Below are 72,089 nucleotides of genomic sequence, written 5' to 3' on the forward strand. Positions count from 1 at the left end.
GTACTCGTTGAAATCTTACACAATGAAATCGCCTCCCGCCGTACCTTAGGACGGCGCTATAGGATCCAGAACATATCCGCGCAGCCCATTGATACAGAGGATTATCGTGTTTTGCATTTGAAAGGGTACAGTCTTCCAGTGGCCCATTCCGAAGAGCGCGGGGACAATGTATCATCATACGACAAAGTTGTTACGTGGCGCTGATGCTACCACTTTCGTAAAACAAGTGTGAATGACGAAGAACAAATTGGTAGGCCATCCCTCTGTGAAAAATCGGAAATCAGAAGGCAAGGGAAGATGGTGCCCTGGTGCTTGAAGATCGGCACAACACAATCGAGGCGGTAGTCGAAAAAGAGAAAATCATTTTCAATCTATCAGTTATCAACATCTTCCACGACATACAAAACATGTAAAATGTCACCACCCACTGGGTTCAGCGGAAGCGTACACCGATTTAGAAATCTCACCGAATGGGGACAGCAGCAGAAATGTTCTATCTGTGTCACGTCTGTCCAGATCTCTTCTTTAGCGCTGATCGCCATAGACGAGTGATGGTCGTATTACTACGACCCCGAGGTAAAGAGGTAAAACATTCAGTAGATACGACGGAGAATCGGAAAGTAAGTCACAATAATTTTTTCTCCCTTGGTACTACAGATGAAATGTTGAAATTTGACGACGAGTTAGTTTCAAATTTGCGCTACAGAGGATATTTTGTTTCCATGTGCAGCTCTGGAAAGGGACGCCTGAGCTACGAAACAAATATGGCGCGCATCTCACTGTCGTCAACTTGTAAAGAACAACAAAGTGTAGTTTTCTGTTTGTGGACCAAAGGGCATAAACTGAATGAAATTCACAGGGAAATGTGTGACGTGTTTGGGGACGACTGTATGGGCCGTAGCAATATCTCCAGGTGGTGTGCATTCTTCCAAGACGGCCGCTGGAACCTTAGTGATTCGCTGCAAACCCCACAGTATGTAGCAGCCAACGCAGCAGCAATTTTGAACGACCGGTATGTACGACTGCGAGCCTTATCGCAGTAGTTCAACATTTCGTATGGTGCGGTGTACGATATCTTTCATGACACGCTGGAAATTCGTAAAATTAATGCTAACTGGGTGCCTAAGAACCTGACAGATAACGACGAGGGCTAGCGAACGATGACAAGCTTGGGTCGCTTAATGCGTTACTCCCAGAAGGACATGACTTTCTGAAAGGAATGATTTTTGGTTATGAGTCATGGGCGTATCACTAAGTCCTCGGAAACGAGCTGGCCTCTATGGACTGGAAAGATGCTGGTTCCCCAGAACGAAAAAATTCAACTGATTGAGTCTGCTAGAAAAGTGCTTTCCACAGTGTTCTGGGATATACATGGTATGTTATTGGTGGACTTTGATGAACATGGGACCACTGTGAAGTTGCAGCCTACATTAAAATTTACATTAAGCTGCATAGCGCCCCCATATTGCTGCTCCCGTTCATGAGAAAATCAAATTTCGGTGACTTGGACAGGTTGGGTGCACTTGGAGGTTGTTTCGTTAACATTCTTTTCAAGCAACCACAAACTAAAACAACTCAGAAAAAATATATAGATAAATCTGAAACGAAATTAAATTAAAAACTCAATAACATGAAATTCATTATCACTATTTTTAAGGTTCAGCCTTCCACTACAACTCAGTTTAATATTTCCATCTTCAAAAAACTGAAAGACCACTAATTAATTTCAAGTATCTGTTTACCGAAATAAATTTAAATTTATTATCAAGCTCCATACAAATTTTTTCAACATATCTAGTTTTTAGATATTCAAGACAGTAATGTAATATAAATTATTCACTTCCAATTCACTAATGCTCTCAGATAGAGTAGAACTGTTTGTGTTACTGAGCTTCTTTATCAGAGCCTCTATTTATATAGACAAAAATTTTATTAAGATTAAAATTTTTTAATCTTCTAAGTAAGGATGAATATGACTAACATATGGGAAGAAATTAAATTTGACAAAATATTTTTGTTGAAACAAATACTAAAACAAACAGAAACAAGTTAAATGTAATAATTGCAAATATTATTGTAAACCATCTTTAGAAACAGAACATTTGAGTAGTATGAAACATACTGCTTATGGACTTGTTTCTTTATTCGTGCTGTCATTGCCTTCAAAACATTTTTTACAGCTAGGTCAAAAAGAACCATGATATTGAAAAACAGTATTGGTTTCTTTATCAAAGCAGTCTGCTTTAGCTCCATCTATATTTACTTCACCACCATTAAGAGCAAGATGAATATTAATATCGTTTAAACTATTAAACCATCCTATGATTTGTACTATAATTTTAGTTGTTCTTTATCCAATACATAACCATACAAATTCCAGTAATTGTTAAATAAAAGAATGGATGACTATCAGCAATCTCCATGAATTCTTTCCAAAGGTCTAAGCAACATCTTCTCAATATATCAACATCAGAATTACCATACTAGTTAATTTCTTTCCTTATATTGAACAAATAATTAACTTTTTGACTATACCATTTGAGAAGCACTTCTCTTCCTTTTGGATTCACAGTTCCAACACAATAATTTTCGATTCAGGAATTGGTCCTATGCAGTATTCATTTTCCCAGTTATTCATTGAATGCAGCTAGTAATCTTTCCTCAATTCTTTCAAATGAAACGTTTTTCGAAAGTATTAAGAAGGCTTTGTACAAATTTGCTGCTATATTTAGTTTATAGTTCTGAATGTTTAATCTTCAATAACATCCATTTAGTTCCTGTGCTGGTAGTATACAGTTTTATTTTATTTGGCATCATGAGCTATAAATGTATAATTCATCAACCTACAAAATTCATTATTTGCCTAATATTTATAAGCAGTATCACCATTAAAATTGTAACTACTATTAGATTTGAAATATGTATATCAATTTTGTGTAGAGGTTCATACTCAAAACACATGTACCTTTCTGAATAGGTACAAGGAACTCTCTTTGGTATTCTCTTTCCACAACATTTAAACTGTTTTTCTGTAACTATTTTATAACATTCCCAGCGCTGGAAAACATAATAATCTTTCAATATTCCACTAATATCACAATCATCTTTATTATCATTTGACAACCATTGACTATAAAATCCTTTCACATACACGACCATTTTGCAACTTGTATTTTCAGAATGAGGTTTTCACTCTGCAGTGGAATGTGCACTGATATGTAACTTCCTGGTGGATTAAAACTGTGTGCTGAACCTAGAGTCGAACTCGGGACATTTGCCTTTCGTTTAAAATTTAGAGTTTTAATGTTTACAACTTGTTTACAGTTTCTACGTAATTCAAACCCACATTTCTGCTCCTTAAATCTGAAACAAATGTGCTTACTTCTTTAGTTTTATAAGCTGTATCATGAACTTCTTGGTTTTTTTTCTTAAGCATTCCATACTTTATTACAACAGTATCTATTACAGTTTTCATAATATAACTTATTATTCACAGTATGTGTTCTGTAGCATTGCAAGTACACAGACTTTCCTCTCTATTTTACAACTGTGCTTATTCTTGCTGTTATATGGTTTATTACATAAACTACAATAATATGATGATTCTAAGAATGCTGACATACTGTTAATTACATCCAAATGGTTGTGATTTTTATACAGATGTATCCTTATTGCTTTCTCAGGACCACAATAGATAACTGAACAGAAATTCTCAGCACATACAACATTTATTTAGATATTTGGCAGTTGCTCAATGTTTTTAATATTTTCTGGAGTACATCTTTCTGCTTCATTGTATTCAGCTAATTGGTTGCATAATATCCAGGTTAAATCTGTCGGTAACTTGTAGTTATCCCTTCTCTAATTTTCTTAATCTTGTTTGTAGTTAGTTCTCTTCCTAAAACAACATTTGTATGATATGTTAATGCCACTATTACTGCTGCAGGACCATAAAGATTGCCAATATTATTAATTCTTGAGAAAAACCTTTCAGCCTTTATATCAACACCTAACTTTATTATTTTTTACCTGTTTCACCCCTGCCTCTAGGAATTGGTAACATCTGAATACTGAACTTGTTTCCGATTTTATTGCACAAAACTTTAACAGAATGTTTATATCTGTTGCCTTACATCCTGTACTAAGAGGAAAAACACATTATTGGATATTCAACTGTTATGTTCAACTTATTTCCTTCACTAAAATTAGTTCTCTTTTTTGATACTTGCACCATAGAATTGAGTGTTGGTGCTACACAATAACCCTTATCACTAGCAGTATCAAGGTTGCTAATATTAGAATCATCAAAGAAAATTTATAGTCAACAGACAAATCTTTATATTTTTCATTAAATTTGGATTTTGTTTCTTTAATCTTAAATAAATCCTTTTTAGGTCGTTTGTCCTCTTTCCTTTCTCAAATAGTTTTCTGCTGAATAGATGAATTTAATGTTGTCTCACTGTTCTTTCTTATCCCAGCGGTGGAGTTTTTCAACAGTCATCATCGTCAAATCTGTAAAAATAATTTATATTAGGTAGAAGTTATTTCCTTGATCCACTCTTTTGGAATAATTTTGAATGCGATGAAAATTCCTGTACCACAACTGAACTAATTAACTGCGATTTCTTCGATTTGTAGTAGCCTCTAATTCCAAGACTTTTAGCTAAATGTTTGAGCTCAATTACATTGATGTTATTGAGACTTCTTGTAGGGGCAGCTAAATTATGTGATATAATTAAACTAATTAAAAAATGAAACTTCCTGGCAGATTAAAACTGTGTGCCAGACCATGGTTCTGTAATTAAATAATGTTTCTTTAATCTTCTGTATCTAGTCAAATTATTTATCCTGCAATGATTACAGAGTTGAGTGAGAGTATATCGTCTCAATGGGCCCTCTTGAAATATAGATAAATTTTTATGAGCTTTTTGGAAAATGAGGGTTTCATAAAATAGTAAAATGTTATGATTATTTAAATTTCATTTTCAGTTAATTCTGTATTTCTGGCTGACAATAGATGTATTTTGAGATCATTTTCAGTTATTAATTTTCCATATTTACACACAATTTTTCTTTTGTTCCTATCATATCATTGACAAATCTTGCGTCTGCTTGAGAGTTTGTCCCTAAAAGTATATTTTAAGTAAAAACAAATAATATCTTTATTTTCTTGGCAATTAATACATATATTGGTTCAGATAGATACCAATAGCTTAGACTGTTCATCATTGGAAACTGTTTTTAAAAGATTCTTATAATAATTAGCCAAAATAAGTTTTCCACAAACACAAAGAATTTCCTTATTATTATACTTTTTTTATAACATTTCTTACCACATTCCTTACAAAAATGTGAAAGTTTATGCTTTGGGTATGTATATGAATAAAAATTACAAACTGACTTCTCCAATTCACATTTTTTAACTTTTTGGCAACCTCCATTTATTTAGAAACATTTATATCAGATTTAAGTAAAATTATGCACTAGCTTCATTTTTCCCTATATTAAATTAAAATTTACGTAAATAAATTAATCTCCTATTTTGTTGTTGTGTGCTGGATAACTGTATATATGAAATATTTACAATCTTACCTTTTTTATTGTCACAAGAATTTCTACTATGTATTTTTTATTTCATTTATGAGTTTTTGTAGAATACGCATTTCATTATATATAACCAAGCTGTCTTAGACACACTCTTAAGGAAGTTACAAAACTAGACTATTAAAAAAATTATCTAAATAAATTATAAGAAATTTCAAGAAGTCTGGTCAGAAAAAGAGCTATATTTATCAATGAATTTAGACTACAGAAGTTAATATTACAGTTTTATTAATATAATTCAAAATTTAATAAATGGACTCAGACTCATGTGCATCTGTTCCTATGTCAGAGGTATCTGTGACGAATATTTTTCAGAATAAAATGTTTTCATACAACAATAATCAAGTCTTGGTAGTAATTGATGAAAATCTTTATTTACTAACATTTTATCAGATCTGAGTAAAATTATGCACTAGTTTCATTTATCCCTATACTTTTGGCCTATATTTTAGAGTATGAAAGTACAAAACAGGCACTTATAACAAATCTTGATGATAATTATATGATGCAACTTAGATATTTACCTGATATATATCCTCAGCAGGAGGAAAAATGTGCACATTTTCAGTGCACGAGAGCTGGCTGCAGATTTGTTGCTACAGTTGCACTAACGACTAGTTCACTACTTCTTTGCTAATAATCTTATTCCGAATTCACCTTTTCGTAGCTAAATCTCAAGTTGTGCGAAGTCTTTTGGTAGTTCTTATAGAAGAGGAACGAGTTGGACTGCGTCCATCCAGACCTGCATTCAGTTCTGCACCTCTTTATCAACTTTTGGTACCGTTTTCCTTAAGTAAGCGCAATCTCAAAGAAAATTATCAGTACCCTAAAGAAGATAAACGAATTAACAGTTATACGACAATCTGATGTTTCCCAAACAACATAGGTGAATTTGACTCCCAATGAAACTTGAAACGGAGCAGTAATATCAGTTTCATAAGAGTTAAATTGTGCCTGGCCCATTAGCGTGCTGGCAGTGTCTAGTCTATCTACAGTTCCACGCTGCCATAGCAACACACAGCCTCCGGAGAAGAGTAGAGCTTCTTTATTTACGGGGGTGTGCTGAAAACCAATGCCTTCGAATTTTTTTGTGGAAAAAACGTTATTAGCAATCTTTATTATTCATGTCTATATTATCGTAGGCCTCTGCCACTAGAGGAATCCGAAGTGTAGTAAGTAATATGGCGGTGTGCAACGTAACTGTCAGTGTATAAGAAACAGCGTACTGTAATCGAGTTTGGAATTCTAGGAGGTCGTCCACACAGGGAGCACTATTCCATTCAACACGACAGTACCAGAACACACATGAGCTCTGCGACATCTGCAACAATCCAACACCTTGGGTTCACTGTCCCGACTTGGCCCAGTGTAATTTTCATCTGCTTCCGAGACTTGTGGTCCTATTAACAAAGTCAAGTATTCCACAGTGACAGTATCAACAAATTCGTCTCTCGTTTGGAGAAATGGGTTCGTCACCACGGTGACTATTTTGAGGAATAAATATGTTCACAACCAGAATAAAAATGCAGAATATAAATAATGTTTGTTTTATTTAAAAATATTTAAGAAATTATAGAAGCACATAGTACAAATTAATAACTGTATTTAATATAGTCAGCATTATATCATCGACAGATTTACATATGTGTCGTCGCAAATTGAAATCGGTTGGGACTAAGAGTGTAAAAGAAGAAACAGAATGAGGATCTGGTTGGCAATCAAATGATAATGGCAGGTTGGGAACAGATTGAGACTAGCTTTAGGTTCCTGAACTGAGAGTTTTACCTCAAATAGAAGCAGATATCAGTGAAGGGGATTTGCGGTAAACAATTTCTCGACTTTATGCAGAAGAATCGTCGACTGACTGTGATCTCGATGGACTTCCTGACACACAACGTTCGAACATAATGTTGGATGCTTGAAATTTAGACATGTTTACAGGTTTGATGAGCAGCCAGAAGAACAGGAAGCTATTACTGGTTGTAATGGAATTTTTTATCCAGTCTGATAAAACAATATGAAGTATTATGTGATTCTTGAGTTTCTCCCAGCGTATTTGATAATCAAAATATCCACGGGTGTGCTGCCGCTTTATAGTGTCCAACGGGCACAATATTTCGGCGATCATACATGTCGCCATCATCAGGTGAACTGACGGACTGAACTCCTGTGAACGTGCCGGCACGGAGATCCGTACGCTATGGCTGCTCAGAGGGAACTGGGTTCGGTCGCGGCGGCGGCCGATTTAAATACCCTCCGCCCGCGGCGCGCTCCCTCCGCCGTCCGCGCCCCGCGCCACGGTCGCGCGGTGGAACAGATTGCGACGGCGTCTGAGATGACGTCTGTGTGATGGCTCTGTCCGACGTGGTCGTCACAACTATACGTTTGCTCGATTTACTCTTGATTAACCCAATCGCTGGTTCCCAAGCCTTGCTAAGATTATAGCCACAGTCACGGTTTATGAGGTCGTCATTGGTGCGAATTTCGATATGAAGTATTACTTTAAACTCTTCTACGCGAAGGCAACATAACTGACATGTCCTGAAGCTTTGAAAAATACTTTATATGAAACAATTAAAATGCTTACTATTAAGATTCAGTCTTTAAATAGTAAAAAAGTCAAATTAGAACAAAAGAAAACATAGTGTGTTCCATAATCTATAAATTCTCTAATATATACATTGAAGCGCCAAAGAAATTGGCACAGGCATGCGTGTTCCAATAAAAAGATATATAAACAGATGGAATACGGCGCTGCGGTCGACAACGTCTATATACAACGACAAGTGTCTAGCGCAGTTGTTAGATCAGTTACTGCTGCTACAATGACAAGTTATCAAGTGTAAGTGAGTTTGAACGTGGTGTTATAGGCGGCGCACGAGCGATAGGACACAGCATCTTCGAGGTAGCAATGAAGTGGGGATTTTTCGGTACGACCATTTCACGAGTGTACCGTGAACAAAAGGAACCCGGTAGAACATCTAATTTCCGACATCGCTGCGGCCGGAAAAATATCCTGCAAGAACGGGAGAAACTACGACTGAAGAGAAGCGTTCAACGTGACTGAAGTGCAATACTTCCGCAAAGTGCTGCAGATTTCAATGCTCGGCCATCAAAAGTATCAGGGTGCGAACCATTCAACGGAACATCATCGATGTGCACGACACAAAGGTTTACGCCTTGCCTGGGACCCTCAACACTGACGGTGGACTGTTAATTTCTGGAAACATGTTGCCTCGTCGGACGAGTATCGTTTCAAATTGTATCGAGCGTCTGGACGTGTCGGGTATGGATACAACGTCATCAGTCTATGGACCCTGCGTGTCAGCAGGGGACTGTTCAAGCTGGTGCACGCTATGGAATGGTATGGTACGTGTGCAGTTGGAGTGATATGGGACCCCTGACACGTCTAGATATGACTATGACAAGTGACATGTGTCTGATCACCTGCATCCATTCATGTCCATTGTGCATTCCGACGGACTGGGGAAATTCCAACAGGACAATGCGACACACCACATGTCCTGAATTTCTACAGAGTTACCCTTCTGAGTTTAAACAGTTCTTCTGGCCACCAAACTCCCCAGGTATGAACATTACTGAGCAACGTGCTGTTCAGAAGAGATCTCCACCCCCTCTTACTCTTATAGAATTATGGACAGCCATGGAGGATTCATCTGCCAGTTCACTCCAGCACTACATCAGACATTAGTTTAGTCCATGCCATGTCATGTTGCGGCCCTTTCGCGTGCTCACGGTGGCTCTACACGATATTAGAAAGGTGTACTAGTTTCTTTGGCTCTTCACTGTATATAAACTGTAATGCACATACCGTCATTTTTACAAAGAACAACATCCACAGTGAGCCGAACTCAGATGGAGAGCAATCAGTCAAAGATTCAGCTCGAACTGCGACCGGAATCAGTGAACGAGCCAGGAGCGCTGTGTGCGAAATCAGTCAGAGCACTAAGAACACAAAAAGCAGATTGGCTCCTGGGTTGCCTTGCTATTCACTCCGCATGGAGTCAGTAATACACAACATCGCAAAATGCAGGCTTGTCCAGCGTCTGCAATTGTGTTCAAGCGTGTTTCTATATTTTTGTCCGACCCCTGCATTTCTGTTCGGCGCGGCGGACGAGGCACGCGGCCTGCCGCTCTCCTTATACGCAGCTGGAGGGCGAGCTTCTTAAGCGGGAACGCGCTGACTCGCCGGCGGCGTACCGGCACTGAACGCACCGCCACTGACAGCAATTTTTCTGAGGACACGAGTTGGCCCGCGGCGTCAGGTTGCGGCACGCAGCTGGGTGCCCGTCCGTTCGTACACAAGCCCAGGGGGCAGCGGAAGGAGTTCGGTTGCTGCGGCTGTCGGTTCAGAACCCAGAGGCGCCGTTGGTGACTGCGTCTAACCGGGTGGTTGTAATTACAGAGCAACGACTCACAGGGTCCAGTATGAGCTGTAATTGTATGGCAGCGAAACTTGATAGACAGGCGAATCGTTAATGCGGAACCGATTAACGCTAGAAAACAAATTAGTTCCATTTGTGGCCACAAGGCGCTCTACGCTGTTTTTATGACGGTATGACGTGCACGCTGCCATCTCAGAAGCCATAACTGGGGTGAACAGTGTGGCTATCGACACCCTCGACCGTCGCCTCTCCTGCACCCCCCCCCCCCCCCCCCCAGCTCCGGACGATCCAAGCCGAGGCAAGCTCCCGCCTCTGTCTCCTCAAGCTCCTTTCCGGCCGTACTTGGGGTCTGGACCCCTCCACCATCCTCCATACCTATAAATCCCTCACTCGCCCTATCCTTTGCTACGCCCACCCTGCCTGGATCTCTGCTCCCCCTACCTTTTACAAATCCCTTCAGATCCTAGAACGCCACGCTCTTCGCCTCGCCTATCGCATCCGTCTCCCCTCCCCCACGCGGATCCTGTACGACCTTATTCCGTTCCCTCACCTCCTCCTTTTCCTCGAACAGATACGGATCCTCTACACCTCCCGTAAACTCGATCCTTCTCACCCGCTGGTCTCTCCCATCCTCTCCCGCCCCCGTCTGCTGCCGCGCCTGTACTTCCACGTCCCACCTGCTCCCCATCTCTCCACTCTCCACACCCTCTCCCAAGGTGGCTTCCGCCAGCTCCCCCTCCCTGATGATGCCCTCCTCCCCTCCATCTACCCCTCCTACCAACTTTGATCCTCCTTCCCTCATCCCATGTTTGTTCCTATGGGCATCCTCTCTCCCTTCTCTCCCCCTTCCTTCCCTGTTCCCTTTCTCTCCACTCCTCCCCCGGGCTTCCCCCACCCCCATTCCTCCACTCCTCCTACCATATCCTCTGCCATTGGCATCTTTGCTCACCCCTCTCTCTCCCCCTCCCCCTTCTTCCCCTTTCGGCAGGTCCCCGACTCGCACACGCTACGTGGACATTCGCGCGCCGGAGATCATCGCCATCCGTTTTCTCGTGTGTGTGTCATCGTGTTTCTGTTTAGTGGTCGCCGTCACGCTCCAACGTTCACATGTGCCATCGAAATCATCAGTGTTTGTGCGCCGTGCCAACGTGTTTCAGTGTATCTTTCGTCGAGTTTGAACGGCTGCGTGTTTTTTGTATTTCTGTGTCTCCTGTTTTTTGCCCGTCAATATGTCTATATTGTATCTTCTTTCTGTTTTCTCATTGTCTACTCTAAGGCTGAAGAGCAGCGTAGAATGCTGCTGCCAGCCTACCTGCTGTACAGGTACTAAAATAACAATAAAGAAAAAAATGTGGTTATAGAGACTGTGAATTGTTAATTAAACAGTTTTGTGTAAACGAGGTGGGATGTTATTAAAAGGTTTAATGAAGAGGATAAATGAAATTCGGAAAACTGGATGAGCTTTGTATGGCAACTGAAAGAGGAAGGCGTCCTACCACGGTGGAAGTTACTGATAAGGTTGCTGTTGCAGTAACTGGCAGCACAGCAAGTGACCTAGGTAGCGCTAATGGTCCTGAAGTGAGACATGGACTGTGGGAAAGCCAGAACAGAAGAAATCGAAGTTTCTGAGATGTGGTGCTACAGAATAATGTTGAAAACTGGGTGGACTGATAACGTAAAGAATGAGGAGGTTCTATGCAGAATCGGCGAGGAAAGAAATATGAGAAGAAGAACAATCAGAATGATAGGGCATGTGTTAAGACATCAAGGAATAACTTCCTTGGTGCTACAGGGAACTTCAGAGGGTAAAAACATTAGAGCAACAGACAGACTCGAATACATATATCAAATAATTGAGGATGTAGGTTGGAAGAGCTACTCTGAGATGAAAAGGTAGCCACAGGAGAGAAATTCGTGCGGGCCGCATCAAAGCAGTAAAACGAATAAAAATAAAAAATAAAAAAGACCAGAGGGCCGGTCAGGTGTACCATGACGTCTGCACGTTACCGAGACTTCTTGTACAGCACGTAATTCCTAATCTCTGTTTTAGAAAAGAGCTGCTGTGTGGAAATCACTGTTTTCATGCAAGATGGGGCAACACTTCAGTCTCCCACCCAGTGAAAGATATTTTTAATGCCATCTGTCACGAACGTGTCTCCTGCGGGTTTCCAGATGCATGGCCTGCAAGACCACCTGATCAGAATCCCTGTGTCTTTTGGCTCGTGGGATATCAAGAAGAACGCGTTCACCAGCGACGTTTTCGGGCTCTACCTCATCTAGTGTATAGGAACACGTTGCTTACATTCCACCGAAATTGCTGCAAGCAAGTGTTGATGAAGTCGTTTTACGGATGCAGTATCTCGTCGACGTCTCCGCTGCTTATATTGAGCAAACTGTGCAAGCAGAGGTTAATAATAAAATAAACATTACGCCTTTTTCACTTGTTTGACTCTTCTGCCCACGTTCCCTTCCTAATCCATTACATATGGGAAAATTTCTGTACGTTTTTCTTGCATTCATAATGACACATTTGCAGCTGGTGGCAAAAATTGGAGCCAGATTTTTTTCTGCGTAAATCGGTTCGGCATTAGAATATCTACAAAGTTTCGCTGCCGTACGGTAATTACAGCCCTTATTGGACCTCTGTGAGTAGCTGCACTTTAATTACAACCACACTGTAGTTGTAGTGTAAACTCCGAGGCCACGAGCGACAGTTGCCGGGCGCAGCAGCATTGCCCATCTAGTCGTTCTCTTCAGCCCGTTCGGCTGGCGACCTTTACACATACCAGGGTGGCTCTTGTGGTGGTGGAGGTCATGTAGGCGTCCTGCCAAGCGCCGTCGAAATGTCCCTAAATTCTGGTATCGCATCAGCGAACTACCCGCAGTAGCAGAGGCACTGCAAGGCATAGGTGCTGAGACGGCAGGTTCAGCGAGCGCCTGGATTTCGGCAACACGCCCTGCCTCAATCCCGCTTCGAAACAGTGACACTGAATTCTTTTCGTACAGCACTGCGCTTCACAAAAAAGTTCCATTTAAATGGGAAACGTTGGCGTCTGTATGTCAATAGTTGAGAAGATTTCAAAGGCACGCTCGCCATTATCGTATTGGGTACTCGTACTACCAAAATCCCATGCACGAGAGGCGTTCAATAAATGAGGCAAGTAGTTTCATGTAGTTCCGACAGAACGACGGCACTATACCTAGCCTTCAAAATGGCGACTGTAACGGAGGCGCATTCCAAGCACAGCTCTGTCATTGAGTTTGTTTTGGCGGCAAATCAGAGCATCCTAGATACAGGTGATTGCCCGAATGTCTATGAAGACCTGGCAGTGAAGAAAAACACGATGTGTCGTTGCGCTAGGCGTCTGTCACCATCGCAACAAGATCCTTCAAACCTGTCCGATCTCCCGCGTGCCGGCTGGCCGCACACAGCTGTGCAGTGTTGGAACGTGCGGACACTCTCATTCGAGATGATCGACAGATGACGATCAAACACCTCGTTGCTCAGCTGGACGTCTCTGTTGGTACTACTGGCACACTTTTCCACCATTTGGGGCACTCAAAGGTGTGTACGCACTGGGTTCTTCACCGCCTCGCATAAGACCATAAAGAGGAACGAAGAATCGAAGGATCATCTGTGAGGAATTGCTTGCGCGTTACGAGACTGTGACAATTTTTTGTTGAACATCGTCACAGGAGATGAACCATGCTTTCATGACTTCGAACCGGAAACAAATCGGCAGTCCATGCATTGGCGCCATACTTTGAAGATGTTATTCTGTTTGATTTTCTCCCTCACCGTGCTACTATCAACTCTGAAGTGTATTGTGCTACCCTCAGGAACTTGAAGGAGCGACTTCAGCGTGTTCGTCGTCACAAAACTGCAAACGAACTTTTTATTATCCATGAAAACACGAGGCCTCAAACAAGTCTCCACACCCGAGAGGAGGTTACAAAGCTTCGTTGGGCTGTTCCTCCTCGTCCACCCTATAGCCCGGATCTCGCACCTCCCGACTTCAATCTGCTTGGCCTACTGAACTATGGACTCCGCAGGAAGCAGTACGCGGATGATGGAGAGATTACTGATGCAGCAGGACAGTGGATCCGACGTCGACCAGTGGGACCAGTAGAGAGGTACTATTCAGGCGCACAGGGATTCCAAAGAAGGTGGAGTACGGCCGTCGCATTGAACAGAGTTTACGTCGAATAGTAGGGTTTTGTAGCCAGAACAGTGGGAAATAATGGGGTGTATTGAAATCCTGAAAAAATCCAAGCTGTTCTTAGAAAAACAGTGCGGAAGTTGGTATCTGAGAATTGTCGTTACTCCTTCGCACTGAAACGGCTTGACATATTAGGAAGAAATTTGGAATGGAATTACGAGGATTGGAACTTGAAATAGTGGCAACTACTTATTCACAACCGATACAAAAGGGTTACGTAGAATGAAATTTTTCAATCTACAGCGGAGTGTGCGCTGATATGAAACTTCCTGGCAGATTAAAACTGTGTGCCGGACCGAAACTCGAACTCGGGACCTTTGCCTTTCGCGGGCAAGTGCTCTACCAACTGAGCTACTCAAGCATGACTCATGCCCCGTCCTCACAGCTAAAGTTTGGAAGGTAGGAAACGAGGCACTGGCAGAAGTAAAGCTGTGAGGACGGGGCGTGAGTCATGCTTGGGTAGCTCAGTTGGTAGAGCACTTGCCCGCGAAAGGCAAAGGTCCCGAGTTCGAGTATCGATCGGGCACACAGTTTTAATCTGCCAGGAAGTTTCATATCAGCGCACACTCCGCTGTAGAGTGAAAATTTCATTCTATAAACATCCCCCAGGCTGTGGCTAAGCCATGTCTCCGCAATATCCTTTCTTTCAGGAGTGCTAGTTCTGCAAGGTACGCAGGAGAGCTTCTGTAAAGTCTGGAAGGTAGGAGACGAGGTACTGGCAGAAGTAAAGCTGTGAAGACGGGGCGTGAATCATGCTTGGGTAGCTCAGTTGATAGAGCACTTTCCCGCGAAAGGGAAAGGTCCCGACTTCGAGTCTCGGTCCGGCACACAATTTTAATCTGCCAGGAAGTTTCATAAGGGTTACGTGTTTGCACTTGTTACTGTCCTTCAAAGTAGTCACCAGCATTGTGTAGAACCCGTTGCCAGCGATGTGGAAGGCGTAATATACCGTTAGCAGAGCCTGTTCTGTTGATGGTGCGAATGGTCTACTGCCTGTCGAATCTCTGGAACAGTTCTGAAGCGCATGCCACGAAGTGGTTTCTTCATCTTCGGAATCAAATCAAATTCACAAGGACTTAAGTCCGCGGAGTATGGTGGATGGTACAGTATCCCAGTCCCATCGACCGAACAGAGCAGCCACGCCTTGCACTGTATGCGCCCGCTTGCATTGCTTCAGATGCATCAAATGCCAATTAATTAATGTTAGATACTTGTGATCCGTCTTTCCTCATACAGTAAAACACGATTTGATAACGGTCATCTAACCTCGAAAGTTGTGAGCCACAACTTTTTCCGATACAAACCGTATCTTGCGAACTTTCCTGATAATATGAAGGTCAGATGCACATATATATATACATATCGACACTCTCACTCCGTTCAAAGACATTGATTCCACAATGGATCGGCAGAAAGCTGTGTGGATTATCTTTGTGGTAAGAACGTATTATTTTGTTCATTACGGTAGCAACGGAGCTTCTTAAATTCTACAACCTCGAGGCAGCAAAGAGGGTTTTGCGTTTCTTTTATTTTTTATTTAATAAGCCGATGTAATTTAGCAGTCTGTCACAACGAAATGCTATAGCTATCAAGTTTTTAAGTATTCTTGGAGAGAATGAATTTAGTATAGACTTGTGCAACTGAGCAGAAAAATAAACGACATATAAATATTTTTAAGCATTACCTCAAAGATCTGCAGTAAGATAAGAGTAACGTTTGCAAGCGTCATCACAGGAACATGAAATTCACTGATTGAAGTCTAATCGCTCCGACAGCTGCTAAGAAAACTTACAAACAGAGAGAATCGGATAGTTGTTACGTTACACGATAAATCGCAAAAATTTGAAGGTTGTCGATTCTACTAAATTCCTAGGGACTGCAACAGTGAGCAGCTAAACTGGAAGTAGTCACACTGAAAAGATTGTGGAGAAGGCGAACCAAAGACTGCGTTTAACTGACAGAACACTTCGAAGACGCAGCATATCTACTAAAAAGACTATCCACACTACGCTTGTGCGTCCTCTTCTGGAGCAGTGCTGAGCGGTGTGGCATACTCAGCACGTAGGATTGACAAAGAGCATCGAAAAACTTCAGAGAATGGAAGCTCCTTTCGTGTTATCACGAAATAGGGAGAAATTGTTACGGGTATGACGGGCGAGTTGGGGCGCCAAGTCCTAAAACAAAGGCGTTTTTCAATGCGACGAAATCTTTTCACGAAATTTAAATCACCAATTTTCTCCTCCTAATGTGAAAATATTTTGTTGACACCCACCAACACATGGAGAAACGAACATCATAATACAATGAAAGAGCTCGCGTGAAAATATTTAGATATTCGTATTTCCCCATATGGTGCTGTAGCGTGGAACTATCAAAAAATAATCTGAAAGTTGTTCTATGAACTCACTGCAACACAAATAAGTGTCAATCGCAAAGTTATTACGTCAATGTAGAGATAAAGACTGACTGACAATCTTATGTGTGTGATTTTACTGAAAGTAAGTAATAAATTTTCTTTTTCTAACTACTATGCTTTTTGCTGCAGTGAAGTCTCTCCCAAGCTGTGGAAGTGGGATTTTTTAAATTCTGTACCGCGTTCTGAAACGAAAACGACGCCCTTCATGGGCCACGGGTTCGAAAATCCCAGCAGCCACTTCATGCTTTTCTATGCGATCCGTTGAAGAGATGTCAAGATAAATGACGTGCTTCATCCAGTGAAAAGCGCGAAAATTTTTTTTCGTGTTTTTGATTTCAGTTAATTTTACAAAAACATCGTTGTCTCGGAGTTCTCAGAAACGACGTGTGTTGTTACGGTGTACGAAGAACAATAAAAATTGCGGCAGAATCTCTCTTCTGTATTATACAGGAGAAATGGTTAATATTCAGTGATATGACAAGAACGATCATTCGAAGCAAAAATATTCCCTTAAATATGGGCTCTAAAATACATACTTTTACACTGTGAGCATTTCATCTTCTATACTGTGAAACAAATCTCTTTTACCTCAACCTTTTTGGTTTTTCATAGTTTTAGAGGAGGCAGTGCGGACCAAAACCAGAAAAAAAGTCCCGTAAACATGGATTCTAAAATGCATATCTTAAGATCTATGATGACTTGTTCAGCAGGAGAGACATGTTTTACAGTAACGAAGATGAACAAGTGCTCATAGCTCTTAAGGTATGCATTTTAGAAGCCATGTTTATGAGACTTTTTTTCTGGTTTTGGTCCACACTACCACCACTCAAAATACTGAAAGCAAAGAACTTTTAGTAGTAGGAGAAAGTTATTTCACAGTATCGAAGATAAAGAACAGCTCATAGCTCTTAAGGCATTCATCATAGAGCCCATGTTTACCAGACTTTGTTGCTTCGTGTGGTCGTTCCTGTCATGTCTCTTAATAGTGACCATTCCTCCTGGGGTGCCCTTTATAGTAAGCTGATTTAAGCAGAGAATGTCACACTGGTGATGTTAGATGGTGTCAACGAGCGCTAACATGAACACAGATGTACAGCTAATTCTTATCTTTCCTTGTCATGTACTGTTGTACAGCTTTTTGTCTTCATTTCTTACATGCCATTTGAACCATTTTTTTTTTTTTTTTGTCTTTCAGAAAAATGGTTCAAATTGCTCTGAGCACTATGCGACTTAACTTCTGAGGTCATCAGTTGCCTAGATCTTAGAACTAATTAAACCTAACTAACCTAAGGACATCACACACATCCACGCCGGAGGCAGGATTCGAACCTGCGACCGTAGCGGTCACTCGGCTCCTGTAGCGCCTAGAACCGCACGGCCACTTCGGCCGGCGATGTCATTCAAGATTCTCTATTTGTAAAATGGCTCTAAGCTAAACAATGTGTCCCACTAACTCTGGTAATACAAAAGATTTTGTCTTGTGCGCTTGTGGCCATACATCTCCCCTTACGTTTTCTAAAACATTTTCAGCTATTCTACTCTTCCACCCCTGTTCAAGTGTCATGATTTATATATCCCCATCTCCGAATTGCAGAAAGAGGTTCTCATGGCGCAGAAAATTATCCACAAGCAGCACATAACTGTTCTTTTGCACCTCCATTTCCCCCATGCCATCTTTAAGAGAATAACTTGCTAGACAAGCTGTTACCTGCCCTTCTGTTATAAGTACCAAATCTTCTTCGTCGAAATCCCGGCACGTAGGCCCAGTGCACTATATCACCTGGTTAAGCTTAGCACCATGTTTCATAATGTTTGCGACCTCAAAGCCAGCAATTATTTGCATTATCATCATGAGGGGGGGGGGGGGGGAGGGTGAAAAAAAAAGTAAGATGAAAGCAGACTTTCATGAAGGAATCTTTCCCTACGGTACCAGTATTCGCTCTACACACTAGGAGTCATTCACTTTTATTTCGTTTCTAAGAACTCGCGCATTTCAAAACCTAGAATCATCTAGGCAATTAAATGACTCCATTTTATCAGAAGTTGCTTTGGTAATTCACAATGCTTCATATCGTCTGCTGGAACTGTTAAGAACAAAGATGACGAAATACAAACGATTATTATTATTATTATTATTATTATTATTATCGTCATCGTATAACATAAGAGCACATATAGAGGTTTTGGACAACAATATGAGGACACGGCAAAACACGCACGCTTGAACATAAATGCAGATGCTAGCCAAGATTGCAGGTTTCGTTAATGCATTTGACCGCAGAAGAAACCTGCCAAGCGTCCTCAATAAGTCGCAAGTGTCAGTCGTGGTCATAACAGTATTCTGTGTAGTCGCGAGTGCATTATGTCGGAACTAAGTGGAGTCGAAATCGAGGAAATTGTTGGTACCCGTATGGTTGACGCTTCCGTAACCAAAGCAGCCGAAGTATTTGGTGTTTCAAGAGGCATGTAATCGTTTATACCGTATAACACAGAAAGCAGGAGAACGTCATTCGCTGTCACAACAGGGAGCAAAGCGTGCTTTGAGAGATTCTGATGGGCGGTCACTGAAGAGGATTGTGATGAAAAATACGAGGGCGACAGCTGCGAAAGTCGCTGCAGTAATGAATGCCGCACTTGCGAACCCTGTCAGAAGAAAAACAACAAAGGGAGCTCCAGAAGCAAAACTGCTGGGCGACCTGGAATTCAAAACCACTCATCGGCAATGCAAATGCCCTTAACAGTAAAATGTGATGTTGAAACCATAAAATCTGGACCGTGGATAAATTTAAGTATGTCACTTGTTCGAATGGGTCTTCCTTCATACTGTTTCCAACTTCTGGACGAGTTTACTTACCAAGTGAAACATTGCGGGGCTTCGGTGATGATTCACGTAGCCATTCCATGGGGCTCGTGGTTACTCTGCAAGGCCCCATTACCGCCAATAATTATGTGACTATTGCCGGCCGGCGTGGCCGAGCGGTTCTATGCGCCACCGTCTGGAACCGCGCGACCGATACTGATGACCTCAGTTGTTAAGTCCCATAGTGTTCAGAGCCATTTGAACCATTTTTTATGTGACTATTGTGGCTGATAGGGCCGCCCCATGGTGCAGTGTGGTGTTTTTTAGTGCTGATGCTGTGTTCCAAGACGACAGAGGTCCCTGCTCATACAGTTTGCATCGTCCTGGACTGGTTTTGTGAGCAAGAGGATGAATTTTGCACCTCCCGTGCCCCCTCACAGACACTAGACTCAATATATTTGAAGTACGACTGGATGTCGTGAGTGAGGAGTGCGACCATTTTAATGATTTGTATTACTATTCTAAAAAAAGCTGATAGTCCGCAGAAAGTAGTCACTGAATGTTAATGGATCTTCTTCATTTTGATAACGCGTGTTGGGCGTGACCAACCACCAGATGACCTGCTAAATTAATAACACATTTTTACATTACAAATGTGAACACATACAGAATCGTGTTTGTACAGGCACAATGGTTTTTAATTAAAATTCAAAAATTTTTACAGGGATACTTACCACAATGCAATACGAGTACCGTGCTGTGACAAGGAAGACTTTCGACTTACAAGGCATCACGTTACTGTATTGACATAAGAATAGTAATACTGATGTAACGGCTAACAGAGGACTGAACGGGTTGGCAGAAAAACAATTCGTGATTTCGACAAAAATATTTTTAATAACGTAGTGAAGCAGACAGTGTTACTTAAAGACAAGGTCGCCCACATTTCCATTTTGGCTCCTGGTGCGACAAATAGCTAACGCCCTTAGGAAAGCTAAAGTGCACGTTGGGTCCCGTACGAAGTAAAGCTTGGATTTTTTCTGCGCCATAGTTTATGCAGTCATGTAGATGTTTGTAGGATTAGATGTGAGGCTTGTGACAATATTTGCTTAGCCCAAGTGGCAATCGATTTGTCAAAACGGTCACCAGTTATGCCCAATTCAGCATACTTTAAACATTCCACCCATGGAATATGAACATTTTAGAAGACCTTGAAATTTATGTTCATTTTCGTACTAACCCAGATAGTGTAATCAATGAGCAACTAATAAGTAATAAACAATAGTTTTTCAGCATTTTTGATGAGCTCCTAGCTTAATTTTTCTTCATATTTCAGCAGTACAGTTGTACTATTTTCTGTTTTATTTGTGAGGTACACCTAGTGTCAAATAAAAGCAGTTACTATGTTACTAAGATTTTATGCGTGGGTTTGACTTGTAACACTTGTTTTAAATAACTTTTTGTTTTTGCTACATCTTGGCATGAAATACATACCGCTCTAAAATCAGTATAAAAATCAGCCCACATTGTAAAATAAATCTTATGATAAAGCAACGTATTGGCGGTATGCAGCGCTAGCACTCACACGCCATTTACCATAAGCGAGTTTACTTACGTTGTGATTAGAGCAGTAATAATGAATCTTCTGTTAGCTGTTCATGTCAAGTCAGTACTTCTGTTCTTACGTGAACACAGTAACTTCATGTATAGTAAGTTGAAAGACTTCCTTGTCAAAGTATTGTACTCATATTACACTGTGTTGCGTGTTTCTATAAAAATTTTTGAATTTTCATTACAAACCATTGTGCCTGTACAAATACGATTCTGCTTGTGTTCACATTTGTAATGTAAAAATGTGTTATTAATTTAGCAGGTTATATGATGATGGGCGACACCCGAAAAGCGTTATGAAAATAAAGATCCATTAACAATTAGTGACTAACTTTTGTGACCTATCAGCTTTTTTCGAGTCATAATATAAGACTTCAATGTTATTGATGCTTTGGTGTCCTTTGGAGAGAAGGATGGTTGATCTTTATCCACATCCATCAGAGTTACCTGAACTTGCCACAGTTTTGCAGGAAGAATGACAAAAGATTCCGTTGAAAACCTTAAGGTCTTGTAATTATCCATTCAGAGACCAGTGGAAGCTGTTTAGAATGCCAACGGTTTTCCTCCAAAATGTGTTGTATTTTCATTCATAAATGTTAAACTCAATTTTCTTTTTCAAGTGGGTGTTTCAACGTTTTAACAGCCATATGGCCAGATATAAAAAAAATATTTTGTCTTTCATTTTACTCTACACTACAACATATTCACAGACGATCAAAGTTGAAATGTATCGTTTTAGTAGGTTTGCTTTAAGTAGTGCTTTCCAGAATCCACAAGCTATGTGCCTCAAGTCAAACAAGGCATCTTTGGCCAAACTTCGGATCGCAGTCCGCTTTCGTATCTGAGAAATCAGCACGTCTGATTGCTATTCAGTGGTTCGACTCCCGGCCGGGTGGGAGATTTGTTTTGTTGTTCACATCCAAGTTTTTTTCCACCCCTGTAGTTGTACATCCACAGTGAATTTACATGTTAATATTAAAATCGGACAATCCGATCGCAGGGAGCTCTCGGTGCCACTTTCGTACTCTATCAGACCACTTTTAAAGGTGTGAATCGTTAATTTATACCCGATATGTCTTGCTGTCTGATCTTCCGCACCATAGTCACACGCGGCAGCTCTATAACAAGCCCACTTACAGTTCCCTTGTGCCGTGCGGATGTGTTTGAATGATGACCATTCCCGATGGAGAAGATAAAGCCGTGAAACTTTCGTCGTTGGGTTGGCGTTCTGGACTTAAAATTCATTCCAGTGTTCTTTCGACTCCTCGGTGGCATCGAAAACGTCTGTTGGGTTGTTTGGGGGAAGAGACGAAACAGCGAGGTCATCGGTCTCATCGGATTAGGAAAGGATGGGGAAGGAAGTCGGCCGTGCCCTTTCAAGGGAACCATCCCAGCATTTGCCTGGAGTAATTTAGGGAAATCACGGAAAACCTAAACCAGGATGGTCGGACGCGGGATTGGACCATCCCGAATGCGAGTCCAGTGTGCTACCACTGCGCCACCTCGCTCGGTGATAACGTCTGTGATCCGAAAATGGTGGCACTGACAGCCTGGAGCCCCCACTTGGGACATATCGGCCACTGAGTTGCAAGTCTTCTAATTTGACGCCACATTAGGTGACTTGCGTGTCTATGACGTCGATATGATGACGAGGACAACACAACACAATCTCCCTCCCGCCCGGGAATCGAACCCGGGCACACTGCATAGCAATCAGACGTGCTGATTACTCAGCTACGGGGACGGACTGCGATCCGAAGACTGACCCAGGGTATTTTGTTTGTCTTGAGGTGCATAGCTTGTGGATTCTGGAAAGCACTACTTACAAGTAAACGTACCAAAACGACACACTTCAATCGTCTTTGAATATGCTGTAATGCAGAGCGACATGAAAGACAAAATATTTTTTTAGATCTGGTCATATGGTTATTAAAGCGTTGAAATACCCATTTGCAAAAGAAAATTGAGTCTAATATTTCTGAATGAATACCGTTGAAATGGTAACAGACAAAAAATTCAAATAAAAGTTCTGTGGTTCTTAATGAACGTTACAATAAGTCATCCATATTTGTCGAAATAGCCACAATTTCGAAGTACCTCCCCCACTATTTTGTTTCTGATTTCGACGTTTGACAAACAGCAAAGCCTATAGCGTCGTTAATATCAAATTCAATCACATAACAATTTATGCCAGAGATATATAATGAGACGGTATTCCAAATAAGTATTTATCAGAAATCAGCTAGAAATATCTCCACATCGCTATGTGGAACTGATATATGTTCGCTTCCAATGCCAATGGTCATGTTGGGTGGTTTAATAATTATTTCCCACACAAATACACTGAAGCGCCAAAGAACGTGGTATAGCCATGCGTATTCAAAGACAGAGAGAAACAAGCAAGCAGAATACGGCGCTGTGTTCGGCTGGTACAGTTGCTAGATCGGTTACTGCTGATACAATGGCCGGTTATCAAGGTTTCAGTGAGATAGAACGTGGTGTTATAGTCGGCGCACGAGCAATGGGACACAGCAACTCCGATATAGCTGAAGTGATAGATGTAATGAGGATTTTCCCATATGACCATTTCACGAATGTACCGTGAATATCAGGAACCCGGTAAAACATCAAATTTCCGACATTGCTGCGGCCGGAAAAATATCCTGCAAGAACAGGATCAGATTCTTGTAGATTTCAATGCTGGGCCATCAACAAGTGTCAGTGTGCGAACCATTCAACGAAATATCATCGATATGGGCTTTTGGAACCGAAGGCCCACTCGTGTACCCTTCATGACCACGACACAAAGCCGTACGCCTCGCCAGGGTCCTTCAACACCGACATTGGACTGTTGATGACTGGAAACATGATACCTGGTCGGACGAGTCTCAAATTGTGTCGAGTGGATGGATGCGCACGGGTATGGAGTCCTCATGAATCCATGGGCCATGTCAGCAGGGGACTGTTCAAGCTGGTGGAGGCTTTGTAATGGTGTGGAGCGTGATATGGGACCCCTGATACGTCTAGATACGACTCTGCCAGGTGACTCGTACGTAAGCATCTTGTCTGACCACCTGCATCCGGTCATGTTCATTGTGCATTCCGACGGACTTGGGCGATTACAGCAGTACAATGTGACACCCCACACGTCCAGAATTGCTACAGAGTGCCTCCAGGAATACTCTTCTGAGTTTAAACTCTTCCGCTGGTCACCAAACACCCCCGACATGAACATTATTGGGCATATCTGGCATGCCTCCAAAGTGCTGTTGAGAAGATATCTCCACCCCCACGTACTCTTACGGATTTATGGACAAATCTGTAGGATATATAAATGACCTAGTAGATAGTGTCGGAAGTTCCATGCGGCTTTTCGCGGATGATGCTGTAGTATACAGAGAAGTTGCAGCATTAGAAAATTGTAGCGAAATGCAGGAAGACCTGCAGCGGATAGGCACTTGGTGCAGGGAGTGGCAACTGACCCTTAACATAGACAAATGTAATGTATTGCGAATACATAGAAAGAAGGATCCTTTATTGTATGATTATATGATAGCGGAACAAACACTGGTAGCAGTTACTTCTGTAAAATATCTGGGAGTATGCGTGCGGAACGATTTGAAGTGGAATGATCATATAAAATTAATTGTTGGTAAGGCGGGTACCAGGTTGAGATTCATTGGGAGAGTCCTTAGAAAATGTAGTCCATCAACAAAGGAGGTGGCTTACAAAACACTCGTTCGACCTATACTTGAGTATTGCTCATCAGTGTGGGATCCGTACCAGATCGGGTTGACGGAGGAGATAGAGAAGATCCAAAGAAGAGCGGCGCGTTTCGTCACAGGGTTATTTGGTAACCGTGATAGCGTTACGGAGATGTTTAACAAACTCAAGTGGCAGACTCTGCAAGAGAGGCGCTCTGCATCGCGGTGTAGCTTGCTCGCCAGGTTTCGAGAGGGTGCGTTTCTGGATGAGGTATCGAATATATTGCTTCCCCCTACTTATACCTCCCGAGGAGATCACGAATGTAAAATTAGAGAGATTAGAGCGCGCACAGAGGCTTTCAGACAGTCGTTCTTCCCGCGAACCATACGCGACTGGAACAGGAAAGGGAGATAATGACAGTGGCACGTAAAGTGCCCTCCGCCACACACCGTTGGGTGGCTTGCGGAGTATAAATGTAGATGTAGATGTAGATGTAGGATTTATGGCGACAATTCCCTCCAGCACAGACATTAGTCGAGTCCATGCCACGTCGTGTTGCGGCACTTCTGTGTGCTGGCGGGGTCCCAACACGTTGTTAAGCAGGTATACCAGTTTCTTTGGCTCTTCAGTGTATATTCTACATGTACATTCTGCACGCATTGTTCTATACATATTTTTTTCTTTTAATTTTATTTATCTTTTAATCTTTTTACATCTGACGTTTTCTTTTTCAAGTTTTAACAAGTTTCAGATTTAATTATTTTATATCTCAAATTGTTTTTACATTATCGTTGTATCATTATTATAATTCCGTCCAATAATGACGAAGTGCAGAATTGTTTGGGTCAAAAAAAATCTGAATGCGATGTTTCAGTGCCTATATTATCCCGAATTACGGTGCAAGGTTCATTTGGACATGTGTGCCGTCAGTCGTGCACGGATAGCCAAATGGTAAGGCGACAGCTCGTAATAAGCGGGAAATCCGGGTTCGAGTCCCGGCCTGGCACAAATTTTAATTGTCGTCATTATGTTTTACAGCTTATGTTTGTCCTTTGCGGATTTAATGTAAATCTGAATGCACCAGGCACAGGGATTTCGACAATCTGAGTGCACTGTTGTACTGTGCATCAAAAACAATAGAACTTTTATTTGGAGTCTATTTTTGCATCTGTAACCTATCGTCGGTATTCATTTAGAAATATTTAACTCAGGTTTTTTCATGAGATGTTTCACGCCCTCAACGGCCTTAAGGGCATATATAAAAAATACGTCTCTTATTCTGCTGTACACTGCAACATATTCAAAGCCCATCAAAATCTAAGTGTATCCCTTGGGAACGTTTACCTGTTAAAAATGAATTTCCAGCTTTTCTTCTTACATCCAAAGGGGCAGTATTTTATAGAACGGGCAGCCACTGAATGGGAGCAGAAATGACAGTTTCAGAAATAATCTTCATGGCCTCACTCAGAAGTACAGAGAGGCGCTATATTCAGCAGCTGAGTACACATATGCGTAGCCTATCTACATTTGCTCCCTAAGTGATTCTTTTTATTTTGTGGAGCAGATTTACTCTTGAGCGACACTTCTTTCACGAGTTTGTACAGTACTGCTTAAATATCATTGCCAGTCGACGGTGAAACATAGATATTCAGGGACTTAGTGATGGAAAACTTCGAGCACGTCAAATAACACGTGTAACTTCCTGTTTATCTCTTTATTCTAGACATGGAACGCTGGTACCATAATTTTACTTGGGTTTTGTTTGGATTATTTCTAAATGTACTCATTCAATATGGTGAGGTCACTTGGAAGCGTTCTCTTAGACCCTTCGGTCAGAGAGCATGTTGTTAAAAGAACATGCTAGTTTCTGTCATGCAATTATATCAACAAGCTTCAGCATCTGGCATTCCGTCCATACAGTGTATTAATTTACCGTCAGCTGACGAAAGCTGCAGTCGATTAGAGGCCTCTCTAAAATCCAGATACAACCATTGTTGTGAGCGCTAGCAACAGAAACTCCGACTTTTTCTAGAGCGACCCTGCTCGACTGGAATTATCAACGACCTCCTGGTTGTAGTTGAGTCTATAGGAACAGTGATCAGCACCCGCCAGTACCGTGATAGCAGGTTTAATATAAAACTGTTTCCACATCCATCACAACTACTCAGCTGCTGCTGAAATCTATTTGCCATTTGGTGAACAGTTTCCTGAAAATTCTATTCAAACAGGTCATGGCACTTACAATTGTCTGTGTAAACTGTGGCTAAAAGGTCCTGATATGCAATTAAATTATGGAAATAGGAAGATATTTACTTAACTGTGAAATTTTAATTTTCTCTGATTTGTGCACGAAATGATACCGAAATTTTGTCTGTCTTTCTAGCTGTCGACTGCTTTATCTGTGACTGCCGCCGTTTCAAGACCAAGGTGGTCTCCCTTCGCTCAACGGGCATACTGTTCATCACCTGGTGAAGTCCTCTGCAGCAGTGACTGTTCGCAGGTAGTACTCTCCTCTATTGGTACAGTTCCTAAGTTGGCGGAAGGCTCTTTTTCTTTTCGTCTTACCTGTATCCCACGTAATCCACACAATGTTGGGCAAGCAAATGAGATTTTAGAGGTTTTGCTCTTCGCCGAATGTACACTGCGCAACACACTTAGAGGATTATTTCTTCGAAACTCCGTAACTGTCTCTCATTGCGACGTAGAAGTTTGATATTTGGCTCAAGGGTGCCTCAAACATTCCTCTGTAACGTGCAGAAGTATAGCACCTTGCGAGGTCACGATCAGGCTCAGCGACGCTTCATACAACAACGTGTCGACACAGACCAGAGATCGGAAGTACATGTGAGGTGTAAGGTGGGATGACTACGTGCATTGACACCAAATTTTGCTACAGTTCTGACCAGCACCACAGTCGTCGTCTCACACCATGGGAAGGTCGTCAGACCCCCTCTTATTCTCATGTCACAGCATCTTTTCACGCCTCCACGATGTGGGTCATCAATCACGCGTTCTTCTTATGGGAGGTACAGGAAAACATTTTAGACACATTGCTGTTCAGAACTGAAACGTAAAGCCATAGGGCGTGGCATAAAGGGTGTAGATGATGCCATCCCTTTTCTTGGGGCATCGATATTCACACATTTACATCTACATCTACATCCATACTCCGCAAGCCACCTGACGGTGTGTGGCGGAGGGTACCTTGAGTACCTCTACCGGTTCTCCCTTCTATTCCAGACTCTTATTGTTCGTGGAAAGAAGGATTGTCGGTATGCCTCTGGGTGGGCTCTAATCTCTCTGATTTTATACTCATGGTCTCTTCGCGAGATATACGTAGGAGGGAGCAATATACTGCTTGACTCTTCGGTGAAGGTATGTTCTCGAAACTTTGACAAAAGCCCGTACCGAGCTACTGAGCGTCTCTCCTGCAGAGTCTTCCACTGGAGTTTATCTATCATCTCCGTAACGCTTTCGCGATTACTAAATGATCCTGCAACGAAGCGCGCTGCTCTCCGTTGGATCTTCTCTATATCTTATATCAAACCTATCTGGTACGGATCCCACACTGCTGAGCAGTATTCAAGCAGTGGGCGAACAAGCGTACTGTAACCTACTTCCTTTGTTTTCGGATTGCATTTCCTTAGGATTCTTCCAATGAATCTAAGTCTGGCATCTGCTTTACCGACGATCAACATTATATGATCATTCCATTTTAAATCACTCCTAATGCGTACTCCCAGATAATTTATGGTATTAACTGCTTCCAGTTGCTGTCCTGCTATTTTGTAGCTAAATGATAAAGGATCTATCTTTCTGTGTATTCGCAGCACATTTCGCGGATGAGAACAGCAGTTAGCAGTTTGTTGAACAACGAAACGACATCCTCGACAACCTTTGACACTACAGACACCGCTCAGACTATTCAACACTTTTATAAGGACATCGTGCGCCAATAACGCCACTGAAGGTGATCTCGTCTATTTGGAGTGCTTCACGACCACAGTTTTTCCTCTGATGTACTGGGTGGAATCACCAGGGGTTCTTGAAAACAGTTCTATGAAATCTGAACGTGTTAAAAAGCAGCAAAGGGTGCTTACACTTCGCCACTCTTCTTGTTTCACACCTCCTACGCTGTGATCACAGGGTAGTGTGACGTAGGCGCATGCGTGAATAAAACGGCAAAGGCTCCTCCCGCTTCTGCAACACGCTTAGTGCCAACCGCCTGTATTTGTGCGCGCTTTAACAATGTGTCTGTACACGGACAGCATTGTGGCAAAGTATTATCCACTTGCAGACGGGCAACCCCTTTACGTCCCTCCGATTCGGCGGGCGCTAGAGCAGAAGTGTAGCCTGCCTGCAGGCGCCTATGACCCCTACCAAGCACTGTCTCTGTACAAGTACATTTTTAAAGTGCTCAACAAAGGCGGGTAGGTAGCATGGAACGTGTTGCTGTTGCTCATCCAACTCTTAACTGTAGTTTTCGACTGTGAAATATGCAAGAAAAGGCACCCCTAGAGGCCTTTTCCTGTCTGTTCTGAGCGGCGGTGTGTCTGAAATGAATGTTTTCCTCGGCCACCCAAAAGAAAGCGGCGTGATTTCAACGCTGGTCGTCAAGGTTCTAACCTCTACCAAGGACAAGTTAAAAGAAGGGGTCTTTAGACGACCTTCCCATCGGCTAGCACGTCCACAGTGGTGTTGGGCAGAATTAAGGTGAAATTTGATCTTTTTTTTCTTTTTTTAAAAGAATGGCTCTGAACACTACGGGACTTAACAGCTGTGGTCATCAGTCCCCTAGTACTCAGAACTACTTAAACCTAACTAACCTAAAGACATCACACACATCCATGCCCGAGGCAGGATTCGAACCTGCGACCGTAGCGGCCGCGCGGTTCCAGACTGAAGCGCCTAGAACCGCTCGGCGTGAAATTTGGTGTCAATATGACATTATTCACTCACTTTACAGCCAAATCAACTGAGCTCCGGCCTTTTCTTCGCATGTGTCGCAGAATCCGAGGTGGCACGTCGCCACACTTCTGTATCATTACAGAGGAATATCAAATTTCAAACTTCTACGATGCAATGGGACACTATTGCAGGTTTCGAAAAAGTGACTCGTTAATTGTGTTGTGACGTGTGCTAACAGCGCATTTGCTCTGCTAAAGACTGTAGTTACAATGAAACTGATGTAGCATAACATTCACACATCATACGATGTTCATAGAAATACAACGTGGGTATAAAGACACTGACAGGAAAAAAACGAAACACCACAATATAATTAACGCCGAGTAATGAAATTGTGTAAGTATACTACCGGCCATTAAAATTGCTACACCATGACATGCTACAGACGCGAAATTTAATCGACAGGAAGAAGATGCTGTGATATGCAAATGATTAGCTTTTCAGAGCATTCACACAAGGTTGGCGCCGGTGGCTACACCTACAACGTGCTGATATGAGGAAAGTTTCCAACCGATTTCTCATACACAAACAGCAGTTGACCGGAGTTGCCTGGTGAACAGTTGTTGTGACGCCTCGTGTAAGGAGGAGAAATGCGTACCATCACGTTCCCGACTTTGATAAAGGTCGGATTGTAGCCTATCGCCATTGCGGTTTATCGTATCGCGAGATTGCTGCTCGCGCTGGTCGAGATCCAATGACTATTAGCAGAATATGGAATCGGTGGGTTCAGGAGGGTAATACGGAACGTCGTGCGGGATCCCTACGGCCTCGTATCACTAGCAGTCGAGATGACAGGCATCTTATCCGCATGGCTGTAACGGAACGTACAGTCACGTATCGATCCCTGAGTCAACAGATGGGAACGTTTGCAAGACAACAAACATCTGCAAGAACAGTTCGAAGACGTTTTCAGCAGCATGGACTATCAGCTCGTAGACGATGGCTGCGGTTACCCTTAACGCTGCATTACAGACAGGAGCGCCTGCGATGGTGTACTCAACGACGAACCTGGGTGCACGAATGGCAAAACGTCATTTTATCAGATGAATCCAGGTTCTGTTTACATCATCATGATGGTCGCATCCGTGTTCGGGGACATTGTGGTGAATGCACATTGGAATCGTGTGTTCGTCATCGCTACACTGGAGTATCACCCGGCGTGATGGTATGGGGTGCCGTTGGTTACACGTCTCGGTCACCTCTTGTTCGCAATGACGGCACTTTGAACAGTGGACATTACATTTCAGATGTGTTACGACCCGTGGCTCTACCCTTCAGTCGATCCCTGCGAAACCCTACATTTCAGAAGGATAATGCACTACCGAATGTAGCAGGTCCCGTACGGGCCTTTCTGGATACAGAAAATGTTCGATTGCAGCACATTTTCCAGATCTCTCACCAATTGAAAACGTCTGGTCAATGGTGGCCGAGCAACTGGCTCGTCACAATATGCCAGTCATTACTCTTTATGAACAGTGGTATCGTGTTGAAGCTGCATGGGCAGCTGTACCTGTACACGCCATCCAAGCTCAGTTTGAGTCAATGCCCAGGCGTATCAAGGCTGTTATTACGGCCAGAGGTGCTTGTTCTGGGTACTGATTTCTTAGGATCTATGCAACCAAACTGCGTGAAAATGTTATCACATGTCAGTTCTAGTATAATACATTTGTCCAATGAATACCCGTTTATCATCTGCATTTCTTCTTGGTCTAGCAATTTTAATGGCCAGTAGTGTAACATATTGAAGTGATTGACATTCCAAATTGACAGGTTAATGTAAGCGCGAGGTAAGCTGCTGCAAATGTGAAATGCTATGGCCTATATGTGCTCGACTGGAGACAGATCTGATGATCGAGTAAGGCAAGGCAACACGTCGACACTGTAGAGCATTTTGGGTTACAATGGCGGTACGAGGCCGAGTGTTGTCCTGTTGGAAAACACGCCTTGGAATGCTATTAGTGAATGGCAGAACAACAGGTCGAATCATCAGACTGACATAGAAATTTGCAGTCAGGGTGCGTGGGATAACCATGAGATTGCTCCTGCTGTCATACGATATCGTACTCCGGACTATATCTCCAGACGTAGGTCCATTGTACCTAGCACGCAGACTGGTTGGATGCAGCCCATCAGTTGGCCTCCTTCTAACCAATATAGGGCCATCACCCGCACCAAAACAGAACCAGCTTTCATAAAAGAAACCGCAGCAAACCTACATCCTGCCCTCCAATGAGCTCTCGCTTGACACTACTGAAGTTACAAATGACAGTGATTTGGGATCAGTGGAATGCAAGCTACAGGCCATCTGACTCGGATCTGTTGTTCGAGTAACTGATTTGTAACAGTTCGTTGTGTCACTGTGGTGCCAAGTAAGCGCCAGGGCCATACACCGAACACAGTTGTCTTCCTCTCCTTAGCGGAACTTGGCTGTCCGGAGCACGGAGGAGGAGGAGGAGGAGGGGGAGTAGATTAGTGTTCAACGTCCCGTCGACAACGAGGTCATTAGAGACGGAGCACAGCCTCAGATTAGGTAAGGATGGAGAAGAAAAGAGGCCTTGATCTTTCAAAGGAACCATCCCGGCATTTTCCTTAAGCGATTTAAGGAAATCACGGGAAACCTAAATCAGGATGGTCGAACGCGGTTTTGAACCGTCATCCTCTCGAATCCGAGTCCAGTGTGCAAACCAATGCTCTATCCCGGTCTTAATGTGATGGTACATTCTCGTGACCATCGCTGCCAGCTTTCGTGAACAGTGGCCACATTTCCGCCAGGTCTTTATGCAGTGTCGCAGGAGAAACATCCAGCTTCTCGTACCCCTATTACACGACCTCATTCAATGTCGATAAGATGTTGATAAATGGCGTCTTTGTCGCCTGAAAGACATCTCACCAGGTCCAATCTCAAAGGCAACTAACTGCAGCATGCAAACCTGATTTGCTTCCTCATAGTAGCCTTATCTTCGACGACAAGCGCAAAATTTGATTAATCATCATCTTTCAGATGTAGCAACACGACTGCCAACTTTCGTATCCGTTGCAACTCCTCCTAGCTGTTGCGATTCTTTTTTGTCGTCACTATACGTCACGTGAACAGTGAAACTTATTTATTATTTAAACAAGAAAGGCAAACATCTGCTCCCCTTTCGAGAATTTGTGATCGAATATTGTTTTCTTAAACAGGTGCAGATTTGTCTTGGCAACCTGGAAGATGGATACGATCCTTGGCCAATGATAACGTGCAGTACGACTAATGGAATGAAATGCAGTGCGGTCAACAGAACGTGCGTCCCAGCGGAGCAGTCTGATTGTAAATCAGCTATGGACCAATTCCCATGTAACGCCGTCGGATCCTACCCTGACCCGTACGACTGTAAGAAGTACCACGTCTGCCTTAACGTCGGAGAGCCGGCGGAGCTGGGATATTGTCCTGGTACTGACGAAGCCTATAACCCTCTCACAGCAGACTGCACGTAAGTTGCCAGCAACCGTTATTTCACGATACGGTTCATCCCAAATGCGACTCAGACAATGTAAGGACTATTAACCAATCATACAAGTTTTATGCTTACAGTTATTCCTTGTATCTTCCATAATTAACGAGCAGGCTAATATTGCCAAGTGATCTTTGAAATCGCAATGCATTAAGCAGAGTAATAATTCTTTATTTGCAAATTTGGTCATATTACTGTATTTGCTGCATTTATGGGCTGCTTTTAAACGGCCACGACGTGCGCTATCTCGTGAATTAAGACCTTAAGCATTTTATTTAATTCTTTCTCTGTGTCTGCCACAACTGCAAATCTGATGCAGTGATTATTAATATCATAAATTTTCATTCTAGTCGTTTTTGCTTTCATTGTTGACATTCCGTGCTCGATGAACATATTAAATAAGTAAGGTGACAGAGGGAACCCCTGTCTCACTCCACTTCCAATTTTTGCTTCTTTCTTGCTACCATTAGTATCCATTTCAGTAGTTTGACTTCTGTGTATACTAAAAATTAGTCACCTGCCATTCCAAGTCAACTCGTACTCTGAACACAGCTTTAAATAACAATTTCCAGTCAATCATATTAAATGCTTTTTCTGTGTCTGTAAACGAGGTACACAGAGGCGTCAAAAGTCGTGGGATACCTCGTGCAGCTTCGTGGCACGGACTCAACAAGTCGTTGGAAGTCCCCTGCAGAGTTATTGAGCCATGCTCCTTCTATAGCCGTCCATAACTGAAAAAGTGTTGCCGGTGCAGGAATACGGTCACGAACTGACCTCTCGATTATGTTCCATAAATGTTAGTTGGCATTCATGTCGGACGGTCTAGGTGGCCAGTTTTGTCCAGAATGCTCTTCAAACAAATCGCCAACAATTGTGGCCCTGTGACGTGGCGCATTGTCATCCATAAAACTTCTACCGTTGTTTGGAAATATAATGTCTAAATGGTCTCTAGGTAGCCTAACATAACCATTTCCAGTCATTTATCGGTTCAGTGGGACCAGAGGACCCAGTCCATTCCATACAAAGACAGCCCAAACCAATAAGGAGCCACCACTAGTGCCGTATTGACAACTTGGGTCCCTGGCTTCCTGGGTCTACGTCACCTTATCATCAGCTCTTTACCACCTGATATCGGGACTCATCCGACCAAGACACGGTCTTCCAGTCGTCTAGGGTCCAGTGGTCTAGGAGTAGCGACTTTGATTAGTAATCAAAATGTCAGCCGTCCCGGGTTCGAAAGCCGCCGCCGCTTAAATTTTGGTTAACAATCAGCACTGGTGGCCGAAGGATTTCTATAACAAGTCACCCAGATTCTACAAACGGCATTGTCAAAGAGAGTGGAGAAGTGGGCAGAGGGGCAGAGGTTCAGGACACTCTCTAGCCTCTGGAGCAGAAAACTGCCCCTCTCCCCCCCCCCGGGGGGGTGGGGCGGGTGAGCAAGAATCAGCAGTGATAAACGGCATGAGGATGCAAAGGCAATGGAAACCACTGCATTAAAAACACAGGACATCTGGCCTGTAATTGAAAAACGCTCAGTCTGGATATAGTAGCGGTCAGTGAAGCGAAATGGAAAGAGAAAAAGGGTTTCTGGTTAGCCGGGTATTGAGTAATATCAACAGCAGCAGCAGAGAAAGGCATAACAGGATGAGGATTCGTTACAAATAGGAAGGTAGGGCAAAGAGGGTGTTACTGTGAACAGTCCAGTATAGGATTGTTCTCATCAGAATCGATAGCAAACGAACGCAAACAACGATAGTTCAGGTATACATGCCGACGTCGCAAGCTGAAGATGAAGAGGCAGAGAAAATATACGAATGTATTGAATCGGTAGTACAGCACATAGAGGGAGATGGTGGACTAGAATATAGTTGTAGAGGATGGAGTAGAAGAAAAGGTTTCTGAACAATATGGGCTAGGGACAAGGAATGATAGAGGAGAAACAGTAATTGAGTTCTGTAATAAACTTCAGCTAGTAATACCGAATACTCTGTTCAAGAATCACAAGAGGAGCAGGTATACTTGGAAAAGGCCGGGTGATACGGGAAGATTTCAGTTGGATTACATCACAGTCAGAGATTCCAAAATCAGATACTGGATTGTAAGGCGTACCCAGGAGCGGATATAGACTCAGATCACAATGTAGTAGTGATGATCAGTAGGCTTAAGTTTAAGAGATTAGTCAGGAAGAATCAATACGAAAAGAAATGGGATACGGAAGTACTAAGGAATTACGAGATACACTTGAAGTTGTCTAAGGCTATGGATGGAGCAATAAGGAATAGCTCAGTACGCACTACAGCTGAAGAGAAATGGACATCCCTAAAATAGGCACTCACAGAAGTTGGAAAGAATAATATAGGTAAAAAGAAGGTAACTGCGAAGGAACCATGGGTAACAGAAGAAATACTTCAGATCATCGATGAAAGAAGAAAGTATAAAAATGGTAAAGGAAATTCACGATTACAGAAATACAAGTCGCTGAGGAATGAAATAAGTAGGAAGTGCAGGGAGGCTAAGACAAAATGGCTGCATGATCCACTATTAGAATCAGAATTTAAGAGAGCTCTGGAGGACCTAAGATCAAATAACGCAGAAACATACCATCAGAATTTCTAAAATCATTGGGGTCAGTGGCAACAAAACGACTATTCACGTTGGCGTGTAGAATGTATGAGTCTGGTGACATATCATATGACTTTCGGAAAAATATCATCCACACAATTCCGAAGACTGCAAGAGCTGACAAGTGTGAGAATTATCGAACAATCAACTTAACGTCTCATGCATCCAAGTTACTGACAAGAATAATATACAGAAAAATGGAAAAGAAAATTGACGATGCGTTACATAAGGACCAGTTTGTCTTTAGGAGAGATAAAGGAACCAGAGAGGCAATTCTGACGTTGCCGTTAATAATGGTAGCACAACTGAAGAAAAATCAAGACAAACTCATATTATTTGTCGACCTGGAAAAAGCATTCGACAATGTAAAATGGCACAGGTTTTCAAAATTCTGAGAAAAATACGAATAGGGATGTAGGGGGATAAGGTAATATATAATATGTACAGGAGCCAAGAGGGAATAATAACAGTAGGCAACCAAAAACGAAATACTTGGATTAAGAAGGATGTAAGACACGGATATAGTCTTTCACCCATACTTTTCAATCTGTACATCGAAAAAGCAGTGATGGAAATAAAAGAAAGGTTCAGGAGTGGAATTAAAATTCAAGGGGAATGGATATCAATGATACGATTCGCTGACAACAATGCTATCCTGAGTGAAAGTGAAGAAGAATTACATGATCTCTGAATGGAATAAACAGTCTAATGAGTACATCGAAGAAAAACGAAAGTAATTAGAAACTAATTAGAAGTATCATAAATGAGAACAGCGAGAAACGTAACATCAGGATTAATGGTCACGAAGTAGATGAAGTTAAGGAATTCTGCTACCTAGGCAGGAAAATAATCAATGACGGACGGACCAAGGAGGACACCAAAAGTAGACTAGCACTGGTAAAAAGGGCATTCCTGGCCAAGAGAAGTCTACTAGTATCAAACATAGGCCTTAATTTGAGGAATAAATTTCTGGGAATGGAACCCAGCATCGTCTGGTAGAGAAACGTGGACTATGGGAAAACCGGAACAGAAGATAATCGAAGCATTTGAGATGTGGTGCTATAGATTAATGTTGAAAATTAGTTGCACTGACAAGGTAAGGAATGAGGAGGTTCTGCAGAGAATCAGAGAGGAAAGGAATATGCCACTCTGGAGTGAAGAAGTTTGCACAGGATTGGAATTTGTGGCTGGCCGCATCAAACTAGTCAAAAGACTGATGACTGAAAAAAAAAGAAAAAGAAAAGAAAAGGATGTCGTGCTATTAGCAAGTTGCCGTAACCTATTAGCACCACGTCTCGCCGGACTGTCCTAACGGATACGTCCCACATTGGTTTCTGCGGTTATGTCACGCAGTACTGCTTGTCTGTTGGCACTGACAACTCTACGCAAACGCCGCTGCCCTCGGTCGTTAAGTGAATTGTGTCGACCACTATATCGTCCGTGGTGAGAGATAACGCCTGAAATTGGGTATTCTCGGCACACTCTGGACACTGTGGATCTCAGAATATTGAATTCGCTAACGATTTACGAAATGGAATGTCCCATTCGTCTAGCTCCAACCATCATTCCGCGTTCAATGAATGTTAATTCCTGTCGTGCGATCACAATCACGTCGGACACCTTTTCACATGAGTCAGCTGATAGCCCTGCCAAAGCCAAGTCTTTTTATACATTTTGTACCCGATACTGCCGCCATCTGTATATGTGCATATCGCTATCCCATGATCACTCACTGTATATGCGTTTTGTTTACTTCTACAGACTCGGAGAAGGAACTAAATACATTCTTCAGGTCTCAAAAAAAAAAAAAAAATATCAAGAAGGCAAAAGTCGTTTACAGACAAGAAGGGAAGCTACGGAAATGTGGCTCTGGAGGAGAATTATAAGAACTAGCTGGACTGTCAAAAAAAAGTGACATGGTTCCACAGGAAATTGGAGGGAAGAAAGAACTGCCGAAAGTTATAGGCTCACATGAAGTAAAACTTGATGGATACTTAATCGGACATGATATTCTGCTACCAAACGCCCCGGAGAGGGTCGAAGAAGGAGTTCTTACCTCGACCAACACAGTCGACGAAAAAAGTAGCGCGGTCTGCTTGTAGTACTTCGACAGCAGCTCGGTTACAAGCTGAAAGTACTTCAAAGTATCAATCTCGGTGTAAATCTCAAGGAAGCAGAGGGGAAATAACAGACCTACTCGATTCTTGATAATGAAATTCTAGTAGTTCAGGTTCTACTCCATGGCTAAGACCTCCTTAGCTAATTCCAAATCTATCTTAGAATTCGTGCCGATATAATTCTGCTAACTATTCCCTAGAATCTAATTCATAAAAAACGGAGGCCTGCCGATGCTTACAAGAGTCCTAATACGAAGACTGGGCAGCCAGCGAGACAGGGGTACTGTCTCCTTACTAATGTGGATTTCTTCTCTCTTGCATTAGGGACGAACCAGTATTTATGTTATTCATAGAGGTCACTTTGTTGGACCATATCATATTAAGAAGCTTCTAGGCCACGTTCTCTGACAATTCTCTGTGCTCAGCGTGGCAGGCGCCATGAAAGTAGTTCAAGCCTTCCTTCATCTGTGTGTACAAGCCCTGTTTGTCGCTCCGTGTCTGTATGTCGGCTGGCTGGACTGCTTGTGCAAACGATATGACAACTCCCCAGCTGCCCTGGCTGCCAGTCCCCAGTTGCCTCCTCTGAGTTGGACAATTTTTACCTCTTACGGGATCAGGCAACACGACACCTCCCATCTGCTATGCAAAACTTTTATGGTCTCTGTCCTACAGTTAGTGCCTTTGGAAAATCCTTCCTTCTATTTCTCCTTTCCGTAGTTACATCCTAGCATGATTATCAGTGCTATAGTTTACATGATTCTCAGTTCTATGGTTTACACGACTATGGACTCTATGGCAAATTTACATAGGGCAATATATATGATCTTAACTGCAGTATTTCATCTATATCTACGTGGATACCCTGCAAGTCACATTTAAGCGCCTGGCAGAGGGTTCATGGAACCACCTTCAAAATTCTGTATTATTCCAATCACGTATAGCGCGCGGAAAGAGCGAACACCTATATTTTTCCGTACGAACTCTGATTTCACTTATTTTATCATGGCGATCGGTTCTCCCTGCCTAGGTCGTCGTCAACGAAATACTTTCGCATTCGGAGGAGAAAGTCCATGACCGAAATTTTGTGAGAAGATTCCGCTCCAACGAAAAACGCGTTTGCTTTAAAAATGTCCACCCCAAATCCTGCATCATTTCAATGACTGTCTCCCCTATTTCGCGATAATGCAAAACTTGCTGCCCTTCTTTGAACTTCCTTGATGTACTCCATTAATCCTGTCGAGTAAGGATCTCACAGCAAGCAGCAGTTCTCTAAATGAGGACGGACATGTGTAGTGTAGGCAGTCTCTTTAGTAGATCTGTTACATTTTCTAAGTGTCCTGCCAATAACATGCAATCGTTGGTTAGCCTTTCCCACAACATTTTCTATGTGTTCCTTCCAATTTAAGTTATTCGTAATTGTAATTCCTAGGTATTTATTTGAATTTACGGGCATTAGATTTTACTGATTCATCGTGGAATAGAAGTTTAACGGATTCCTTTTAGCACTCTTGTGAATGACGTTGGTTGTTTAGGGTAAGTCACCAATTTTTGCACCATATAGATATCTTTTCTAAATCGTTTTACAATTTGTTTTGATCTTCTGATGACTTTTATATTCGATAAACGACAGCAGCATATGCAAACAACCTAAGAAGACTGTTCTGATTGTCTCCCAAATCGTTTATATAGATAAGGAACAGAATAGGTCCTGTAACACTATCTTGGTGAACGCCAGAAATCACTTCTGTTTTACCCGATGACTTTCTGTCAATTACTACGAACTGTAACCTCTCAGACAGTAAATCGAAAGCCTACTGGAAACCTATAAATACGAAATCAATTTGAACGCCCTTCTCACTTTAATGATTAAATGGTTCAAATGGCTCTGAGCACTATGGGACTTAACTTCTGAGGTCATCAGTCACCTAGAACTTAGACCTACTTGCCCGCATCTCGCGGTCGTGCGGTAGCGTTCTCGCTTCCCACGCCCGGGTTCCCGGGTTCGATTCCCGGCGGGGTCAGGGATTTTCTCTGCCTCGTGATGGCTGGGTGTTGTGTGCTGTCCTTAGGTTAGTTAGGTTTAAGTAGTTCTAAGTTCTAGGGGACTGATGACCATAGATGTTAAGTCCCATAGTGCTCAGAGCCTTAGAACTACTTAAACCTAACTAACCTAAGGACATTACACACATCCATGCCCGAGGCAGGATTCGAACCTGCGACCGCAGCGGTCGCGTGGTTCCAGATTGTAGCGCTTAGAACCGCTCGGCCACCCCGGCTGGCTTTAATGATTACCTCGGACATTTATTCAGTTCGTTACTTAAGTTGTTTACTGTGCGCGCACTCACACACACACACACACACACACACACACACACACACACACACACGAGCACGCAAGAGCGCATCATTTTCTTTAGCTCAGTCCGCAATATGATCAATTACATTGAAGCGCCAAAGAAACTGGTATAGGCATGCGTATCGAATACAAAGATATGTAAACAGCCAGAATACAGCACTGCGGTCGGCAACGGTTACATAAGACAACAGGTATCTGGAGCAGTTATTAGATAGGTTAATGCTGCTACAATGGCAGTTATCAGGATTTAAGCGTGTTGAACGTGGTGTTTTAGTCAGCGCACTAGCGATTGGTCACAGCATCTTCGAGGTAGCGATGAAGTGGGGATTTTCCCGTACGACCGTTTCACGATTATAACGTGAATACCAGGAATACGGTAAAACATTAAATCTCCGACATCGTTGTGACTGGAAAAAGATCCCGCAATAAGGTGACCAACGATGACTGAAGACAATCACTCAACCAGAGCAGAAGAGCAACCCTTCCGAAAAATGTTGCAGATTTCAGTGCTGAACCATCAATAAGTGACAGCGCGCGAACCGTTCAACGAAACATCATCGATATGTGCTTTCAGAACCGAAGACCCACTCATGTATCCTTGATGACTGAGATGATGATGATGTTTGGTTTGTGGGGCGCTCAACTGCGTGGTTATCAGCGCCCGTACAATTTCCCAACCTTTGCTCAGTCCAATTTCGCCACTTTCCTGGATGATGATGAAATGATGAGGACAACACAAACACCCAGTCATCTCGAGGCAGGTGAAAATCCCTGACCCCGCCGGGAATCGAACCCGGGACCCCGTGCTCGGGAAGCGAGAACGCTACCGCGAGACCACGAGCGGCGGACATCCTTGATGACTGTACGACACAAAGCTATACGCCTCGCCCTGTCAACACCGACATTGGACTGTTGATGACTAGAAACATGTTGCCTGGTCGAACGAATCTCATTTCAAATTGTTTCGAGCGAATGTACGGCTATGGGACAACCTCATGGACCCTGCATGTCAGCAGAGGAATGTTAAAACTGGTGGAGGCTCTGCAATGGTGTGGGTCGTGTGTAGTTGGAGTGATATGGGACGCCTGATACGTCTGGATGCGACTCTGACGCGTGACACGTACGTAAGCATCCTGTCTGAGCACCTGCAACCATTCCTGTCCATTTTGCATTCCGACGGACTCGGGCAATTGCAGAAGGGCAATGCGAGACCCCACAAGTCCAGAATTGGTACAGAGTGGCTCCTGGAACATTGTTCTGAGTCTGAACACTTTCGCTGGCCACCAAACTCCCCGGCCGTGAACATTACCGAAAATATCTGGGGTGCCTTGCAACTACGCTGTTCAGAAGAGATGTCCACCCCCTCATACTCTTACGGATTTATGACAGCCCTGCAGGATTCGTAATGTCAATTCCCTCCAGCACCACTTCAGGCATTAGTCGAGTCCACGCCACGTCGTGTTGCAGCACTTCTGCGTGTTCGCGGAGGCCCTACACGATATTAGGCAGGTGTACCAGTTCCTCTGTCTCTTCAGAGTAGCTGCATACAAAATTGTCTCCCTATCGACTACACCTCAGTTGCGAGTCTCGTTACCTTGCTTACGTACTTAGTGCCTCGCTCCATTTAGGGACAGAAGGAGTATGCATCAGCTTCAGGTTACCATGGAATATATGACACCAAATACTCGGTATATACTGGTGTTGATTACAGATGAGATAGTTATGATGCCATATCCTCTAAATATTGCCTCCTTTGCGTATACTGTGGCAGGAGTGCATGATATATGTATTTGTACATCATTAAAAGAACATTTTGTTCTCCAACGCAGCTGATTGGTTAGCACGGCTCACTGCCATGCTGGATTAACCGGGTTCGATTAGCGGTAGTAGCAGGGACTTTTCCTTCGTGGGAGAACAGCTATCGAAGGCATTCACTCTCGTAAGCTCAGCTGCGGAGCTGCTCGATGGATTAGTGGCGGTTCAAATGTCAGGAAACCCTACAAATGGGAGAGCGGTGTGCTGACCACAGGCCATTCCATACCGCATCCAATGAGGCCGTGGGCAGAATATGTCGTGGCAGTAAATCGGACCCTATTTGCGCGTGTAGGGCCAGATGCAGAACTTAATTAACAAATACATTACAGGGCAAATATACATACAGACATTTTATACTCTTTTGACGCCAGTTCTCAGAGTCACTTCTGCCGTTCCTAGAGGCACCAATAGTCCGCAGCATTGTTTATGACCTCTGGGCCAGGAATGCGCAGAAGACAGCTGCGCAGCTATCCAATTAGCGCTCTTTCGGTTTTCGCGTTCCGTACGGTGTAAACTTCCGTCGCAGGTTGACGGAAAAAATAACACCAAGAAGGAGTTGTGCGGCATAAACGAAACTTTGTACGCCTGTTTCTATTTCTGAAAGATGTTGTCTATTCAAACACCGTGGCAGTAGCACAAGAGTGGCGCTAGTAGAGCCACTACGAGGATGCAAATCAGGTTTGCTTTAAATATACGCTGTAACCGTAGTAAGCGTTAGTTACCTTTGTGATTGGAAGGGATGAGTTGATGCTAGTCAAGAAGGCCGTTATGGTGACAAAGACGCCATTATTAACACCTCACCGATTTTGAACAAGATCGTTTAATAGGGCTACGAGAAGCTGGATGTTTCTTCTGCGATAATGCAGGAAGACTTGATAGGAACGTAGCCATTGTCCATGGTTACTAGCAGTAGTGGTAACGAGAATATACGCTCACAAGAAGTCTGGGCTCCAAACGGCCACATAGCACTACCGAGAGATAAGACCATCCCATCATGTTCAGCGTTTGAGTCTCGCGCATTGTACTGTATCTGCAGCAGCAATCTGAGCAGCGGTTGACGCCACAGTGACACAAAAAGCTGTTACAAATCGCTTATTTCAACAACAGCTCCGAGCCAGAAATCCCATAGCGCGCTTTCCACTGATGCCAAACCACCGCCTTTTGCGACTTCAGTGGTGCCAAGCAAAAGCTCTTTAGAGGGCAGGGTGGAGGTCTGTTGTGTTGTCTGATGAAAGCTGGTTCTGCTTCAGTGCCAGTGATGGATTCGCGTTGATTAGGAGGAGGCCATTTGAGGACCTGCAACGAACTTGTCTGCTTGGTGGACATACCGGACGTACACCGATTTACATCTAGTACAGCGATTTCATATGACAGCAGCAGCACTCTCGTGGCCATCCCACACAATCTGACTGCAAATTTGTGCGTCAGTCTGGTGATTCGACCTGTTGTGCTGCCACTCACGAACAGCACTCCAAGAGGTGTTTTCCAAGCAAGAGGATGAAGCTCGCCCACATACCGCTATTGTAACCTAACATGCTCTGCAGAGTGTCGACATGTTGCCTTGGCTTACCCGATCACCAGATCTGTCTCCAGCCGAGCACATATGGGACATCATCAGACGACAACTCCGGCGTCATCCTCAAACATCATTGACTGTCCGTGTACTGACCGACCATAGACTGACATTCAGCACCTGCAATACAATGAATGCACATTTATATGCATGCATTCAACCTTCTGGCGGTCACATCAATGTTACCTAGACAAATATATTCCCGATAATTCATTACTCTACATTAATTAATTTTTGGTGGTGCGATTTTTTTCCATCAGTGTATTTGAGCGTTCTGTTCTGTTTCCCTTTGGGCGAAACTACGATTGACTGATTTGTGTGGTATTCTGAGGGTTGTGTGAGCTTTGCCATGATGGCGAAAACATCTACAAGGCACCAAGTGTTTCACAAACTGACAAGGGCGTTATTTTTAAACTGTACTCGGTCCTCAAAGACGAGGCTGATTCAGAGGGGCCGGTCTGCAAGGTTGCTAAGGTGCAGGAATGCACCGTAGCGGCTTGTGGAAATATTGGTGTACGAACTGTCAGAAGAATTGTGCAGGAGGCCAAGCCGTCTCAACACCAACTGGAAATGTGTAATTTCGACTCAAGGGAAGAAACATAGCGTACCAAAGCGGGTAACAGGACCCGACGACTTGATGAAGACGTTTTACGTCGGAAGGTTTTCGAATTTTATGAAAGAGTCGAGTTCCCCACGGCAGGGCAGCGAAATTGCTCACTATCATGCGTGAAGGAAGCTGAAGGTCAGTTCAAAGAATACTAAAGAATACTGAATTTAAATATGTAAATTCTAATGACGGATAGAAACTTTTAATGGAAGGATACCAGGATGATGTTTCTAAGAAGGATGCTTTAAGTCATATCAAAAGGAACGTCAACTGTATATTACTTGTACGAGACTTGGGTAAATCAAAACCGCTAGTTTAATTGGCAGTCAACAGAGGGACAAGACAGCTTTATAATTCCAGTGCAAAAAGAAAGGTGTCTTATAATATGTGACCACGGTTCCACTGTTACCGGATTTGTGCCTCAAAGTAAACTTCTATTCCGATCAAAATTAAAAACCATCTCTGAGTACCATCCTGAAATGAATGCACCAGCATTTCGGGAATGGTTTCAGAATCATCTAGTGTCTGTCATTGTTATTGACAACGCAAGCTATCACTCTGTTATCCTCGACAGGCTCCCCACTAGAAACACAAGAAAAAGTAATATTCTTTCATGACTGCGAAGTGATAGTATACGACATATTGAAACACAAAGAAGATCGAAGCTGTTGGAGCTCGTTAAGATTTCTAAAGGCAAAGGTAAAAAATACGACACTGATTCTGTAGTGTTGCAATATAGTCAGAGGGTGATACGATTACCTCCTAATTCTATTGGGTATAGAATTGGTGTGGACACAGGTGAAGAGACGTGGCAGATAAAAATACTATGTTTATAGTAGCCGATACTGGAAGTCTGATCCATGAAGCAACATATAATATCATCGTTGCTGATTGGGAAGTCTGCGTAAGTCACACTGACAAACTGTAGAAGATTGCCGGGAATAACTTCTTAAAAGCGACATAATGGATTCCTTAATTAGCAGTCTGTCACCCACATCCATCTACTCCAGTACTGAAGATAGCGGCAGTGAAACATCTGAATAAAAAGAAAGTGTATGTGAATGGAATATCAATTCACTTTGTAATTCTCACCGAAAATTTACTTCCTTGTCAAGCTGTCGGTACTGTACAAAGTAGAGCATAATCTGTTCTATAACAGGAATTTTATTTTACTGACCTCGCTATTCTGACTGCAACAAACCAGTAGTTTAAAATGATGCTCTTCCTGCTGTGGCTAGTTTAGAATTGATTCTCTAGTCGTTTCATTAATAAAGTAAGAGGTAACCCCCCACAAGGACAAAGCCTTGACAATGCCAGAAATAGAAAGGAGGGAGGCGGGGTGTCTGTGTGTCTGACTTCAATTGGCATCACAGAACTGAGTGCACCCCATTCCAGACCTCTGTACCCAATTCCAGTCCTCCCAACAAGGATAAATCCTTGGTAGTGCTGGCAATTGAGCCCAGGTCGTGTGTATGGCAGTCTTCAATTGGAATTACAAGACTGAGAGCACCCCATTCCAGACCTCTTCATCCCGTTCCAGTCCTCCCACAAAGGATAAATTCTTGGCAGTGTCGGGAATCGAACTCAGATCGTCTACGTGGCGTCAGCCATGCTGACCACTCAATATGGTACATAAATCAACTTGACTCTAAGGACAACGCACCCTGATCGCTGCGGGGCTTGCTTGGCTAGTTACGGTCCCGATTGCTGCGAAGCTTCCAAGCTACCTGTCGGGTGCACTCGGCACAGCGCTTAGCTTGATGACAAGACTGTAACGCGGTGCACTCAGTCTTGTGATGCCATTTTAGGAGCTACTTGACCAAACAGTAACAACTCCAGTTCTTCTAACCCAACAATGGCCAGGAGTACGGTGTGCGGACCCAAAAACTCCATACCACATCCAAATGACACCATTGTCTGATGAATGACTTTGCAGTCAATCAGGCCCAGTTGATCTGTCCCTGGTCAGAATGGCGATACTTATGTGTGAAATACCTTGACTTCTTTGTAAAAAAGCTTCCAAAACAGAAGCTTTATTGCCTAGACCTCAGTTACATATCTTGAAGGTGACACTGTAGCTTTGCCGAAACTAGTAATCAGGATATATATCAACTGCAATCTGGGCAACAAAACTTTTATTTTGGGATTTTTTTAACCTTGATATAGAGATTTCTTTCCTTCTGATAACGTCAGGTAATTATCTCGTTTTCTGTTTTATCATTTAAATGAAAATACGGAGTGTTCAGTGACCCCTTTCACTGTATAACTCAGAATGTAAGTGTACGAACGCTGGAACCAGAGTCCTGCAAGTGAAATCCTACAAGTGAACACTTGCGTACATCTGTAACAGTCACACAAATCTGAGGATGTCGCTGCAATTACAAAATTGCAACATGAAAACAAGCGTCGTTGCTCTCTCTTGGTTCACTGATAGTCCTGTGGACGACTTACAGAGATCCGGTGAGACAACCGTGATTTGATCCTGTCAGCATGCTGTACAACATTTTCATCAATATTTACCTTGCTCTGATACGACTGGCTAAGGCGCTCTGTAACTACTTGCTTTATGTATTGCTTTTCTTAAACTACGCACAAAAAACGAATACGCCTGATATGAAATTATTCTTCCTCTTGGGCAGGCTAACGACGTCAGACCGCGTCTGCACAGAAGGACCCGTCAAGCCCTGCAATATGTCACTCGAGGTGGGCGTCATCCCAGAGAACCAAAACATCTACTACGTCTGCAAGCCCAACGGAAACGGCCTCGACCCGGTAATGTACCGGTGTCCCGCTGGAATGGTTTTCAACGTCACTCTTTATTCGTAAGTATCCCATGCAAACATGGAGTAAAATGGTGTTAATTCACAGAGGTGTTTCCAACCCATTGTGACTGGCATACTATGTTCTTCCACACCACCCTTAACTCCGTAGTGTTTCTTAGTTTCTGCTGCCACATCCTATTATTGCCTCAGGCATCGCTTTTCCATCCTAAGTTGACTTCTCGATGTGGTAGGGATCACATCTTCTGCAGTATTTAAAGGTCTTATTTTCATTGCAATCGAAATCGCCTTTCCAGTACAACATCTTCAGACTTGTCAGTGACACCAGGTGATCACATGGACACAGGGCTGTCATCGTTGACATCATAAATGGGAAAGCACGTTCAGCAAAGAGGCCAATGATTTCTTATACCCTCCATATGATGTTTTATGATGATGATTGCCCTCTATCCATATGATTAACTGTTATCATCGATGATCTGAAATCAGTTGCAAATGGTAACACCTATAAATACGGTTCATGGTGCCATCGCTCCTACGGAAAGATATAGTAACAGTCGTCGTCCCGTGATTCATCAGAAAATGGATGCATATTCACTGACGTCCTCCTAACTTCCATAATACTAAACATAATGTTTACTCTCATTACATGCAGAACGTTACAGTTTCATCAACAATATTTTAGAACTTGGTTTGCATTCCCGTCGTTAACAACTTAGTCTCTTTAAATTTAGTCTGAAGCCTCCTTTTTTTCCTTCAGATCGTATTTTTACCTTTCTCTTTAGCCTGTTGCTAGAGCGCAAGGCCGTCACTTTGAAGGAGTTTCAACAAGAGTCAGCTGTTGTTTCATGAAGGTAGTGTGTAATCCTAAATTGGATAGCAAGAAATAGGTGGTGTAGAACATTACATTTTGTACCTGCTTCCATAGGAATGCAATTGTTCTGTATAGCAGCGAGGGATAATTTTAATTTTCATTTTGAGTCATCAGTCTTCTGACTGATATGATACGGCCTCCCACAAACTCCTTTCTAGCGCTAACATCTTCGTCTCGGAGTGTCACTTGCACCCTACCCCTCAATTATTTCTTGGATGTATTCCAGTCTCTGTCTGTCACTACAGTTTTTACATTTTACAGCTCCGTTTATTACAACGGAGGTTACTACCTGAAATCTTAACACATGTCCTACCCCCCCCCCCTCCCCCGCCACTCTTCTTGACAGTGTTTCCCATATGTTCCCTTAATCGCTGATTCAGCGGAGAACCTCACTCCTTATCAGTCAACTTAATTTTCAACACTATCTGTGGGACCATATCTCAGACGCTGTGGTTCTCTCATCTTCTGGTTTTCTCACTGCCCTTGATTCAACCATACAACCATACAACCATACAATGGTGTGCTCGAATGCTAGAAACGTAATTTCTCAGACATTCCTTCCTGAAATTAATTCCTACATTTGTTACCAGTAGACTTCTCTTGGTCAATAATGCCCTCCTTGCTAGTCCGCTTTTTATGTCCTCCTTACATCGTCCGTCATGGGTTATTTTGCTTCCAAGATGGCAGAATTTCTTAACTTCGCGTGCTTCATGGTCACCAAATTTGGTGTTAAGTTTCTCACTGTTTTCATTTCTGTTACTTTTCATTACTTTATTTTGTTTACACCCAATCCATATTCTATACTCATTAGACTGTTCATTCCATTCAACAGATCCTGTAATACTTCTTCACTTACACTGAGGATAGCAATGTCATCAGTGAATTTTATTATTGACATCCTTTCACACTGAATTTTATTCCCACTGTTGAAGCTTCCCTTTTTTCGTAATTGTTTCTTCGATATATAGATTATAGAGTAGGGGCAAAATACTGCATCCTTGTCTTGCACTCTTTTTAATCCGAGCACTTCATTCTCGGTCTTTCAAACTTTTTAGCCCCTCTTTGTTTTATACAAATCGTATATTACCCATCTTTCTCTATGGCTTACTCCTACTTTTGTCAGAATTCGAATTTGCACAATTTTACGTTCTCGAACGCTTTTTCTAGGTTAAGAAAACCTATGAGCCTGTCTTGATTTTCGATCCATCTTGCTTCCATCACGAAGTGCAAAATCAGAACTGCCTCTTTGGTACTTGACCTTTTTTAAAGCCAAACTGCTCATTATCTAATCGAGCCCGGGTTTTCTTCTCCATTCTTCTGGATATAATTCTCGTTAGCAACAGCGGTATTAAGCCGATTGTGCGACAATCCTCGCACTTATTTGCCGTTGCTATCTTCGGAATTGTATGGATGATATTTTTTAGAAAGTCATATGCTATGCCGCCGGATTCATACATTCTACACACCAACATGAATAGCAGTTTTGTTGCCACTTCCCCCCAAAATTTTAGAAATTCTGTTGGAATCTTATCTATCCCTTCTGCCTTATTTGATATTAAGTCCTCCGATGCTCTCTTAAATTTTGATTATAATACTGGATCCCCTATGTCTTCCACATCGACTCCAATTTCTTCTTCTATAACGTCATCAGGCAAGTCCTCCGCCTCGTATAGGCTTTCTATATACCCTTTCCACCTATCCTCTCTCTCCTCTGCGTTCAACTGTGGAATTTCCACTGAACTCTTAATATTGCACTTTTAATATAGTTCGATTATTCTATCGACATTCAGATTTCTCTATAACTCTGCACAATACAGTAAACCAGGAGGTGATTGTCACCTGTAAAGTTCTCCCTTACTAGTGTCCTTTCACTTATCCAATTTTCTAATCTCAATCGACTACTTGTGGCGTTCTGTTTGTGTACTGAGACTCGCGTGACACATTAGCGCCAATATTGCACGTGTCTTGACAGCCATCTGCTGTGCAGTTTGATACGTGAATGTTGAGAGTGAGGTTATGAGAGACAAACGTTTTGCATAAAATCTAAATAAAACAATAGTTTGTAGGAGCAAGCAGTTGTAACAGAATTCATTAATGACAGAAGCAAAATTCATAGTGGATGTTCTTGACAAAGGACGTGAGAGAAGTTTTACACACTTCTGAGACCTAGAAGAATAATAAAGACGCCGTCCAAATATTTCAAAACATTTACGATTATCTGCTCGAAAAAATATGTAGTTACAAACACGTCAAACAAAATTTATAAGGCATTAAAAAAAGCTGTTTTACTTTGTATCTGGTATCTTGTTTTCCTTCCGAAGTATCAAATAACATGTGAAATCATTTTTCTATTTAAACTGTATTATTTCACTGATGAAACAATCTCCATTAATTATGTATGTTTTCTACCGTTCTTATTTAGGCATAATGTAGGCTTCCCCTTGCTAGGTATTGTAAAACATATTTTTTTTTCTTTCAGATATTTCATCTTTCTTGTGTGAGAACATTAGTAAGAGCATATCAGACTGTCTAGTTAGTAGTATTGTCTAGACTGTCAACTTATGTTACATATACACCGTTATTATAACGCTCGTATCCTGGGACCCTCTGTACACTTGTACATCTTACAATGGAAAAACATATGAAACACATCAAGTGAGGAATCTGAGTAATAAAGTCAGTTTTCACCGGCTGTATGGCCTTTTTGAAGCGACCTATTCAGTTCCAATACAGTGATGGATAGTATTCAACACTTCTTTCTGCGAAGAGCTTTTAGTTTAACGGATCCGTGATTCCTAATAACAATTAGATGGCGATTATACAAGTATTCTTGTGTTCCCGTGTTATGTTGGACGTTCACGCTTGTACTGCGTTGCTTAGCTGACCTGAAACACAAATCGGTATTGACATTTCGTGCTGTGCTTTTTCTCCCTTCCTTTTTAGAAAGAGTTCCGTCAAAATAGAGAGGAGGTAATCTCAGGTCATATTAAGTCCTGGAGGCAGTCTAGGACACTGCATCCATCGTACCGAGTGGTTATAATTAAAGTTCAGTTACTGCCGGAGGTCCAGTGTGGGCTGTAAATATTGCATTGCAGTGAAGCTAGGTAGACATGCTAATGCGTTAATGAGAAACCGATTTACGCTGGAACAACATTAATTACAGTTTTGGCCAACAGCGAATCTGGAGGTGTACACTGTTTGTGTGACGGTAAGACAACCACACTGTCATTTCACAAGCCAGTATCTACATCTACATTTATACTCCGCAAGCCACCCAACGGTGTGTGGCGGAGGGCACTTTACGTGCCACCGTCATTACGTCCCTTTCCTGTTCCAGTCGCGTATGGTTCACGGGAAGAACGACTGCCGGAAAGCCTCCGTGCGCGCTCGAATCTCTCTAATTCTTGATCTCCTCGGGAGGTGTAAGTGGGGGGAAGCAATATATTCGATATCTCAACCAGAAACGCACCCTCTCGAAACCTGGACAGCAAGCTACACCGCGATGCAGAGCGCCTCTCTTGCAGAGTCTGCCACTTGAGTTTGCTAAAGATCTCCGTAACGCTATTACACTTACCAATAACCCTGTGACGAAACGCGCCGCTCTTTCTTGGATCTTCTCTATCTCCTCTGTCAACCTGACCTGGTACGGATCCGACACTGATGAGCAATACTCAAGTATAGGTCGAACGAGTGTTTTGTAAGCCACCTCCTTTGTTGATGAACTACATTTTCTTAGGACACTCCCAATGAATATCAACCTGGTACCCGCCTTGCCAACAATTAATTTTATATGATCATTCCACTTCAAATCGTTCCGCACGCATACTCCCAGATATTTTACAGAAGTAACTGCTACCAGTGTTTGTTCCGCTATCATATAATCATACAATAAAGGATCCTTGTTTTTATGTATTCGCAATACATTACATTTGTCTATGTTAAGGGTCAGTTGCCGCTCCCTGCACCAAGTGCCTATCCGCTGCAGATCTTCCTGCATTTCGCTGCAATTTTATAATGCTGCAACTTCTCTGTATATTACAGCATCATCCGCGAAAAGCCGCATGGAACTTCCGACACTATCTACTAGGTCATTTATATATATTGTGAAAAGCAATGGTCCCATAACACTCCCCTGTGGCACGCCAGAGGTTACTTTAACGTCTGTAGACGTCTCTGCATCGAGAAAAACATGCCGTGTTCTGTTTGCTAAAAACTCTAAAATCCAGCCACACAGCTGGTCTGATATTCTGTAGGCTCTTACTTTGTTTATCAGGCGACAGTGCGGAACTGTATCGAACGCCTTCCGGAAGTCAAGGAAAATGGCATCTACCTGGGAGCCTGTATCTAATATTTTCTGGATCTCATGAACAAATAAAGCGAGTTGGGTCTCACACGATCGCTGTTTCCGGAATCCATGTTGATTCCTACAGAGTAGATTCCGGGTTTCCAGAAATGACATGAGACGCGAGCAAAAAACATGTTCTAAAATTCTACAACAGATCGATGTCAGACATATAGGCCTATAGTTTTGCGCATCTGCTCGACGACCCTTCTTGAAAACTGGAACTACATGTGCTCTTTTCCAATCATTTGGAACCTTCCGTTCCTCTAGAGACTTGCGTTACATGGCTGTTAGAAGGGGGGGCAAGTTCTTTCGCGTACTCAATGTATGTGAGTGAACAGAATGGCTGTCGGAAAGAGAGACTCTGCGCTCCTAGTTAAACTGTTTTTCGTGAATTGTAGCAATTACAGTATTGCATTGAGACAGGATCGTTGACTAAAAGGCCTAAGGAGAGGCCCGAAGTCATTTAATGGTTTAAATAAGATGATAATGAAATTCGGAAACAAGTGGACTTCGTGTGACACGTGGAACGTGTCCTATCCCAATGACGAGGTTGCTGTTGCTGTAACTGGCGATGCAGCACGTGTCCCGTGTAGTGCTAGTGCTCGTGCAGCGTCACGAGTATTGTCCATCCCATGGTCAACAGTACGAAAAGTTTTACGGTCTATTTTACACTGGTACACGTACAAAATACAGGCGGTGCAGCAACTGAAACTTCATGATCTGCAGCCACGTTTTGAATTTGCTCTTTGTTTTCTGGCACGGATCGAAGTTGATGGCAAGTGGCTGGGCAGTATCCTAAGGAAGGACAGGGAGCATTTCATACTGAAGGGTGCAGGAAACACACAGAAATGACGAATGTGGGGTACTGTTAAACCGCGTGTTGTGCACAAAGAGTCACTGCATTCGCCTTATGTGACTGCGTGGTGTGGATTCACAAGCATCTTTATTCTCGATTCGTTCTTCTTAGAAGAGAATACACCCAGAGGCCCTGCCACACACGTTATCGGTGCCTCCTTGTACAGCGCTTGATTCCTGGTTTGGAAAAACATAACTACGTGGATACCACTGTTTTAATGCAAGACGGGGCAGCACCCCATGTCGTTCGCCTAGCGGATGATCTGCTTAATGCAACCTTCCACGAACGAATAGAGGAACACGTTGCTCAGATTTCCACTGGAAATGCTACGAGCAAATATTGATCACGTCATTTTGCGGATGCAGCACCTCACCGACGCCTACTGTGCTGCTATTGAACAAATTGAGTAACCTGCGGTTTGTAATAAAATCAACATGCCTTTTTTCATTTGTTTGACCTTTTCCAACCGTGTCCCATTCCTAATCCACTACATAAGGGAATATTTATACACGTCTTTCTCGCATTCATAGCTCCAGTTTTCACCTGGTAGTCAAAATCGGAACTATTTTTTTTTCAGCATAAATAGGAACTGCATTTACGCACTAGAATACCTACCACATATTGCTGCCATACGACAATGACATCCCCTCTGTGAGTAGCTGAACTTTAATTACAACCACGTGGTAAATAAACTGTGGCTTACGTTACTTCAATGTGCATCGGTTGTTCAGTCTTACTATTCTTTCGTTTTGACCAATGCACGCACAAAGAAACATTTCAAAGCTCGCTTCAATGCTCTGTATCCTAAGAAACAAAACTGCATTATATTTTTGATGCGAGGAAGGAGAAAATCAAATTTTTGTTCGTATCTTGACGAATAGTCCTTGAACGCGTCCCTCATTTTGACCGAAATGTAACCTACGTTGATAAACAAAAGGCGGCAGTAGTTTGAATTCATCGTACTGATGCCTTATGCAGTATACCTCAGCCGACAAACCTGTTGTCTTATTGCAGCTGTGTAGAGCCCTTCATAACACCAGAACCTACCCAAACGGCTGCACCACCAGTGACGCCTCCGTCAACGGCTGAATCACCAGTGACGCCTCCGTCAACAGCTGCACCAACAGAGGCGCCTCCGTCAACGGCTGCACCAACAGAGACGCCTCCATCAACGGCAGCACCAACAGAGACGCCTCCGTCAACGGCTGCACCAACAGAGACGCGTCCGTCAACGGCTGCACCAACAGAGACGCCTCCGTCTCCGTCAACGGCTGCACCACCAGTGACATCTCCGTCTACTCAGTCTCCACCATCACCAGGCGGCGAGTGCACTACGCCCGCAGAATCCACTGCCAACCCAGAAGACTGCCACAGCTTTTACAAGTGCAATGGCGAAACTTGGGTGTGCATTGAGTGCATTTATGGATACCACTACGACCCACAAGAAGAGACGTGCATTTACGGGCCCTGCCCAGGGCGCAGAGGACTAGAACTGCTGAAATATTTCTAAGGTCTTGTCACCTACGAAGCGTAGAGGTACCCCTGCTTGAGTGAGGCTCCTTTAATGCTGGGAGTGAAATGAAAAATGCACGACGGACGGCTCAAAAGCTTATTTCATCAAAATATTACGGAAATTAGACATAATGTACATGGATCTATAATCTACCTTTACATTATTTTTGCTTCTGAGCATACTTTACGTGGAGAAGAAAAATTAAGGATTTCTATACAAGGAATTTGTTACAGATGGGAAGAGCAGGCATTTATGCCAAATATAATGTTTCATTCAAAATGATGACGAACTAAATCACTGAAAAGAACAAATATTTCAAGTTAGTTCAGATCTCTATTGATTTCCCAGGGCTTTCGTATAAACCTTCGAACGGGAGCGCCGGGTTTTTTTTTTTTTTTTTTTTTCATGAATAGGCCCTTGGGGTCTTCAGTAGCCCACCTTCTATGATAAGTTATAATTTCTTTAGGAATCAGTTAAATATTTATATTTTCCAGTAATATTTTATATATTTGTTTCAAAAGCTTTAATCTGCATCTAAATGAAGGAATTAATGATACAGACACGTAACAAAGGAAAGAAATACATTATTTAACTTATAAATGACGAAAGTTATCTTACAAATAATATAAAAGAATGTATACACATTTTAATTTTAACTATTTTATGTTAACTCTTTACAGTTATATTGTACCTACAATAAATCAATTACACGAAAATAATAAACGATGTGTGAGTCAATCTCCTGTTTATGACAGGTACCGCATGTAGGCTCTGTAATCAGACGAGCTTGACAAGTAAACTTATTGCACTTCACACAAACTTTCTTCGTAGAGTTGTCTTTTTTCCTTCCACACACGTCGCAACTTCCTTTCTTCTTCTTCTCTGACGTTCCTGGTGTGTCAATGACTTCTTCTGAAGGGAATTTTCTTCTTAGAAACTCAGAAACATCGATGGGCTGTGATATGATTTCCGATCTATTTTTCAAGCGTTCATTCATCAATGCAGACACTAAATTCTTCAAAAAAATACGTCAAATTTCGGTGGTTCCTCCTGGTTTGTAAAGTGAATATTAAATTTGGCAATTTATTCCACGGATGCTATATTTAGCATAGTAAAAGATAATGCCATAGGCCATCTCTTCGTACTTCTGGAAACAGAAATATCACGTAACCATTCCCTCCACAGTATCTACTTCTTTAGCGAGATTGTAATCAATAATAATGGTTGGCTTTCCCGTTTCGGGGTCGATATCATCCGTATCATGCGCTGTAGACAGGAGTGTCACTGAGAGATTTCTTTTTGTTGAGTATGAGACAAAAGATTTATACCTTGAAACCCAAATGTCGAAAGTCCGACAGGTTCGTCTTTCAGAGGCAAAAATTCGGATGGGAGCTCATTTTTTTCCTTGCAAAGAGTGCCTAGAATTGTCATTTTTTCTCTAACATGTCTTCTGCTAATTGGCAGCTCGTGTACCAGTTGTCAGTGGTGACATTTCTGTGTGACAAGCCTTTTTACAATTTCTGCTGGACTGTTTTATACTTGAAATTGTACATCTGGCTGCTTTACCACGTATACTTCAATGTTACTGTTGTAAGAACTCTTTGCATGACGCACGACAAATATTTTTATCCCTTTTTTGACGGGTTTTGGATGGTATGTACTGGATCCAGGAATAGCGGCCTCTAGATGTAATCAATATTTCATCAATCGTCACATATTCAGTTGGATTATAGAATCGTTTCAAGTGGATTGTAAACGAATGTAAAAACTTTCCGACACCAGCTAACTTGTCAGGTTTTCTCCTTTCATTTCGAGTGAAAACGTCATCAAACCTCATGCAACACATTACAAACAAAAATCTTTATAACTCATTATGGCCGTCAGGATTCCATATCTGTACCGTGGAACTCCCAAAGATCTTTTACATTTACATGTTGACCTGTCTTTATACCTATTAAAATTAAAATGACGATTAGTGCCGCAGTGTCACATCTATCAGCAACTTTACAATATGTTGTACGTTTGCAGTTTGTTCTAAGGTTGTCAATGTATTTATTAGTATCGGATATTATCACATGATTTATATAAGTTTTAAAATGCTTGAAAAACGCATCAATTTTATTAAAAATATTATTTCAATAGCTTGTAAGACCGGGTGAAACTTTTGTAATATGTTTTGCTTGGATTTTTTGTTTAAGAGTCTGGTTTCTTCCTCTTTTTGATAGTTTTCCTCTCCCTAAGAAAAACCAAATTTCTGAACTTCTTTCCCCCTCGCTCCCATTTTCGTCTTCCTGTTCGTAATTAGTTCCATGGTCTTGGTCGCTAAAATGAACTTCATCTTCATTCATATCACTTTCACTTTCAGATAACTCAAAAAAAATTATTCCAGGTCTCTCGGTCTCGTCGAGTTGTTGAAGGTGTGCAGGTAGGTCCTCAAACTTTATAAAACCTTTGGACCTAGAAACAAATAGACAAACATCACTAATTGCTGGCTAACAACTCTTAGCGAAAAATATACAAAAAAATACTTATGTATTTTTAGATCCTTGTAATAAATACTATCGTGAAAAGGAACTTTTACAATTCAATCCTTTGCTTAGATAAAGTGAAAATGGCAGACACGTTCAAAATTGTCCAAAGAAGCAAGTATAACACTAGCGAGTGCACGGGCTACAGAGTGCCTCACAACGCAACACTGAGAGCTCTGAGACGAGGAGAGATGGAGAAGGAAGAAGGGGGCCAAAGAGGGTCAGCTAAGCAAATACCTAGAACTGCCACGTCGCAGGGCTCTGCCTCACGCTGCAGCATTACGAAATTCCGGAATGGAGTACCCAATGCCCCAGCACACCCGGTCGAACATAAGAAAGGCATCGAGTTAATTTTGCATTTGGATTTAAATATAAATTTTCTAATTGATTTTCCAGACAAAATGGATCTACTTAAACCTTAGAAGCTAATATACACAATGTACTTTCCAACTAAAATTCAAGAAACAGCAGCACAGCAGTATAATAGGTTTATAGATCGTTCTGTAGTTGACGAGCACAGTATGAGTACTAAAACAGAGATTTAGCGGAAAGAATCCAGTTGCAATGCATATATTTAAAGCCAATTTCGAAGGGCAAATGTGGCAAGAAATCTATGGTATAGAAATTTAAACAAAAACTGGAATACATTTCCATAAATATATATCAATTTCTTTCGCACCCCTTTCCCATTTAAAAATTTTAGATAGATATGCATTACTAATAAGCAACCACGTTATGAACAACCGAATTAGCGTATCATTGAAATAAGAGGAACCTCAGTTACAGAAAACCACTACAAAAAATACGGCAAAGTGCTGAAGGATGTCGTCAGGCAGGCTAAAATAACGCATTACACTCATGATTTTCTACCTGTTTTAGTTCGTTGCTCTCCTGAGCGATTATGTTGTATCCGTAGTTCCGCTGTCGCGTGTATTCCTGAAACTGAAAGAACTAATAAAAAAAACGTTACCAGTAAAATATCACTCACATCAGTGAGACACTTGAGGTTGCTTCTTGTTATACAACTTGTCAGATCTTGGTACCAAACGAGATACAGCTATCCTCAGCTCGTCCTCCACACAAATTCGTGATCTGTACTTGGTTTTAATGATAGACAGAGTAGAAAACTCACTCTCGCAAAGAGCGTCACCTCACCTTATTCTTTGATGCTCAAGTTGGCAATGTCGCTGAAGTAAACTCCACTTACAGTGAAGAATGTGGTTAAAGTTCTAATAAATCTGCTTCTCCTGCAGCATTAAACCCGGAAGGGATAATCATTACTGAAGGGATTTTGAACCCATTGAAACCATATTTTTCTGGAAAGTATTTTCCAATATGAAAATGATCTTCAGATAGCTGTTCTTCAGTTCCGGAACATGTATCTGCACTAAAGGTTTTCGCACAGTCGTTTATAGAATGCTGCAAACATGGAAAGTAGCCAACTTCTCACCTGTCCTTCATTTTCTCTTACAAAGAAGAAGTTTCTTTTTGAAGACCGAAACTTTGTCAAAAAGTTGAATGAAGCTAGTTTTATTTCCTTGCAGAGACTTATTCAATGAGTTTAACTTGTTAGATATATCACGTAAGTATGCGATCTTTAATAGAAAGTCAGTGTCTAGAAAGCACTTAGCACTGATATGATTTTCTTCTTCCAGGTAAGAACAGACTTCTCGCTAAAGTCCAAAGCTGCGCGATAACATGTTTCCCCTTGAAAATCAACAATTGCTGCTATGAAATAAGACAGATCTATGTTCAGCCTTCAAATTGCAACACATTTGTCTAAACTTCTCAGTTCCTGTTTTAATGAGCTCAACACATTCATGACGATTTGCGTCACTTGGTTCAGATCAACACTTAAATGTTGTTGAAGCAAGTGCTTCTGTATGGGTAATGCATAGGGTGAACATAATGTCAGGGCCTTTGCCACGGATAAGTAGTTGTAGGTAACTGTAATGCCCCGACATTGATGCTCCCAGTCAGTACACATACCAAAACAGTGAGCCCAATTAATTTGATTTCATATCATAAGATGTCCACAGTTTCGAACAAATATTTGCCTGTCGTAACTGCATTTATTTCCTTACAAAATAGATTTACCAAAAAAATTGTTCAAAGGGCTCTGACCACTATGGGACTTAACATCTGAGGTCATCAGTCCCCTAAAACTTAGAACTACTTAAACCTAACTAACCTAAGGACATCACACACATCCATGCCCGAGGTAGGATTCGAACCTGTGACCATAGCGGTCGCGCGGTTCCAGACTGAAGCGCCTAGAACCGCTCGGCCACATCGACCGGCTAGATTTACCATTTCACTACTTTTTTCATCAGCAAATCGCACGTAACAAATTCAATGGACATCTCTTTTGCTATTAATGGCCTCATCAAGTGAATACCAAAATTCCTCCCTTCAATTTTTTTCTGTCATTTTTTCATGAAGTTCCTCTCCTAAATCTTGAATTCGACAACTACCTGTAGTGTCAGGCAAATGAATGGTCAAGAGCTGTTTTGCCATGGACCTTCCAAGAATAATAGACATAATGTTAATATTACTTGGTAGAATTAGTTCTTTTACGAAGCTGGTCGTAGGTTTTGTTCCGAAAATGAACAGCATAGAGATAGAAGTGATGACACTTTCTGCAGTACCTGACCTTCATTTTGCAAAACAATGCTCAAGCACATACAGTGCAAGCTGTTACTGATTTGTTTGATTGACGGGGCTGTTAAGTGCTATACCATCTACTGCACTCCCCTGACTTAAGCCCTCGTAAGTTCAACCCGATTTCTAAACTGAAGGAAACACTTCACAACATTCGCTTCAGAACTGCTACAAATTCGTCGGGCAATAGACCACACCTCTCGAACTGTCAACAAAACTGGCACTGCTAAGAGTATCCTACGACTTCCGCATCGCTGGCAACGGGTTGTACACAATGCTGGTGACTACTTTGAAGGTGAGTAAAACTTTGAAACACGTATCTGTTTTGTACAAGCTGTAAATAAATAGTTCCCACTAATAAAGTTCCAACCCTCGTACAATCGTATGAGCCTTCTTCCATTATGCTGCTCTGTCAGCTTCATTGTAGGACGCTAGAAGTTCTTTATTTGAGATGTTCGCCTGCTTGAAAATGGTTTTTTTGTTCTTTCATTTGACTTAGAATTCTGGAAAAATATTCTCTTGGTCTGAGCAGTTCATTATTACGAACACATTTTAAATGACGCTTTAATTTCTTAGGTAGCATTCATTCAACAGAAAGTACTGCCAAACACACTGTCTACTCCCTACATTGTCCACAAGAGTGCACTTGAAACCAAAATTTAAGTATTTATCGTCGTCTTACCTATTCTTGACGTTCTTATCTTCATCACCACTTGTCTCAGCAAGTTTTCGCTCTTCACTGACATTTGACAATTGTAAACGTGACTATCTATATGCCTCCGTATGATGCCTAATTTCTCGTATCTTATCTTCGTGGTTCAAAAATGGTTCAAATGGCTCCGAGCACTATGGGACTCAACATCTTAGGTCATAAGTCTTATCTTCGTGGTCCTTACCCGCAATGTATGTCGGCGGCAGTAGAATCTTTCGGCAATCTGTTTCAAATGCCAGTTCTCTAAATTTTATCAATATTGTTGCGTAGGCTTCCGCGGCCAGAGTCAGTCGACATAAAAGTTTTCTGGGTTTGGTACCGCGTCATAATGTAAAATCTACTGCTGCTATAGAAAAGCCAACGTTTCGGCCACGATTGCAGCGGCCTTCTTCTGGGTTTAATGGTGCGTTCTAGCTATGCAGTGTCCTTTATATTTTGTTGTTAGTGTTCACTGCGCATGCCATTACGTCATAATTTTAAAAAGGTAGTTGGTTTATTGGTCACTTAAGGAAGAAGGAGAGGGAACTTTATTTTAATAGGTTATTGCGGTGGAGGGAGAACATGACCTCTGTTGTCCATTGGCTCTTGTGTTATGTGCCATGATTGGTGGCCACCGTCGAATGAGAAGTTTGCTGTGTGTTTACCAGCTGCTGGACGTCGGCCGCGCGGCGGCAGTTACTCGCCGGTAGTGCTCGTGCCTCGTGTTGACAGTGTGGTCTGTGGGCTCTCATTGCTGGCAGCCAAGATGGGGCAAGCCTGAGTCCATCCTCCCTGTTCATGTTGTTAGGGTGTTTGAGAATTTCGATGGCCTCTCTGATTTTGCGTTTCGTCTTAGTTGGCTGCTTGGCCAACACACAGGCTTCGCTGAATTTTATTTCTTTTCCGCAGTCAAGGTGATGTTCTGCCACTGCGGATTTATTGTGTTGCCCTAGACGAATGTAACGCTCGTGCTCCCGAATGCGCGTTGCTATTGGCCTACCAGTCTCGCCGATGTATGCCTCTCCACATTCGCATTCCACCTTGTAAACACCTGCAGTGTGTAATGCATCCACCTTGTCCTTGGTGGAGCCTAGCACGTCCTGGATCCTACGACCACTGTAGAAGACAGGCTGCACTCCAGCGCGGCGAAGGTGTTTGCCTATTCGGTCAGTGACGTTTTTCACATACGGTAAGCGTACTGTTGGCTGCAGTTTGTCTATTTCCTGCTTATATTTCTTGCTTGTGTTGGTCGACAAGGCTGTGTTTATCGACTTATGGCTGTAGCCATTGGCTAAAAACGTTGTGCGTAACCTTTTGAGCTCAGGTGTGATGTTTTGATCATCACTTAGGCGCTGACCACGGATTGCCAAAGAGCGGATGACAGAGTTCTTCTGCGCTGGGTGGTGGTAGGATTGGGCGTGCAGATACCTGTCAGTATGTGTAGGCTTACGATATACTCTGTGCCCCAGTGTGCCCTCCGTTCTCCTGTACACTTCGACGTCTAGAAACGGGATAGTACCATTCTTTTCTACTTCCAGCGTGAACTGTATCTTCCCGTGCATACTATTCAGATATTCGTGGAACTTGTGTAGCTCCGTTTCACCATGAGGCCATATAGCGAACGTGTCGTCCACGTGTCTAAACCAGCAACGTGGTCGTAAAGGAGCTGAACCTAGGGCCGTTGCTTCAAAGGCTTCCATGAATATGTCGGCCGCCAGCGGAGATAGGGGAGACCCCATTGCTACGCCGTCTGTCTGCTCGTAGTAAGGGCGGACCCTACGGCGAAGATAATTCGAAAGACGCAGGCCGCGATTAAGGACTCGAGAATTGACGCTGACACAGCCAAGGGTCTTATTCCCAGAGTATCAGTCTCTCCTAGAATTTACGGTGTTCCAAAGATACATAAGGAAAGTTGCCTCTTGAAGCCAATAGTGAATGGGATCAATTCGCCCACTTACAACTTGGCAAAGTACCTAGCCCGCAAGCTAAGACGTCTAGTTGGCAAGACGGACTCTCATGTGAAGAACTCGACACACTTTATAGAACGCCTAAAAGGAGAAACAATTTTACCTACGGACATCATGGTCAGCTTTGACGTGAAATCACTGTTTACGAACGTGCCAGTAGATGAAACCATCCACATCCTTCAGGAGCATGTCCCGCCAGACATATGCGACCTAGTTGAGTTGTGCCTGACTTCAACGTACTTCAAATGGCAAGGAAAATACTACGAGCAGACAGACGGCGTAGCAATGGGGTCTCCCCTATCTCCGCTGGCGGCCGACATATTCATGGAAGCCTTTGAAGCAACGGCCCTAGGTTCAGCTCCTTTACGACCACGTTGCTGGTTTAGATACGTGGACGACACGTTCGCTATATGGCCTCATGGTGAAACGGAGCTACACAAGTTCCACGAATATCTGAATAGTATGCACGGGAAGATACAGTTCACGCTGGAAGTAGAAAAGAATGGTACTATCCCGTTTCTAGACGTCGAAGTGTACAGGAGAACGGAGGGCACACTGGGGCACAGAGTATATCGTAAGCCTACACATACTGACAGGTATCTGCACGCCCAATCCTACCACCACCCAGCGCAGAAGAACTCTGTCATCCGCTCTTTGGCAATCCGTGGTCAGCGCCTAAGTGATGATCAAAACATCACACCTGAGCTCAAAAGGTTACGCACAACGTTTTTAGCCAATGGCTACAGCCATAAGTCGATAAACACAGCCTTGTCGACCAACACAAGCAAGAAATATAAGCAGGAAATAGACAAACTGCAGCCAACAGTACGCTTACCGTATGTGAAAAACGTCACTGACCGAATAGGCAAACACCTTCGCCGCGCTGGAGTGCAGCCTGTCTTCTACAGTGGTCGTAGGATCCAGGACGTGCTAGGCTCCACCAAGGACAAGGTGGATGCATTACACACTGCAGGTGTTTACAAGGTGGAATGCGAATGTGGAGAGGCATACATCGGCGAGACTGGTAGGCCAATAGCAACGCGCATTCGGGAGCACGAGCGTTACATTCGTCTAGGGCAACACAATAAATCCGCAGTGGCAGAACATCACCTTGACTGCGGAAAAGAAATAAAATTCAGCGAAGCCTGTGTGTTGGCCAAGCAGCCAACTAAGACGAAACGCAAAATCAGAGAGGTCATCGAAATTCTCAAACACCCTAACAACATGAACAGGGAGGATGGACTCGGGCTTGCCCCATCTTGGCTGCCAGCAATCAGAGCCCAACAGACCGCACTGTCAACACGAGGCACGTGCACTACCGGCGAGTAACTGCCGCCGCGCGGCCGACGTCCAGCAGCTGGTAAACACACAGCAAACTTCTCATTCGACGGTGGCCACCAATCATGGCACATAACACAAGAGCCAATGGACAACAGAGGTCATGTTCTCCCTCCACCGCAATAACCTATTAAAATAAAGTTCCCTCTCCTTCTTCCTTAAGTGACCAATAAACCAACTACCTTTTTAAAATTATGACGTAATGGCATGCGCAGTGAACACTAACAACAAAATATAAAGGACACTGCATAGCTAGAACGCACCATTAGACCCAGAAGAAGGCCGCTGCAATCGTGGCCGAAACGTTGGCTTTTCTATAGCAGCAGTAGATTTTACATTATGACGCGGTACCAAACCCAGAAAACTTTTATGTCGACTTTATCAATATTGTTCCTCTCCCTTGAAGGACTCCATTTGAGCTCATGAAGCATTTCCGTAACACTTACGTGTTGCTCGAATCTACCGATAACAAATCTAGCAGCCCGACTCTCAATTGCTTCGATGTCTTCCCTTAATTCAACCTGGTACAAATCCCAAACACTGGAGTAATTCTCAAGAATAGGTTGCACCAGCGTCAAATATGCGGTCTCCTTTATAGATGAACAACACTTTCCCAAAATTCTCCCAACAAACCGTAGTCGACCACTCGCTTTCCATCCCACAATCCTTACATGCTCGTTCTACTTCATATCACTTTGCAAGATAACGCCCAGATATATAAATGACGTGACTGTGTCAAGCAGGAAACTGCTAATGCTGTATCCGAACTTTAAGGGTTTGTTTTTCCTACACATCCGCATTAACTTACAGTTTTCTACATTTAGAGCTAGTTGTCATTCATGACACCAACAAGAAATTTTGTCTAAGTCGTCTTGCGCCCTACTACAATCACTCAACTTCGACACCATACCTCACAACACAGCATCATCAGCAAACAACCGCGGCCGCGCGGAGTGGCCGCGCGGCTTGAGGCGCCATGTTACGGATTGCGCGGCCCCTCCCGCCGGAGGTTCGAGTCCTCCCTCGGGCATGGGTGTGTATGTATTGTTCTTAGCGTAAGTTAGTTAAGTAGTGGGTAAGTCTAGGAACCGATGACCTCAGCAGTTTGGTCTGTTAGGGATTCAGTTCAACATTCTCAAACAACCGCGGATTGCTGCCCACCCTCTCGAGCAACTCATTTATCTATATAAACAACAGCGGTCCTAACACACTCCCCTTAGGCATTCCCGACGATACCCTTGTCTCTGATGAGCACTCGCCGTCGAGGACAACATACTGGATTCCATAACTTAAAAGGTCTCCGAGCCACTCACGTATCTGTGAACCTATTCCATATTCCCGTAGCTTCCCCAACAGCCAGAAATGGGGTACCTTGTCAGATGCTTTCCGGAAATCTAGAACTGCGGAATCAGCCTGTTCCCCTTCATCCATAGGTCGCAATGTATCATGTGAGAAAAGGGCAAGCTGAGTTTCGCAGCCGGCCGGAGTGGCCGAGCGGTTCTAGGCGCTACAGTCTGGAACTGCGCGGCCGCTATGGTCGCAGGTTCGAATCCTGCCTCCGGCATGGATGTGTGTGATGTCCTTAGGTTAGTTAGGTTTAAGTAGTTCTAAGTTCTAGGGGCTGATGACCTCAGAAGTTAAGTCCCATAGTGCTCAGAGCCATTTGAACCATTTTTGAGTATCGCATGAGGGATGCTCTCTACAGAGTGTAGCAAATGAAAGTGGCCCGGAGAACAGAGTTCTAGGATACAAAGAAACACAGCAGAGGAAAAGAAAGTACTAACCTGACTGTATCCCGTAGCTTCCCCAACAGTCAGAAATGGGGTACCTTGTCAGATGCTTTCCAGAAAGCATCGTCCCTTGGCACATTTGGCCCATGGACAGGTAGCTGCTGAAGGCAGATCGAAGAGGGGGACTGCTGGGATCCCCGCAATCTTATCCGTCATGTTCTCCTGCAGTTCTTGAAGACTACGAGGCTTGTTGCGGTACACCTAAGACCTAAGGGCTTTCCCACAAAGTAATCGCACACTGAAAGATCATGTGATCTAGGTGACCAGCTAGGGCCGCGACTAGACTGACCTCTACTAAGAACTCTGTCAGACGTCAAGATTGTGTAAATGCGTTTCAAGGTTCGGTTAGCTGTATGGTCAGTTGCTCCATCCTGTTGGAGGTAAATGTAAGTCTTTTCCTTCTTCGTTAATGCTGCCATAAATGGTTTCAAAAATTTGGTTCAAATAGCTCTGAGCACTATGGGACTTAACATCTGAGGTCGCGCGGTTCCAGACTGAAGCGCCTAGAACCGCTCGGCCACACCAGCAGGCAAATGGTTTCAAAATGTTGGCAATGTAACGCACCGAAGTCAGCGTCGGATGTAAGAAGATGGGACCAATAATAGGGTTTGCAGACACTGGACACCAAACCCCAACCTTCTGATCACGCAATGATGTTTCGTGAAAGTTATTCGGATTCTGCACTGCCCAGAACATGTGATTCTCTGAGTTGACATAACCACTCAGTCGAAAGCAGGCTGAATCGAACATAAGGAACAGATCCATGTCCAAGTCCTTCATTGTCATCTCAGTGAACAGCCACTCATAAAACTGGAGGCGCTGAGGAGCATCTGCTGGTTTTAATGAATGGACAACAGACCGTGAGATGCATGTGCGGGCCCAGGTGGAGTATTCGGCCGCATGATCGACGTGATACGACGGTATCTTGCGACAGGTTGATTTGGTAGGACTCTGAAGCATTTTCTGATGAACTGCAGCCACATTTTCTGGTGTGCGGGCACGTTTTAAACTGTTCTTTGACTTGTTCAAAACAGATCCTGTCTGACGCCATTTTCGGACTAAGAGGTCCATGGCACTCTTTGTTGACACTTTGTCACCGTTCAAGGCAAACAACTGACACCGTTTCCACGACTTCGTCGTGACGTAAACTTTCCACAACGAGCACCCGCTGCTCTCCATTGTGAGTACCACCGTCCCCTTTGGACTGCTCCACTCACGCTGACACAGCCCACACTACTCACTCAACTGGTGTGGATCACGTGGCAGGCGTACGCGTGGTGTGGGCGTCACTGAGTGTGGTTATATGCATACATTCACGTCCAATCGTATCCACTCGTGCAGGTCACTTTTCTTTGCCCCACCCTGTAAACCATGCTCATCCGTGGACATAATCATCTCAGTCTCAAGAAAATCTATTATTTTTCGAACTGAGAATACGTTCAAGGTGTCTGCAGCAAACCGAAGTTAGGGATATTGGTCTGTAATTTTGCAGCTCCGTTCTTTTACCTTCTTATACACAGGAGTCACCTGCGCTTTTTTTCCAGTCCCTTGGGAAGCCTTTATCAACTTTGTAACAAAGTCACAATAAAATAAAAATTGGTTGGAAATACAACAATCACAGCTGGTGCTATCACAAGAGGAACATGCGATTGTTCAGCTTCGAGGTTATGACCGTTTACATAGGCTGGCCCACATTTAAAGTGGAATTCCTTCGAGACCACGCGCACTGACACCAGAAATGAAATATTCCGCAACCTTCTTCTTTGCCACTAACTATGAAAGAAATCTACGACGCCCCAGGCGGTCATTCACAGCGCACCAGGACGCCGCTGCGCGTGCGTTGAATACCACTGCATTACACCAAGAGAATAGAAAACTCTCGGAACAAAACTGAATGTATATGGTTAATTGTGAAAGGGCGATCAAGGCAGAATTTGGATTCCAAACGTGTTACACGTCTCTTGTGTGAGAGCGATATTGTTAGTGATCTACAGCAATGGCTCTCAAATTTTCTGATAAGGCGGACCCCTCCTTATTCGGAAAGCGATCTGCGGATCTCCTTGCAGTGCGGTCTGAAATTTCATATGGCATTAAAAATGTAGGCTACTAAATAGTATTACCACCGACAAGGAAAAAATCAAGAAAAATTATCCATTAAGTAATTTATTCTAAAGATATTTGATTGTTGCCTGTTGTTGTCTTCAGTCCGAAGACTGCTTTGATACAGCTCTCCATGCTAGTCTATCCTGTGTGAGCCTCTTCTTCTCCGAACAACTACTGCAACCTACATCCTTCTTAATCTGCTTACTGTATTCATCTCTTTGTCTCCTTCTATGATTTTTACCCCCCCCCCCCCCCACACTTCCCTCCAATACTAATTGGTGATCCCTTGGTGTCTCAGAGTGTGTCCCATCAACCGATTCCTTCTTTTGGTCACATTCTGCCACAAATTTCTTGTCTCCCCGGAGCTATTCAGCACCTCCTCATTAGCTACGAGATCGACCCATCTGATCTCCAACATTATTCCGTACCACCACATTTCCAAAGCTTCTATTTTCTTTTTGTCTAAACTATTTTTCTTCTATGTTTCACTTCCACTCGTGGCTACACTCAGACAAACACTTTCAGAAAAGATTTCCTAACACTTAAATCTATATTCAGTAGTAACAAATTTCTCTTCTTCAGAAATGTTTTTCTTGCCATTGCCAGTCTGCAATTCATATCCTCTCTACTGCGGCCATAATCAGTTATTTTGTCACCCAAGTAGCAAAACTCGCCTACTACTTTAAGTGTCTCGTTTCCTAATCTAATTACCGCAGCATCACCCGACTTAATTCGACTATATTCCATTATCCTTCTTTTCCTTTTGCTGATGTTCATCTTATGTCCTTCCATTACATGGCACCTAGTCGGCAGTAAACAATCCTCTCTACAGTTACCCACCTATCAATTCACTAACCAATCCATTCAACTAATCTTCCAAGTCTTTTGCTGTCTCTGAAAGAATTACAATGTCTTCGGTAAACTTAAGAGTTTTCGTTTCTTCTCCCTAGTTTTAATTCCTCCTCCAAATTTTTCTTTGGTTTTCAATGCACTGATTAAATAACATCGGGGCCAGGCTAAAAACCTGTCTCACTCTCTTCTCAACCTATGCTTCCCTCTCACGCCCCTCGACTCTTGTAACTGCCGTCTGGGTCCTGTACAAGTCGGAAATATCTCCTCGCTCCCTGTACATCAGCCCTGCTGCCTTCAGAATTTCAAAGAGCGTATTCCAGTGAACACTGTCAGAAACTTTCTCTTAGTCTATAAATTCTATAACCATATTTCAAATAACTTCCGGGAATTCAGCCAGGTAACACTTTCAGCGACCGCCGATATTTCGGCGGGAGAACACCCCGCCTTGAAAATGGCGGGGTGTTCTCCCGCCGAAATATCGGCTGTCGCTGAAAGTGTTACCTGGCTGAATTCCCGGAAGTTATTTGAAAGTTGTATACGCCAGGAGAAACTCAGGTCTCTATAACCATATGTTTGTCTTTCCTTAACCTACCTTTTAAGATAAGCCGTTGGGTCAGTACTGCCTCACGTGCTCCTACATATCTCCGGAATCAAAATTGATCTACCCCGAGATCGGCTTCTGCCAGTTTTCCCCTTCTCCTGCAAAGAAAAATTTCAGTTAAAAATAAAGTAACTTACATAATACGGTAACAGTACAGTAATACAGAAAATACTTTTATACAGTATAGTAACTAAAAACCTTTTTTTTAAAGGAAATCCACTTGAAAAACAGTGATCGCAAATGTGGGGTCAATAATGTGAGAAATGAAATTCTTTGTGTTTTTCCATAATTCCGATGAAATCTGGAATAAGTTTTGTCATTTGTCACCATCAATTTAGGTCTGATTCCACGTTAAGATGATTTCGCTTTAAGGTATTAATACTGCAAAGACCAGAAAAGATTTGCTCATATACGTAAGTGGTAGGAAAAGGCATCAACTGTTGCAATACGGTTTTAAACAACTCTTCATAATCACAGAGCACACGCAGCCGAAAACTACAAAGTTCATTTTCTTTGGAAAAGTTTTACCAAGAAAGGGGAAAAGCGTGACTAATGCCATTCGTTGAGGTTGGAAGTGTGTGTGGTGACGTCATACTTAAACCCCAATCGAGTTAAACTGACAAATAAAATGCATGTAATAAAATATATTAATGAATCTAGTGTCGAAAACACAAGGGGTTAAAACTGTAAAGAGGAGATAAAAACTTGAAGGTGGCAGACAATTAAATAGCGAATTTGTTATTTAATCACATGATCTTGCTACTGAAGAAATAAGAAGCATCGATTGTAGTTTCTCTTTGTCACTTAATAATACAGCAAGGCCGAACTTCCAATGTTTTTTTTTATTTTTAACATATCACTCACGCAAATTTGAAAACGTAGAGAAATTTTGCTTCATCAATAATAATACTGCAGTGCAATATTATTGTATCAGAGTTGTTCTTACGTTTGCTGGAAAGGAAGCTGTTAAAAACCAATGTTGTCTGTGTATGTCATTTTGATATTTTAAGTCTTTTCAGAAATTGATTGAATCAAAGCAACGCTCTTATTTCTCTGTTGCGATCTATTTTCCAGGACAATTTTACATTAACCGCACCGAATTTGAGTCAAGTGGATTAGGAACATATTTTGGGAGGGGTTCACATCGTTTTTTCAGAAATCCCACAACTGGGGAGTGGGGAGAAGAAAATGCCATATTCTCTTTTGTCTAAGAGGTACTGGATGGATGAAACAAAACGTTTCGAGCACTAGGCTTATTTTTTTTATTATTTAACTAAGGCGTTTGATTGTGGTGGCCACAAAATATTGCTCCAGAAGTTTGACCATTATGGAATATGGGGAATGGCTCACAATTGTTTCACCTCTTACTTTAACAACAGCGAAAGGTGTTAAAAATGGCTGTGATGTGAGGTCTGAGTGGGGTATAATCAAATGGGAGGGGGGGGGGGTGCCCCAGGTATCACTCATGGGACCACTCCTATTTCTTTTTAATATAAACGATTTGCCCTCTAGTATTGCAGGTAATTCTAAAATATTTCTGTTTGCTGATGACACTAGCTTGGTAGTAAAGGATGCAATACTGGCTCTGTTTCAAATAGTGCAGTTCATGATATAAGTTCCTGGATTCTAGAAGCTCTGCAAGATCCATGTACTAATTTATATTTACGTGACAAACCCTATTTCTAGGGCTATATTTTAATTTTGACAAATGGATCTATGCCGCACATTTGTACAGGGTTATTACAAATGATTGAAGCGATTTCACAGCTCTACAATAACTTTATTATTTGAGATATTTTCACAATGCTTTGCAAACACATACAAAAACTCAAAAAGTTTTTTTAGGCATTCACAAATGTTCGATAGCCCCTTTAGTGATTCGGCAGACATCAAGCCGATAATCAAGTTCCTCCCACACTCGGCGCAGCATGTCCCCATCAATGAGTTCGAAAGCATCGTTGATGCGAGCTCGCAGTTCTGGCACGTTTCTTGGTAGAGGAGGTTTAAACACTGAATCTTTCACATAACCCCACAGAAAGAAATCACATGGGGTTAAGTCGGGAGAGCGTGGAGGCCATGACATGAATTGCTGATCATGATCTCCACCACGACCGATCCATCGGTTTTCCAATCTCCTGTTTAAGAAATGCCGAACAACACGATGGAAGTGCGGTGGAGAACCATCCTGTTGAAAGATGTCGGTCTCCAGTTGTGGCATGAGCCAATTTTCCAGCATGTCCAGATACACGTGTCCTGTAACTTTTTTTTCGCAGAAGAAAAAGGGGCCGTAAACTTTAAACCGTGAGATTGCACAAAACACGTTAACTTTTGGTGAATTCCGAATTTACTGCACGAATGCGTGAGGATTCTCTACCGCCCAGATTCCAACATTGTGTCTGTTCACTTCACCATTAAGAAAAAATGTTGCTTCATCACTGAAAACAAGTTTCGCACTGAACGCATCCTCTTCCATGAGCTGTTGCAACCGCGCCGAAAATTCAAAGCGTTTGACTTTGTCATCAGGTGTCAGGGCTTGTAGCAATTGTAAATGGTAAGGCTTCTGCTTTAGCCTTTTCCGTAAGATTTTCCAAACCGTCGGCTGTGGTACGTTTAGCTCCCTGCTTGCTTTATTCGTCGACTTCCGCGGGCTACGCGTGAAACTGGCCCGCACGAGTTCAACCGTTTCTTCGCTCACTGCAGGCCGACCCATTGATTTCCCCTTACAGAGGCATCCAGAAGCTTTAAACTGCGCATACCATCGCCGAATGGAGTTAGCAGTTGATGGATCTTTGTTGAACTTCGTCCTGAAGTGTCGTTGCACTGTTATGACTGACTGATGTGAGTGCATTTCAAGCACGACATACGCTTTCTCGGCTCCT

At 42.7% G+C, this 72,089-nt stretch overlaps 1 protein-coding gene across 1 annotated transcript; it reads left to right on the plus strand.

Moving 5' to 3' along the window:
* The first annotated feature begins 15,630 nt into the window (after positions 1–15,630).
* LOC126188274 (salivary glue protein Sgs-3-like) lies at positions 15,631–55,074 on the plus strand. The gene is made up of 5 exons (XM_049929855.1): positions 15,631–15,666; positions 27,146–27,262; positions 32,911–33,200; positions 46,951–47,133; positions 54,181–55,074. Exons 1-5 carry the CDS (start codon positions 15,631–15,633, stop codon positions 54,674–54,676), a joined length of 1,122 nt encoding a protein of 373 aa, XP_049785812.1. The 3' UTR covers positions 54,677–55,074.
* Positions 55,075–72,089: the final 17,015 nt, after the last annotated feature.

The sequence above is a fragment of the Schistocerca cancellata genome, chromosome 5 (assembly GCF_023864275.1).
Source record: "Schistocerca cancellata isolate TAMUIC-IGC-003103 chromosome 5, iqSchCanc2.1, whole genome shotgun sequence".
NCBI classification, from domain to species: domain Eukaryota; kingdom Metazoa; phylum Arthropoda; class Insecta; order Orthoptera; family Acrididae; genus Schistocerca; species Schistocerca cancellata.

Bases quoted from the DNA above. Each gene is read 5' to 3' on its own strand.
- LOC126188274 (XM_049929855.1), top strand. From the start codon at position 15,631: ATGGATCGGCAGAAAGCTGTGTGGATTATCTTTGTG. The intron at 15,667-27,145 runs GTAAGAACGTAT...CTGTCTTTCTAG, and splicing joins CTGTGTGGATTATCTTTGTG to CTGTCGACTGCTTTATCTGT. The intron at 27,263-32,910 runs GTAGTACTCTCC...TTTCTTAAACAG, and splicing joins GCAGCAGTGACTGTTCGCAG to GTGCAGATTTGTCTTGGCAA.